This window comes from Malus domestica, chromosome 15, assembly GCF_042453785.1.
Source record: "Malus domestica chromosome 15, GDT2T_hap1".
Classification (NCBI taxonomy): Eukaryota; Viridiplantae; Streptophyta; class Magnoliopsida; order Rosales; family Rosaceae; genus Malus; species Malus domestica.
In genome coordinates this window covers 13054890-13124946 of record NC_091675.1, presented here as the reverse complement: position 1 = coordinate 13124946, position 70057 = coordinate 13054890, and the positions used below count along the sequence as shown (strand labels likewise).

Genomic DNA, 70057 nt, shown 5'->3' with positions numbered 1-70057 from the left:
GTTGAGTTCAAAGTCCTAATAGGAGTAGGACTGGCCGAGATAAGATTGGATCGAGGTAAGGAGTCCTAATCCAAGTATAGTTTTGGTTCGATCAGAAGCAAGTTTGCTACTGTAAATAAAGGGTGGAGTGCATCACTCAAGCCCCCTCCAATTCAACGTACAAACTGCTCTGTGCAAACCCTCGCTCTACGCGAAACCTCTCAACAACCTTGAGATTTTTTTTTCTTTTTCGCCAACACATCTTCAGTTTGGATAAACAGCATTGCTTCAAGGTCGACTGGTTATCTATCCAAGTCTCGGTCGAGAAAGACTTTCGGGTCTTTATTGGCAGAGGTCATCTCATTAGCCTTTTCGGCGAGGTGAGGTGTTACAGCTTACTAGGGCTCGGCACATTGAACGCCAAGTTGTTTTATGATTGGATACTCACAGGTAAGCTTTAGAGTTTGGCATTCTGACAGCCGAACCATATTTACCATCAAGACATATATATATTTTAAGTATATGTGCCCATATACTTTGGTGTCAATTTGAAGTGCTTATACCCTTACAAATATAATCACTGTGACCGAATCCGGTGCCGACAATTTGTGAACTTCACAAAGTTAGCAGCCTTGTCTTCAAGCTCTAGAACCCAAAGGTCGAGATGTGTTCCTTCCTCGGCCGCAGTCGCAAGATCGAGAAGTCAGTCGCGCACTCAACGCAACATCAACACATTTTAATCCTCGACCGAGCTCGGCACACGAGTTGGCACACCCCGCATCAACCGAAGGATATAGTTAGCTCATTAGCTACTTGACTTGCACCCCACGTAGGCTTGATAGTTTTTAGGGTCAACAATGTCATTAGAGCTATGTAGTTACAAGTGGTGTTGGATAGGGTGTCCTCCACAATGATTAGCCGCCCGATGGTTCCGTTCTCAAATTAATGTAGTTTTAGTTGTATAGTCATACTTTTCCAATGATTGGATGTGGTCTAGCTTTTTTGTGATGATTGTGTGTTGTCTCGCTGTATGTAGCCTCACTATTCAACAATGACTGATGTGTGTCTACAATTTGTGATGAAATCTGTAGTGGTGCCAATTATATGGTTGTGTTTGTGGTTGTCATATAAGAGTTTTACTCAATTTGTTTGTCTATGCAAATTCACTCCAAATCAATTTATTGATCACTGTAGCAATGTGCCCAATTGACGTTTGTAATTGGGTAGTGAGGCGAGGACCGTGTCCGTGGCTAGTAAGTAAAAGAAGCGAATTACTAGGCGTGGCCAAACATTATGTGGCTTTGCCCAAATTTATTGTGTTGTGTATGGTACAAGAAAAAGGTAATGCTACAAATATTCAGCACCATTTTTTTGAATGAGCTTATTACCTTATTTACAAATAACGTATGTTCATTATAAAAAAATAAAAAAAATCATAATCTTAACTTTCTCTCTCCCCAACTATCTCTCCCAAAACCCAAAAACCCTAAATTCCCCAATTTTTAGTCGTTGGCCCTTTTCTCCAGCTTGCGGTCGGCGACAAACCTCTCCCTTCTAGTCCGTCTTCCTCCCTATCCCCCACTGCGTCCTTTCCTTTCTTTTCTTCTCATACCACATCCCCTATGCTCTGCTGCCACCCCTATCTTGGCTTGCACGGTCGCGCCCCCTTCTCCTCTCATATATTAATTGCTTATGTCCCACCATTTTGCGAGTAACCTATCTTTTGGCTTTGGTGCCCATACCCAGACTTGAGCCATGCCTCATCTCAAGGTCTTTCTTTAGATTTAACATTAGATTTGAGGGTGTGGGTGAGATTCATGGTTGTTGGTGGGTCAGATCCATATACGCCAGCTTGAATCCATGGTGGTGATACATTTCTCCAATAATTTTATGGATGTTCTGACTGATGTGCACAGATGTAATGGTTCCAGCCGCTGCCTTATGCGTCAAGTTATTGTGTCTCCACTACCTAGAAATGATGGGTCCACCTTGACTCGTAGAAGCTATGGATGCCTTCAGAGCCATGTAGTTGCAAATGGTGTTGGATAAGGTGTCCTCCACAATGATTAGCCACCCAGTGGTTCCGTTCTCAGATTAATGTAGTTTTATTTGTATTGTCATGCTTTTGCAATGATTGTATATGGTCTAGCTTTTATGCGATGATTGTGTGTTGTCTTGCTTTATGTAGCCTCGCTATTCAGCGATGACCGATGTGTGTCTACAATTTGTGACAAAATTTGTAGTGGTGCCAATTGTATGGGTTGTGCTTGTGATTGTCATATAAGAGTTTTACTCGATTTGTTTGTCTATGCAAATTCACTCCAAATCAATTTATTGATCACTGTAACAATGTGCCCAATTGACGCTTGTAATTGTTTATGTTGATCATGAATAAAACACTACTCTATTGTTCGAAACAAATTCTATTTCTTAATCTTCAATGGAGATCGTACCAACAAAAAATCATTCGAATCACTACTACAAAATGGCACATTAGTGGCGGTGAAAAACCGACAAGAAACACCCATTAATGTCGGATTTTTTGTAAAAATCCAACATTAAATCGTGCAATGTCGCATAGAAAAACCGACATCAATACTACCGTCACAAAAGGGTAATGGCGTCGCTTAACCCCCTTAATCCGCCACCAAGAAGCAAAGTAATATAAAATATAAATGAACAACAGCGTCGCTTAAAAGCGACATTGGCTCTTACGTCGCTTATAAGCGACATGAAGACCGACATTACATAAGAAATAAACAATAAAAATATCACACTTTCTGTCGGTCCAAACCGACATCAAGTACGTTAAATAAATAAAATACTCAAGCTACTGTCGGTCTTAACCGACATTAACTAATGTCTTCAATATTAAATAATTACACTAATGTTGTCCATAAGCGACACCAGATATATTAAAAATAATAAATTCTAATAAAACTTCCTCAGTTTTTAGTTAATAATATTTAAAAAAATTATATAAAAATAATTTCAACAATATTTTTATAGTTGTGTGGAATTTTTCTTTTGCACCATCATGATGAGTTCCAAAATTGCAGCACAGACCATGGAAAATATGGAGATGAAGAGGCCAATGCCCATCCTTTGGAGTGTAGTTAGGCCATTCTTGTGACCGGTGTATTTTCTAGCTGCTAGCACAATGATTCAATCGTATATTGGGACCCAAAAAATGACACTTAGGGTGTCAAAGATTTAAAGAGATGCTGACGGGATTTCAAAGATAGAGCGGCCAACATGAATATCCATGAGGGTGCCTTGCAACACAAAGAAGTTGCTTCTCTGACTGTAGACTACAGCAAAGATGATACCAGTGGCCCATATGGGAAGCAGCCTTATGATTGATTTTAGCTCCTCTACTTGGGTAACTGTACTAAGTTTCCATGGGCTTTTCGAGTTCTTTATCTGGTCACCTTGTACCTCCACCGCCGCTTTGTCAAAGAACCTGAGCAGTAAAATTTCAGGTCAACAGAACAACAACAACAACGAAAGTAAAATTACAAAACCACTATTCGTTCACTCTAATGCTAGAGAAAAAAGAACTCTCAATCTTATAGTTTGATTACTCAACTAATAACCATAATAAATTAAAAATCGACCACCTTCGACTTCTTCCTCTTCGAATTGGATTTCGTCAGCATGCTCATTTTCATATGATCCATAGCAAAACAATCTGCAAGAAGAAGAACAAAAACTAAAAAGTGAAAGGGAGATGAAATGGAAGTACGGACGAAATTGGGAAGGAGAATGAGAGACTGAAATTAGGGAAAAAAAATGAAAGCTCGGATGAAATGGGGGAAAAAGGGGTTTAAATAGGGATGCTGAGTTAGCGTCGGTTTAAATCGACATTAAGTTCCTAACGTCGTATTAAAATACACTGGCGTTGCAATAAGTGAGGCTTAGTGTCGGTTAAAACCGCCACCCACTTCTAACATGCATTACGTCCAATTAAATCCACCCACTTTATGACAACATTTATTGGACCAAACGTAGCGTCAGTTTCGTTAAAGTTGGTGTCGGTTTAAACCGATACCACCACTGACACACTTTATTGATACATTAAATCAAACAACCACTTTCTGACATAGTTTTTTTTAATTCAAATGACGTCAGTTTAGTTAACCCTTGTGTCGATTCAAACTGACACCATATCAGAACAAGCGGGAAAGTTCCCGCCTACCGTATTTCAAATTAGCTGACAGAAAAATAGTTTTGTAAAAAAAAAATGTCACCATACAAAAAAAATAACGAGTTTCGGGACAAAACTTTCCGACGGTTATAAAATGAAAAATCACGATTTAACGGTTATTTTAACTCCGATTTTGATTATTTTTTACAGCTACACTCCTTGACCCTATATGAATACAATGAATGAATTCGATCTTCAATTTAAAATATTTACACTAGTGGATACCACAAAATATTTGTTATACTTAATGAAAGTATAAATAAACTCTAAGTGTTAGTGAATCTATCGTTTATCCACTAGTGTAAATATTTTAAATTGAAGATCGAATTCATTCATTGTATTCATATAGGGTCAAGGAGTGTAGCTGTAAAAAATCATCAAAATCGAAGTTAAAATAACCATTAAATCATGATTTTTCGTTGATAACCATCGAAAAGTTTTATCCCATTACTTGATCTTTGAATGTTTGTTTTTTGTAATTTTTGGCGTATGCGATCTCGAAGTATATACAAACATGTTTGACGGTTGGATCGTTGAAACTAGTTTCATAGAATGCGTATCCCATCAAAACAATAGATTCACTAACACTTTAGAATTTATTCATATTTTCATTAAGTATAACATAAGATTTATTGGTATCCACTTGTGTAAATATTTTAAATTGAAGATCAAATTCATTCATTGTATTCATATAGGGTCAAGGAGTGTAGCTGTAAAAAATCATCAAAATCGGAGTTAAAATAACCGTTAAATCGTGATTTTTCATTGATAACCGTCGAAAAGTTTTATCCCGTTACTTGATCTCTGAATGTTTGTTTTTTGTAATTTTTGGCGTATGCGATCTCGAAGTTTATACAAACATGTTTAACGGTTGGATCGTTGAAACTAGTTTCATAGAATGCGTATCCCATCAAAACAATAGATTCACTAACACTTAAGAGTTTATTCATACTTTTATTAAGTATAACATAAGATTTATTGGTATCCACTAGTGTAAATATTTGAAATTGAAGATCGAGTTAATTCATTGTATTCATATATGGTCAAGGAGTGTAGCTGTAAAAAATCATCAAAATCAGAGTTAAAATAACCGTTAAATCATGATTTTTCGTTGATAATCGTCGAAAAGTTTTATCCAGTTACTTTGATCTCTAAATGTTTGTTTTTTGTAATTTTTTGGCGTATGCGATCTTGAAGTATATACAAATATGTTTGACGGTTGGATCATTGAAACTAATTTCGTAAAATGTGTATCCCATCAAAACAATAAATTCACTAACACTTAAGAGTTTATTTATACTTTTATTAAGTATAACATAAGATTTATTGGTATCTACTAGTGTAAATATTTGAAATTGAAGATCGAGTTAATTCATTGTATTCATATATGGTCAAGGAGTGTAGCTGTAAAAAAATCATCAAATCGGAGTTAAAATAACCGTTAAATCATGATTTTTCGTTGATAATCGTTGAAAAGTTTTATCCCGTTACTTGATCTCTGAATGTTTGTTTTTTGTAATTTTTTGCGTATGCGATCTTAAAGTATATACAAATATGTTTGACGGTTGGATCGTTGAAACTAGATTCGTAGAATGCATATCCCATCAAAACAATAGATTCACTAACACTTAAGAGTTTATTCATACTTTTATTAAGTATAACATAAGATTTATTGGTATCCACTGGTGTAAATATTTGAAATTGAAGATCGAGTTAATTCATTATATTCATATAAGGTCAAGGAGTGTAGCTGTAAAAAAATCATCAAAATCGAAGTTAAAATAGCCATTAAATCGTGATTTTTCGTTGATAACCGTCGAAAAGTTTTGTCCCGTTACTTGATCTCTGAATGTTTTTTTTTTTTTCGATTTTTGGCTGATGCAATCTCGAAGCATATACAAACAAGTTTGACAGTTTGATCGTTGAAATTAGTTTCGTAGAATTCGTATCCCATCAAGTTGAATGATATGTATATTTAAGCCGATCCAATGATCACCAATTTTTAGTATTTAATTTAATATATATATAATTATTATAATTTTTAGGGGTATAAAATTGTTAAATTAATATATATAATTATTATAGTATTTTTTTAGGGTTATAAAATTATTAAATTAATTAGTGTCACCTAGAAGCAACACCAATACTTTATGTCGCTTAAAAGCGACACTGTTTTATTTAAAGCGACACCAATATTTAAAATTATTAAATTATATGTCGGTTATAAGCGACATTAAATGTTTACGTCGGTTTAAAAGCCATGTAGACATTTAATCTCGCTTATAAGCGACACTAAATCCGACGTCATGTTCAATTAGTGTCGCAACTCTCTTATGCGCCACTACATTATATTAAACCGACACCACCCACTGACACTATAAGTCCCTTTTGTAGTAGTGAATTAGATATCGTTTAGGCATTCAAATGTATCAAATAATTGAAAGTACCAAGTAACATGTTAATGTTAATGATGAACTATCATCTATTTGATACATTTGAATGACCAAATGATATATGTTTCGAATGATTTTTTTATAAGGATAATCATCAAATGAAAATTAAGAAATTGAATGGTTTCAGTTATGAAATTTTTACGGTGGAGATACGTTATTTGCAAGTGAAAGAATGAGCTCAATCCTCATTGGGGGAATCCAAGTATTATTCATGACAGAAATTATTAAATTTAATTGTGTTAAAAATAAATAAATAAATAAAAATAAATAAAAAAACCTTCTATTGTTCTACCGTTCATCTTCCTCCACATTCATCTTATACTTTTCTCCACATTCCTCTCATACTACTACCGTTCTATCATTCATCCTCTTCTATCGTTTACTTTTTTTATTTCTTTTCGAATCATATATAAATTGCTGCTGTTGGGTTGTCTTTGGTGGTGTTTTTGCGGGTGTGTTGAGGAGATGATAAATTACGATTAACAATAATTCACACGTTCAGATATATTATAAGGAAAACTAATGAAAATGGTTTGAAAACTTTGAGTTTTAATGATAAGGACAAAATAAAGGGTAAAGTGAATAGTACCAGAATTGACTTTTTAGTGTAAAAATGTGGTTTTTCGTTAAAGTGAACAGTACCGGATGCTTTTCGTTAAAATTCCCATTATTATACTTCTACCGTTCTATGATATAACTTCTGTCTTTCGTCTCTCCCTCTCTGTAGGATATGCAAGTGGACATATTCGTTAATTGGTTTTGCTCTATCACAAAAAAGGGGGTTTTGTTGCTGTGAGGTAGAATTAGTCCTAGTTTGAAATTAAAATTCAGACTTTTCCCACTAGCATATATGACATTCAACGAAATCAGAATAAGGTATGGTCGTGTTTATATAGGGTATTTTTTTGGAACAAATGTGGTGAACTTAGAGAATGTTTAAAGTTAAATTTTTTAATGGGGTGTAAATAGAAATTAGGGTAAAATTAGTTAGATGAGAGATGGTGTTCAAATAGAAAAACTCTTACATAAAAAGCCATATCAAATTTTACAAGAACTTTTTTTAGGACCCTATTTTTTCTCAAACAAAAAATGTATACACATATTTGTGAATTCCCGATGGCAGCAATAGATGTATCAACAATACTTGTCTTGAAAGTGTTTGAAGGAAACAAGTAAAGATTTCGTAAAAGAAAGAGATCAACAATATCTCGGTTGATAAGGTGTTGAGTTTCTACTCATGAATCTCAGGTTTGAAACTTTCCCCTCTCCTAAACTATTGTAATAGTTTCGAGTCCTCTCATCCCCTTAATAACAATATTTTTTTTTAAAGAAATCTGGTACATATAAATATTCGTGGCTTGAAGCTAGCTTCTCCTAGTGTGTTTAATGCCAAATTATTTTTTTTAGTACCACATAAAGTTCTTATGAGGTTCAAAATTTTCACTATCTTCATCATCTCTATGTGTAGAGTAAGTTTATTGTGTAGAGTATTCATCAAATGATAAATCCCCAAAATAGTTTTGCATGTAATTGTTAACATGCCACTCATATAAATATAAATATTTTAGCATATTATTACTAAAACATACGTGATATATGGTGGTTACGGTGTTGGAAGAGTAAAATGGGAGGGTTTCAAATCCCCTTTGTATTTTTTTTTCCTCCCTTTTTGCCCTTTTTTTTCTTCTTTTTCTTTTTTTTTCCTTCCTTTACATCGATATTTTCCATATTTTAGCGATATTACACCAATATTTTGACAAAATATTGCTGAAGTGTGAGCGAAATTATCGACAATATTTTTCCTCCCTTTTTGCCCTTTTTTTTCTTCTTTTTCTTTTTTTTTTCCTTCCTTTACATCGATATTTTCCATATTTTAGCGATATTACACCAATATTTTGACAAAATATTGCTGAAGTGTGAGCGAAATTATCGACATCGATATTTTCCGATATTATCGTCAATATTGTCGATATTTGTACGATATGTACATAGATATGTTCCGAAATATCCGTGATTTGAAAAAACCGAAATATCCTCGATATTTCGTCGATATTATCGATATTTCAGACTATGGTTATTATTGAACAAACAATCTAAAAACCAAATTAACACCCGTAACAATCTAAAAACCAAATTAACACCCGTAGGCTTATCCTATGTATTCTCAAGAGGACCTCATTCACTTCCTTTTTTCCCTTTTTTTTCTTCTTTTTCTTTTTTTTTTCCTTCCTTTACATCGATATTTTCCATATTTTAGCAATATTACACCAATATTTTGACAAAATATTGCTGAAGTGTGAGCGAAATTATCGACATCGATATTTTCCGATGTTATCGTCGATATTGTCGATATTTGTACAATATGTACATAGATATATTCCGAAATATCCATGATTTGAAAAAACTGAAATATCCTCGATATTTCGTCGATATTATCGATATTTCAGACTATGGTTATTATTGAACAAACAATCTAAAAACCAAATTAACACCCGTAGGCTTATCCCATGTATTCTCAAGAGGACCTCATTCACTTCTTAATTCTACCTAACATGTCTAACAATTTACACTTCATCTGTAGCCTAAAACAATAGAACAATATAGTAAATGGTAGAAATAAAAAATTAATTTGGAAAGCTAATATGTTAAAGATTACCCACCCAATATAGTGATATACTATCGTTTTAACATTTCATACACTCATGGATTAGATAAAAAAAAAGGATATCTATGTCAGATTAATGAAACCATTAATCATTAACTACATTATTAAAACTCATGGAAAACAATAAAGTAGACTATTCATAGTAATAAAAGATGGAATTAAACTGCAATGCGTTAATTATTACTAAGGAGTCGGAATCTGGTTTGGGTGTTTTTGACCAATTAATTGTCAATTTGTTGGGTCTTTATGTATTTATTTTACATAATTTGGCAAGTGTTATACCACCATCTATATCGTGTATCAAAGCGCTTTACATATACACGTATCGTTTTGCAAAATATTTTAACAAAGATTGATATAAGAGCAATAATCATTAGATACAGAGCTTTTACTGAAGATGTAAAAATGAAATTATAGGATTTTAATCAAAGATACAGAGATTTTACTGAAATTTCCATCGAAATTTTCGTGTTTTTGGACTACCGATATTTCCGATATCATCGATATTTTACACCTTGATAGGAACTTTATGTGGTACTAAGTCACTCATATATCTTATCATGCAATGCATAAAGTGTAAAATATTGTACTAATTCATTATATATAAATGATTATGGTGTGTTTAAACTTCTTTCATTAATTACTACATATTTTCTACACTCACAATGTTTGCCAGCTCGCTATATAATCAACTTAAATAAGTTAAATCCATCATGCAATGCATTTCCTTCTAATTTTTTTGTGATAAACTAATAGATAATTGACTAAATAAACATCCTGCAAAGTTTCAATAAAAATTTCCAAGTTTTTCTTACAATTTCCGTGGGTTTTTATTTAATTTTTATCGATATCGATAATATCCCGATATTTCCATCGAAATTTCCATGTTTTTAAACTACCGATATTTCCGATATCATCGATATTTTATACCTTGTTAACATCAACAAATACGATGTGCAAGTCAAACAACTGGCCATCAGAGTTGAAATGTTTGACGTCTCCAAATTCTGCACACGTGAACTAAACTAAACTCATGATATTTGTCATATTTCATCATGAATGAATGGTTGATCCTGTGACCATAAGGAAATTGAAATACCTCTAAACTTGAAGGGACAACTAAAATCTTACCTTAAATAATGAAATAATAATTGGTCCTGCATTGACGCCTCTAATTAGTTACAATAGGTACACTTTACGGATGCATAATATATATTACATATTATTGAGAGATGAGAGTACAAATATCACATCCAAAAGAAGAAGTCTTTGAAACTTTTTGTTGTATTGTTTTGCATTGTCTATATAGCATACGAGACAAGAATCCAACCAGAATTTCATTAGGGTTAAGTAATTCAAAATAAAACCAAATATGTATCACATTGCTGTTACAACTCTATTACTCATATAATAATTAAAATGAAAAAAAAAACTATTAAAATCTGTAATGTTATGCTTGGGAATTATCATCTAAAAATTGTTTTACATAATCGACATGTATAGTTAACATCGACCTATCATTACATGAATCAATTATCAGCTAATAATCTAGCTGCTCCATGCACACAAAGAGCTAGCAATTGCCAGATGTCACAGCTGATTTACACAATTGATAAAACTTATAAAATTTGGCTGGTCTCTTTCACCCGCATCCAAAAATTCAAGAACTCTCAGCTCTATAAACTCAGACACCATGAAGTTGTTGTAAAGTCAAGAATCATACACAAGGACAATAATTATAGAAAAGATGGCTAGAACCATGAACGTGAACAACACGATGGTCCTTGTTATAGCAATGGTAGCAATATCCGTGGTCAGTGGCGAAGCCAGGAATTTTCAAGGGAAGGGGCGAAATTTAAAAGAGTAAAAGGCTCCAAAAAAATATAACAACCAAATCCTTTTATGTGGTGGAAAATTTAAATGTCGTTCATAATGTATCAATACAAACAAGTTACAATTGTTGTCGGCGATGTTTAATGTCATGAAAACGTTGCACAATAAGTTTATTATCAATAGAAGAAAAATATCTCTCTTACTGTAAACAACAAAGCTATCACTCAACCATTGATCTTCTTTTTTGTTACACAATGGTATTTTGAGAATACTTATAGCAAAAAAACTCTCTTAACTGAAGCGGTATCGACCAATAATACCAAAGTCAAGACCAAAGTATTGAAACTCGTCCTTTTGTAGTTTTCCTCTGCAACCCATTCCTTTTTCCTTTTATTTTAAATCAACTAGGCCCAAGTTTTGGGCCAACACCATGACTGCAGCAGCAGCTAGGACCTCATTCTTACTTTTTTGTTTTCTTTAAGCTTCTAGTTTAAAATTAGGATAGCCTAGCGCCTCTCCCATTTGCTCATGCCTTCACACACCAGCGCCGCCGATTTTTCCTTTGAGCTTCAAACCCCACCTGTGTACGAGATCTGCGAGGTGCAGGGGTTCGAATAGGGGAGAACAGGTCACGAGTTTATGTTCTGGTGGCTGAAATTCTTCTTCCTCCTCCTCTAAGATTATTGGAACTTTGTCCCTCACGGCACTGCAAGTTTTCCGATGTGACCAGAGGGGCGGACCGTCGCTCCCAGGCTTAATTTTCGACGAGGGGAGGGGCGATCGTCCCTCCTTGCTCCCATATAGCTTCGCCTTTTTTTTTTCTTTCTTTTGAATTAATTTGGGTAATCTAGCTGCATGGATCATGATTGTCAGATTGCACAGAGACGTTTGTTTTCCATACAAGTTCTTGATAGAGAGAGAGACATTTGAGAAAGAATAATAGTTTTAGAGAGAGAGAGAGAGAGAATTGTATTTTGTATATTCATCATCATCATTTTATATCAGTACATAGATATATATAGACAAGGTTTTCCTTAGTCACTAAGTAAGCTAACTGTCAATAACAAACTTAACCAACTTAGGCACCTTAATCTATGTACACTTGTCATCATCTAAAACAACTAATACATCTTTACATCCCCCCGCAATCTCATGCTTGGATGAACCAAGCATCAGATTGGAACAATGACATTGAAACAAAGGTGCAGCAAGGCCCTTAGTGAGAATATATGCAAACTATTCTCTGGAAGACACATGATAAACATTCAAATATCCTCGGATCATCCTTTCCCTGACAAAGTGATAATCTATCTCAATGTGCTTCACTCGAGAATGAAAGACAGGATTGGAAGACAAAGCAATTGCTAAAAAGGGTGTGATATCCACACACCTCATTTTACTTCTCACGCACCTTTTTAATTTTCGAACGTCAGATCAGATGAATTAAAGAAGATCAATGGACAGAAATAATCAAGGGGTGTGTGAGAAGTAAAATGAGGTGTGTGGATAGCACACCCCTTGCTGAAATATTATCATAGTAGATCATTGGTGCAATGAACACAGAAACATGAAGATCACACAGTAATTGCCTAATCCATGCTAAATCTGCAACTGCAATAGCTAAGGCTCTATATTCTGCCTCAGTTGAAGATCTTGACACTGTATGTTGCTTTTTAAAGGCCCAAGAAATTGGACTAGAAACAAAGTAAACAATATGACCAGAAGTTGATCTTTGATCATTAGGATCACATGCCCAGTCTGCATACTGTATGCTTGCAGATGCAATTTTCTATGTTTGAAGTTAAGACCATAGTTTATTGTGCCACTAAGATATCTAAGAATCCTCTTAACTGCAACAATATGAGAATTCATAGGATTGTGCATAAACTAACAGCATTGGTTCATTGAGAATGCTATGTCTAACCTTGTAAAAGTTAAATACTGCAAGGCACCAACAATGTTTCTATATTGCTCTGGACTGTGATATGGAGTGCCATCATCCTTGAGGAGTTTGTGATATGGCAAGCAAGGTGTAGGACAAGCCTTTGAATCTCGTAAGTCAACTTTATTTAACAAATCCTTGATATATTTTGACTTAGAGACAAACAAGCCAATATACTGATAAGTGATTTGTAACCCCAAAAACTAATGCAACTATCCCAAATCCTTCATATCAAATTCCTTAGTTAACTCCACAACAGTATCAGTGATCATCTGAGAAGAACTGTCTGCAAGAATGATATCACCAACAATGTTTCTATATTGCTCTGGACTGTGATATGGAGTGCCATCATCCTTGAGGAATTTGTGATATGGCAAGCAAGGTGTAGGACAAGCCTTTGAATCTTATAAGTCAACTTTATTTAACAAATCCTTGATATATTTTGACAGAGAGACAAATAAGCCGATATACTGATAAGTGATTTGTAACCCCAAAAACTTATGCAACTGTCCCAAATCCTTCATATCAAGTTCCTTAGTTAACTTCACAACAGTATCAGTGATCATCTGAGAAGAACTGTTTGCAAGAAAATTTATAGCATCCACATAAAATAACAATACAACAGTACCAGCAGCACTATGTTTGACAAATAAGGAAGAATCTACAAAAGATGACTTAAAACCCAAACCGGGCAAATAACTTGTAAACTTTTCATTCCAAGCTCTAGGAGTTTGCTTCAAGCCATATAGTGACTTATTAAGCTTGCAAACATATTGAGAGGGATGACTAGAGTTGTGAAAACCTGGAGGTTGTGCCATATACACTTCTTCATTTAAGTCACCATGCAGAAATGCATTCTTAACATCTAACTGCCTTAAAGACCAATTGAATTGTGCTGCCAAAGCTAAAATCAACCTCACAGTTGTGGGTTTAACAATAGGATTGAAAGTCGTACTGTAATCAATGTTTTCTTCTTGACTATACCTTTGGCAACCAATCTAGCTTTGTGTCTAGCTATAGATCCATCACGGTTTCTTTTGATCTTATATACCCACTTGCAGCTAACCAAATTCTTCCTAGAGGGTAAAGGAACTAAGCTCCAAGTCTTCTGAGCGTGAAGAACATCTATCTCTTCTTGCATAGCTACTTGCCACTTAGGAAATTTACTAGAAGACTTGTAGGAGGTAGGTTCAATTGCATTTGCAGATGATTGAACAGTTGCTGAGAACACTTTCTTCTTGGAAATCCCACTTTTGGACCTAGTTTGCATGAGATGCAAACTAACTGAAGGTATTGGAAAGACAACAAACATATTTTCTGGTCGAAAATCTAGATCAACAGGCATTGGAAATTGTGTAGATACTTGAGGCACCAGAAGGAAAAGAATGGAACAACTCTGTGGCACTAGTGGTTATTGAATTTGAAGACTCTGAGGCTGTAGGGGATAAAACAAGTAAAAAAGATGGTTGATAAGGAATAACTGTGTTTTGTGAAGTAACTAATGGAGGTAATGTATGTGGAGCAGTGACAGATACCCTGTGCTGAGATGAAATGTTATAAGGTGCAGTGGATGAATGCTGAAGATTTGAAAAAGGAAAATCAAATTCATCAAATAGAACATGTCTGGAGACAATGATCTTGCCAAGGATGTAGACACAAATACCCTTTATATTGGCCTACATATCCTATAAATACATACTAAGTTGTTTTGGGTTGCAACTTAGTAGTATTGTATGGTTTTAAAAGTGGATAGCATGCACAACCAAAGATTTTAAGATGAGAAATCTGAGGAGAGTTACCAAAAAAGTATTGATATGGTGATGACATGTGCAAGGTTTGACAGGGCATTCAATTTATGAGATACACAGAAGCAGCACGTGCATGAAACCAATACTTATAGGGCATTGAAGCATTTTGTAAAAGTGTAACGGCTATTTCAAGAATATGTTTATGCTTTCTTTGTACAAGACCATTTTGCTCAAGGGTATAAGGGCATGATTTTTTATGAACCATACCTTTATCAAGCAAAAATTGTTTGAACTTTTAACTGAAGTGTTCACCTCCTCATCACTTTGAAATACTTTGATATTTGCATAAAACTAAGTATTAAAAAACTGGTAAAAGTGAACAAAAATACTGAATACTTCACTTTTATTTATCAATGGAAAGATTCAGGTAAACCTAGTACATTCATCCACAAAAGTAACATAGTATTTGTAACCTTCAACTGAAACAGTAGATGAAGGCCCCCAAACATCACTATGTATAACCTCCAAGGGTTTTACAGTTTTATTTGTAGGAAAAACAAAAGGAAGTTTTGTAAACTTGCCCTCTAAACATGATTTACAAATAGAAGACACATGAGAAACATGCATAGGTATATTGGATTGTTTTAACATTGCAGATGTCACAATGTTGGAGAGGTGTCCTAGCCTGTGGTACCACAACATTATTTTGACTTGCTTGCCAAGAAAACATGATTGTGTTGTAGGTAATGCAGATGATTGTTGTGCTTGATTTATGAGATGTTTTGGAATAGAGAAGAGAATGGGGTACAAGCTAGCTCTACACAGTCTTTGGAAAAGGATTCTCCCTATGACCTTGCCCTGGATCCAATAAGAGAATTCATCACACATAAATCTGCATTTGTTATCCTTACATGGTCTATAAATGGATAATAAATGCTGAGATATATGGGGAACATGCATAATTTTCTTCAGTTCAAAAGCATATTAAGATGTCCTTAATGTACTAGAACTAATATGAGAGATGTGAAAACCTAAACCATTAGTTATGGTTACTGTATCTATGCCAGAGAATGAGGTTGGTAGATTGAGATTTGCTAAATCAGAAGTCATGTGGGAAGTTGCTCCTGTATTTGCCACCCAAAATTGCTCATGTGGTGCAGATGGTTGAAAGGTAGTATACATAGCAGAGAGATTGGGTGATGGAGCCCTTCCTTGATATGAAAAATCAGCTCTATGATAACATTGCAAAGCAATGTGTCCAAATTTGCTAGAAATTTGGCATTGTGGCTTGGAGGATTGAGTAGAGGAAGATTAGTGTCTCTAAAAACAATCAGCTGCAATGTGCCCTCGTTTATTACAAATTTGACAAATGGGAATATCATAACCATGATTAGGACATGTAGACACATGATGCTTTCCTGGACCAAGAATCCCTGCACTTGAATTTGAGAAACTAGTATTGTTTTTGTTGTTGGAACTGTAGTTATTTCTGCCTCGTCCTCTACCTCTGTAAGAAGAATTGTATCCACCATTGTAGTTAGAAGAGCCACCATTATAATTGCTAGTGTTGGTTGATCCACTAGCATTATGATTTTGTAACTGAGATTGAGTGGATTCTTCTCCAAGCATCAGAGCATTTCCTTTGTCTTTCCTGTCATTTGCCATCATGGCAGATATAAAGGTGTCATTCACATAGATATTTTCAACAATAGCTTCTTCTGCCAATAGTTGGGATCTAAAATCCTTTAGTAAGATCACATTATCTCTCCCCCTCATAACTGTTCGAAATGTATTGTACTCCACAAGCAAACCTTTAAGTGACAAAATAACAATGTCATCATCTTTAAAAATTACTCCTGCTGCTGAGAGATGATCCCAAACATCTTTGATCCTTTGAAGATACTGAGAGACTGAATCAGAACCTTTCTTTATATTCTGCAACTCAGTTTTCAATTAAAAATTGCTGGCTTTTGTAACTGTAAAGAACCTATCCTTCAAATTAGTCCACATATCATGAGAATTGAGACAACCAATGATACAAGACATGGATGTTGGAGACAGTGTAGCAATGAGTAGCTGCATTATAGCACAATCATGCATTTTCCAAATCTGAAAATCCTCAGTTTCAACACCTTCAACATCGAAATCATCTTTAAATCTTGTAGGACATGTTCGAGTGCCATCAACAAAGTCGAACATACCATGGCTTTTAAGAAGCAAATGAATTTGATAGTTCCACACAAGATAATTTGTATCATCAAGCTTCACAATAACAGAATTAGAGACATTCGGAATAAGATTTGTAATAAGAGACTGTACAATTTGTAATTGTGCTACAGTCACCATGTTTGCAGAGAAAAGTATGCAAAGATTCAATAATTCGTGAAAGAATCATAGAATTAGGGTTTCAGAAAGAAAATTGGGCAGAATTACTTAAAGAATTCAACTCAAAGACAAATTCGAAAGAAGAAAACTGATATCGATTCAAAAACTTTTAGTCACACAATTGATCGGACAGTTGGTGAGCACAATGTTGCATAAGCTTTATAGGCAAACTTAGCAGAAAAGAGAAGTCGCAATTCAATGAGGAAAGAGATGAGAGTAAAAGATCACACCAAAACATACAGATCAAGAAGGTAGAAGCAAGAAGCAGCGTAGGATCGGAAGACCTCTAGCACCGGTGAAGATACCATGTCAGATTGCAGAGAGACGTTTGTTTTCCATACAAGTTCTTGATAGAGATAGAGAGACATTTGAAAGAGAATAACAGTTTTAAAGAGAGAGAGAATTGTATCTTGTATATTCATCATCATCATTTTACATTAGTACATAGATATATATAGACAAGGTTTTCCTTAGTCACTAAGTAAGCTAACTGTCAATAACAAACTTAGCCAACTTAGGCACCTTAATCTACGTGCATTTGTCATCATCTGAAACAACTAATACATCTTTACAACGATCACATAATTATATTTTTTTTATATATAAATAAATTAAAAGATTAGGCAATATTAACTTCTCTAGATAAAACAACATAGAATTAGGCTAATTATATTGTTGTTTGTACATGCAGTATTTAACTTCACTGCAAGAGAAGATGACTTGGCTATAATAACTAAGGAAGATTTTGATACGTGTAACACCTCGAATCCCTTGTTTTATTTCAATGAACCATCAATGCTTAAATTTACCGGGAGCGACACGTTTTATTTCACGAGCACCTTGGCCGGGCACTGCCCAGAGGGCAAAAGGTAGCTATTTACTTCGCTCCGTCTTCAACCACTCCCCCAAGTCCAAGTCCAACTGCTTCTGTTCAAGCTCATGCGACCATCCCCAACAAATTTGTGTCTATGAAAGTCATGCAAGGCAAAAGAACATGATTTCAGTAACCATCCGTGAGGCCATCTCCAACCGAATGGTCCAAATGGTCAGAGGGCCGAAAATAGTCTGAAAACCGTCTCCAACCGAGGGCTAGGCTAGAGGGCTGTGGAATCTGAGGAGGCCCCACGGAATCGAAAAGGGCTGGAGGGCCAAAGGGCTGGCCACTTCCAGCCAACCAGTCAGCCCTGGGCTGGCCAGATTTTTTTTAAATGTGTCGGATTTCCTGTCGGTTATAACCGATAATAATACATTTATACTAAATAATATGCATGTATTCCTGTCGGTTGAATACTTTGATTTTTTTTAACAGTTTTATTATTATTTTTTATTTACAAAATTTTTCCTATAACTTCTATTTTTCATTTTTTTTAAAATTTTTTTTTTCTATAACTTTTATTTTACAAAATTTGTTTCATATATTTTTTTTTAAATTCCATTTTTTCCTATAACTTCTATTTAACAAAATTTGTTTCATTTTATTTTAAATTTTATTTTTTTCCTATAACTTCTATTTCACAAAATTTGTTTCGTATTTTTTTTATTCTATTTTTTTCCTATAACTTCCTAAGCCATTATACAACATTAAATTAAATTAAACTAAGTAACATAAAACAACATAAATATTATACAACATAAAAAAAACATTTAACAACATGAAAGTTAAACAACATTTAAGTTATAGTTTTTAAATAATAAATTATGTTTGGCCCTATGGCCCTTTGGCCCTCGGTTGGAGATAGTTTTTTTGTGACAGGGCTAAAACGAGCCCTCTGGCCCTTTGGCCCTCGGTTGGAGACGGAGGCAAATATAATCATGTACTGTTCATTAAAATATTAATATCTTGGAGGATCTTGGAGAGCCAGAGGGCTAAAACGAACCCCTTTGGCCAACCATCGGTTGGAGATGGCCTGAGGTCTTGCTCATATCGGCTATGATTGAGAAACCCTAAAAAAGTTATGATTATGTTTATGTACCCACTCTTGATCGTTTTTCACATGGATAATAAATTTTAATTTATGAAACGCATCCACGACTAAAATTTGGCTCAAAGATTTCTAGTTCAATTTCTTCCTCTCTTGCATTTGCAGTTTTTACGATAACAAAAAGAATTCATCAACAAACTAGACAACAAATTTTAGGGCACAAAAGTGTGTCACACATTATGTGGCAAGGGTGTGAAGTCTACTTATTACATAACACTAACAGATTTGTAGTGACGAAACAATATATTATAGGCTTGATTCCGACGCTAGAGCCCAAATCTGCAATCTTTGGATCTTGCTGACGGCTTTACGCTTCTCTAACAGCTCTTCAATCTGATCAGACATTTGTTTTACATCACTGTTTAGATTTAATTATTTAATTTTAAGTTTTATATCGTTATTTTTTTAGTGTTTGAAATAGAATTATAAGATATTTTGTACAGAACATACAATTTGTAGAATAGAAAGAAAATAATTTGGTGTCATGGGAAGGCGAGATCTCGGCTGATTGGCAGCGTTCCACCCATCTTAGGCTGCTACATTTGGTAGCGCGCTACCGATCTTCAGCTCGAGCAGTCAGTACTTAGTATTCTACCGATCCTCTTCTGCTCCGATTCTTTCTTTTTCTTTTTCGTTTTCTTTGTTTTGCTACAGTGCGAGGCTCAAAGGTTATGGACTAAGGACAAGGAGTGTCTGCCCTCCCGTGCCCTCTTATTTGTGTGATCATGGTTAAGTCACGTCAACATTTTATATTACTATTTATTTTTATCTTATTATCTCTATAAAAAAACAATATAAAATGTTAACGTGGTTGAACCGTGACCACACAAAACAGGAGAGCACAGAAGGGCACCGGAAGTGGGAGGACAGACAATCCTTGTCCATTGACTAATTGGTGATCAGAATTATTAAACTTGTTGTAGCATCATCATGGGTGCATTATTTGACACCTCACAAGTAAAGGCTCAGAAGAAAACATTTGTACTTTAAAAGGATCATGGTACCGGATATAGTCTTTAATTTACCGGAGTTGTGTTAAGCTCATAATTAAGCTAAGAAATTTAAGATTCAAGCTGATGCAAATTAATTAACGAATTACTTAAAAATAAATTAGAAAAAACAGAGAAAAAAAACTTACTTAATTTAGATATAACAGAGATATTAATTTAACAGAATAGAAAAATTGTTATGCCTAGAGGCCGGGGAATCAAATGGATTCAATATTACAGATCCACTTAGTACTGGTTTGGTGCTGAGGAATCAAATGAATTCAATATTACAGAACCACTTAGTACTGGTTTGGTACTAAGGTGCTTTTATAAAAAGTAGGTATAAAAAAAAAGCTGAGCTCAAAAAAGTGTTTGGTAAACACTTAACAACAGCTTATTTTCACAATTTTGGGTGAAAAAAAAGCTGAAAACGTGAAGTAGCAAAAATGAGTTTATTCTCACAGCACAACAGAAGTGATTTTTTCTCAAAGCACAGCATATCAAACCAGCCCTTAAACAAGGCTAGTTTCATATACATATTGTTTGAGCCCTAGAAGCCGCCTAGTTGGAAAACTCTGGCAAATCATTAAATTAAAGACGGGGTTTTGGGAGGAAGGTTCTGAAGCATAACAAATTGATGCCCTGTTCATCACCGCTCACGAAATACAATATGACAATGATGACCGGCCAAACAAAGCAAGATTCATAATATATATGCGCTTCTAGAAGTCGTCTTCTCACGTTCTAATTAAGAAAAAAATTGCTGAATTATTTCCACGTTTAGTGCCCTTAAAATCAAAACTTGGTATAAAAAGTTTTAATTGATACATTGGTCTGATGTTTCTTCTATTCATTTTCTAGAAGTGTGGCTGAGAGAGACACATTTAAATAGCACATTAAGTTGATGTTTTACTGTAAAACTAATCGACAATATAGAATGTAGTTCAACTTCTTATAAGGATGCGCAAGGTGCTTGAATTCTCTGGTGGGAGATTTGCACTTTTAAATCGTGGACAACACATATTGAATGTGACAAGAGCATGTTGGCCGTTAGGCTCAACACATTGTCAACGTGACTCTAATACTATGAAAGGAATTGATATTTCACCATAAAATTAATTATAAATAATATGATAAGTAACCGAACCTTTTAAAACAAATACAAAGTTGTCCTTAATTTAATACCCCGATACAGAATTTCAACTCTTGTCACATTCGTCTAATATTAATCCGCATAATAAATAATGAATGGAACTGAAATAGGAAAGCCCAACAACCAAAGGTTGATTTGTCCACTAACTCTAGACTCCACATCATTGGTCTGCATGTTGTATATAATTTTCTTATAAGCTGACAAAGTATTTGATTACGACCCATTTGCAATTAGATATCTTAATTTTCGGTTAATAATGATTCCTGTTTTCTGATTCGACCTTGACCTACTCAAGTTTGTCTTTGCGTATCTGCTAGGAATTACAACATTGAAATTAAGAAACCCCCTCCCCCTCCACCTAACCAACACACACAGACATCCCATATATACACACACTATGAGATAGCAAACTTTGAATTTCTTATGATTTATTTTAATCAATATATTGGTGATATTATTATTTTAATGCAGGAATAAAAGAATTATTTCCATCGTAGATGTAACCGAGATAGTGTACGCATGTTTGTTGGAATGGCGATCATCATGCAGTAAGAATTATTTCCATCATAGATGTAACTGAGATAGTGTACGCATGTTTGTTGGAATGGCGATCATCATGCAGTAATAATGGACTAGTAATTCTTCAACAAAAAAAATTAGTTTAGATCAATAAATAATTTTATATTTTCGTATACGTGTTATTTGATTCTTTAGAATACGTCAATAAATTTAATTATTTCTTCAACTAAGGCCAATAAAACCAACTTTCCTCTCCAACCAAGATCACTACGTACCCTTTTTAGTATTTCTCTTTTATTGACACTTGTGAAGAGCACAAATGTTGATTGATTCAATTCTAGTGCTAAAAATATTTTGTGACTTAAACAAATCACCCCTTGAATAAATATAATATAAAGTTAATGGCGGCATAAAACTTCTGTTGTCATTAAAGGTAAGATAATCTCCATATTGTCGTGGCAAAGATGATGCTATTCTTGGAAATTTGGTCACACAGAATCGAGGTAGAGCAATCTCCAGGCAAGAACTAGATAATCAAAAGTTTAGAACTCTGACCTCTTTATCCTAGCTGGGTTTTAAAACTATATCAAATTATATGCAGGGCAAATAAAAAGGTCTTTTAGAAGATAACTAGAGATGGTCAAAAACGCGTTAACTACACTGAAGATCGTGGATCATTTCAAGCTCGATAATCTTGGCTGCATAATAAAAAATTAAAAGGAAATTACACACTAGGGTTTTGATCTTTGCACAAAGAAATCTATAAAAGAGAAATCATGAATAATAAGATTTCATTTACAAATTAACAAGCTAATTAGTGTTTTATCTTACCATCCCATCTGTATTTATTTATGCAAAATTAACAAATACAAATGGAATATGCTATTGATTTGTTTCTTTTTTTTCATTTCTTTCAAGACAAGTAGCACATAATCTAACTAAAAGATGTAATTAAGGGCATTCAAGCACGTTAGCATTTAATTATTCAAACTGGGTCCACGTCAATTGTAAATTGGTCCTTAGGTTCTAGACATCCTTGAAGAAGTTGGTCGAGCAGAAAATTGGGGAAGCAATTTTGCTATATCATTTGTCAAAGTATCACCGAAGCTTCCGTATAACTTCTTCCTTCTAACCTCTATAAAAAGATCACAACCCAAATCTCATTTTTCACATAAACAGACGCTAGTACATAAAAACAAGAGAGCAAAACAAAGAAAAAAGCAGTTACAAAATACGAAGAGACAATATGGGAAGAGAACTCACAATAGCCATTCTAGCCATAGCAGTGGTTGGTCTGCTTCACTCCACTGCAGCACAGAAAACCCATGTCGTTGGAGAACTTCTCGGGTGGCTGGTTCCTCCCGGCGGTAACTACACTTATGAAACCTGGGCAGCTACGCAGCATTTCGCCGTTGGTGACCTTCTTGGTATGTAACATATATACTCAAGTTTCACTATTTTTAGCAATTTTTAGCTAAAATGTTTTGAAGTGCTTTTAGATTAAACGATTTCGTATCACAATAGACTATTCTAAGAACGGTTGGCAGATAAAGTTTAAAATGTTTATGGGTTAAGAAAAGCTTTTGAAATTTTTTTTTTTAACGAAACACAGCAATAATTTCTTCAAAAAGTATTTGAAGTGCTTTGTCAAAAATAAAAAATAAAAAACATTTGTATTTGCTTCAGAAAGTTTGATATGCTTCTAATAGAAGCACTCGCTTCTGAGTATAAATATTTTTTACGAAAGCATTTCCAAGTAGACCTGTGTTTGATGAATTTATGTTGTTCATTTTTCAGTGTTCAACTTTACCGACGGTGACCAGGATGTAGCGAGGGTCACAAGGGAAGCTTTCAACAAGTGCAACTCGACAGACCCCATCAAACTTATAACAACCAGTCCGGCCAACTTCACTTTGGACACCACTGGAGAGTACTATTTCATTGGCACCAAGGACAAGCACTGCGAGTTGGGACAAAAGCTGGCCATTAACGTGACTGCGGAACATGTATCACCTGCTCCAAGCCCTGCACCCAGATCAGGACCAGTGACTTACGTCGTTGGTGATAAATTGGGTTGGCTTGTCCTACCAGGCGGTGAATATGCTTATGAAGCTTGGGCCTACGGCAAGACTTTCATTGTCGGAGACACTCTAGGTAACTATATCGATGTTGATGATAACGTAAATTTATCGACGACTGTTTCATAACTAGACTAATTAAACGCTAATCAAATTCTGTTGCTTACGTATAAATTATTAATTCCTTGACAATGTTTTACTTTCTTGCTTTTGTAGTTTTCAACTTTGTCAATGGGACACAAGACGATGTGGCTACGGTGACCAAGTCAGCTTACGAAAACTGCACCACCAACAGCACTATCGCCGTTTACAAAAATAGTCCAGTGAGTATCCTTCTCAACACCACCGGTGAGCATTTCTTCATATCCACCTACGATCGGCGCTGCTTATTAGGCCAAAAGCTAGCCATTAACGTGACATCCGGGAGCACAGCCCAACCACCATCGTCCCACTCACCATCCGGTTCCATAGCACCTTCCTCGCATAGTACTCCCTACGCTAGTGGACCAGGCGCTGCTTCTCCTCCATTCAGCTCAGCCCCGTCCAGGATTGGTGGCGGCTACACCTTCTTGCTCATTGCCGTGGCAGCTTTCTTCTATTGATCATTAGTCACCAGCTAGCTCATATGTTGATTTTTATAATTCCCTTGGAATATGTTCCATACATTTGCAGTACATACCATGAGGCTGTATTTATTTTATTTAATTTATAGTTATGATTTTGCTTTTGTATTCACCTTTACCGATTCGTAATAAACCTGGCTCTATCTGTATGTACGTTCCTTTACTTTGGTTAATACAAATAAGTGCAGCCAATTGCCTATTTTTTGTCCCCTTTTTCAATTAACTTGCCCCTTTTTATTTTTAAAGGGAGAAGATATTAATACTAAACCACACAATAGCAATCATATATAGATATAAAACTCAACATGATTTTCAGAAGCCATCGTCATATGCATATGAATTAAATTAAGAGAAATATCACTAAATCTAGATTTGTAAATGCAAACGGATCGAGGAACTCAAAACAGATAAACAGCCCCAAATAAAAACACCCAAACTTGCAAGATTGAAACACTTGTGGCGCAACAGTAAATGAATAGAAAATAAAATACGACGAACACACGAGGATTTCTTTAATGTGGTAAAACCCCACACATACTGGAGAAAGTCAGGGTACCCTGGCAGAAAATAATCCACTAAGAGCAAACAACAAACCCAAAGACTCATACAAGACACAACTTACAAACTCAAATATCGCAGTGTCCTCTTGTTTTCGCACGAAGGTTCGCCTGCGAGCTAGAACAAATTATGAATGATGATATGAGAGCTAGAAAAAAGCATTTTACTTGGATTTCACTCCTCTACCCTAGCATACAAATTCCTTACCTTAATTTTTTTTCTCGCACAAAATTATGGTTGGCAAAGATAGAAAACCTGATGGAAAACTATATAACATTATTTAATGGACGTGAGAATCAAATTAACCGGCCTACAATTGAGTAAATCTATATTATACTTTAACCGTAAACTAAACTGATTTATATCAGGAATTGATTTTATTTGATCTCACTATCCTAATAAAATGTTAACACTTAAATTATATTTTCCAAAAATGATGCATGTGAAGTTTACCTTAAGTCATTCACGGAATCAGATTACTTTTTATTGCCGTTGACGTGCAAGCCTTCAAATCACGAACCTAAATACTAGAACATATCTAAAATCTAGCACTAAATCTATTACAGACACATTTTACTTGTCTAAGAAATTAACGAATCACAAAAACTTATGCTTTCAACATCTCACTTACTAATATGAAAAAATAATCACTTGGAAATAGTCAGTCACTTTGAAAGTTCTTAGAAACAAACGATGGAGTTGGTTAATCAAAATTATATTAAAACAAATAAACAAACCATAGAGTTTGGTCTAGTTGGAGCAAAGTCTCCTTGTTTAAACTAATCAATTGCAAAGAATATAATTCCGAGCATATGTTATTTTATTTATTATCAATGTCCACAATCAAGGCAGAAGTTTGAAACTGAATTAAATATAGTATACATATCTAATTAATTTCCACTTGCTAGGATCATGTTCAGAGGACTTCTTAATTTTATTTGCTTACTTAGGATTGTGATCTAATGAAAACTATATATTCTAATTTGCCAACTCCATCTTTTGTTTCCAATAAGTTGCTAGCTAGCTAGTTGCTGACAATTATGTGTAAAATTTTCGGACTAACGGAATGAGCCCACATATATTCTTTCCTTATCTTTGCTAGTGAAATGAAATATCGTTCTACAAGTGATGGATTGCTCTGGTGGTTAACGTCCTCATTCTCCTTAATGTAGACTATTGATTGTAATAAAGAGAAATCTAGTCCCTTGTCACTAAGGAACCCCGGCAATGCTAGGGAATTTTTTTAGGGAATTGAAGCAACATATAGTCTAAAAAAATAACAAAAACTCAAAGAGCATATGGGCAAATTAAAGCAGCCACGTTGTGCCTTTAAGTAACAAGTTTGATTATTATTCTTTGCTTTGTGAATATGTATATATTATGCTCTGTAGTGCAGTACCACAAACACTATAAATATTCTGGCTTTCTGGTAATGATAAAATTCTGGCAATGTCGATCAACACGACGGGTTGTCTTTGGTTATTGCCAGTATTCGCACGGATTGAACAGTGGCCATTGATGGTGGGGTGGTTCGGTATGGGATACCATACCAAAACTAGTATCCCGAATCCCAAACCAAAATTTTTTGTGACGGGAATTTGAAGACCAATCCCAAACCAAATTTTCGAGAATCCCAAATTTCGGAAATCCCGAAATATTTTCAGGATTTCGGGACAAATCGGGAATCCCAAATTGAAATATGAAATTATGAATTCTTGTTCAAATATATAATTCAAGAACACATTCGTGAATTAGGAATGTCATTTCATTCACACTACCATCAGTGGCGGATGCAGGATTTCAACCTCAGGTGGTCCTAGTATAAAAGATTTAAAGATTTTGTAAACGGAAATAGTGTGTAGCGGGTAATATTTTTTTCTCTATTTTTTAAATGAACACTTCATTGAGCACTTTGTGTGTACATGGGCATCCCTGCTTTGTCTTTTAGGGTGCGTTTGTTGCACCGGACTATCTTGGACTGGACTAGCTTTAGGGATTAAGCTGGACTGGCTTGGCTTAGACTAAACAGGATAAAAATAATGAAGTGTTTGGTGCAGTGCCAGATTAAGTGTCGGACTAAAATATTGACCCAATTTTTTGTTTATAGGAGAACAGGAAATTAAGAAAGAAATGCAACGCCGCGTTGTATATGGGCAGCGTAAAACACTAGAAAATTGAGATGAGCAAAGCATGTCGGTGATGACAAAGACCACACACTGTATATTCCTTTAAGAAAGAGACTTTGAGGCCCTAACAAAATTAACCCAGAACTCAAAATTAAACCCCAAAAACAAAAGGAAATGAAATAAATTAACATCAAAATTAAACCCAGAACTCCACACTGCAACACAAAATCCATGTAAGTTTTCCTACCAACCAAACAAAATTATCCCAGAACTCCAGAACTCAAAATTAAACCAGAACTTCAAAAGGTCCAAGAATGCTCTAGAGTATGCGACTGCAGCGCTATTCCTTTCAGTAGCTTCGACGACACCGAATCTTGGTCGTCGACGATCTCTTCTTCTTCGACCTCGTCGTCGTCCTCCCTCGACGGCACCGAATCTTGGTCACACAAAAGATGAAGGTGGGGCACCGCCGACGACCTGGCTATGGTGACGGCTCCGCAGAAGAAAGTGGAGCGTGGATGGACTGGGGGTTTAGCAAGTGAAAGTGGGGATAGATGTTGGCCTGGTTTCCTTCTTCTAGTCCTTGCTAATAGTAATACCAAGCTAAAACACGGGATTAGGCTGAAAGGTTTAGCGAAACACGCATGGACTAGTAGTCGAGGCGAGTCCCATTTATTTTAGTCCCACAACCTACCAAACGTAGGATTATAGTCCTACTTAAGGTAGTCCAAGCCAATCCCTCCTAAAGAGGTGTAACAAACACGCCCTTAAAGATTAAAAGCCTTACCACAATATTTAGTGTCAATTTTCTTGAGAACTAGTAAATTGAAAGTTTTTTTTTCTTTTTTAAGAATACTAGTAAATTAAAAGGTTTTCTTTCTTATGAGATATTAATAATTATGAGGTGAAGGCTATTAATTTAAAAGGTTACAATTATGTTTAGCTTTCAATATATTGCAGGGATATAAAAAAGGGCCAAACGGCAAAATGGGATAAAAAAAATATTTAGAAACAAGATATTGGGTCCAACTGGAAAAAGAGATAAGAAGGGAAAAAAAACAAAAACAAAAAAAAAGCAAAAACAGTACCGTTTCCATACAAGACAGTAGTGCAAACACAATCGGTCTTCTTCATTCACTTTACCCAGCCAGTTCTGCAACTACATATTCAAACTCCGGCAAAGAAAACCCAGTTTAGTTGTGGATCTTATACCTAATTTTTATTTTTCACAATGATTTATCCCATCCAGTCCTTCATAGAGCTCCATCTAAAGTTTAGGGTGGTCCTCCATGGTACTTCACAAGCGTTTCTCCCTATCTTCGGAGGGTCCCGGGACCACCCCGGTCCCTATATAGATCCGCCCCTGACTACCATTTAATCTAGGCATGCCTGACTGTTTTTATCAAAGTCAAAATTCAAATTAATTAAACCATTTTTGCAATCTGTTGAGAGACAAAAGAATCAAGCCTTCTGAAATCATCAGTCATGGTAGCAGCAATAATAAAATCCAAATGAATATCAAACAGAACATGCAAAATTTGCAAGGTGTAGGGCATTCCAAGTTGCGGAGCATGAATTAGAAACTACTATCATCAATTATAAAAGAATAATACATATATATATAACATATATGTATAAATATATATAATAATTAATATTATATATTTTCGGTTCGGTATGGGATTTCCGAAATATCGAGAAGCCAATCCCAAATCCCGTATCGAAATTTCGAGATCGGTTCGGGATAGCATCCCAAAAATTTCAAAAATTTCAATTTAAAAAATTTTTGGTTTTGGATCAGGATTTTTTCGGTTTGGTTCGGAATTTTCAAGAATTTTTTCCACCCTAGATGGGTTTTACTCTCTCTCTCTCTCTTTCCTCACCTAACCTTACCACGCATGTGGAGAAAGAGATGGAAAGAGGAATATTGTAATGTATATTAGCACCGAGATATGGAAGTGTTTTTCATGAAAAGCAAAGGTGAAGGCTTCGGTTGGTATCTAGGATTATAATAGAATAAATTGAGTAACTCCTTAGATAAACAAGTGGATAGTACTTGATGTAAGCTGTAGGAGTTGGTGAAGAAAACAGTTCTTTATTGTCAGTTCGTCTACTTGTTCGTTTATTTTAGAATTATTTATGGTTGTTAACAAATCAAATTGCCAAGACGGCTATACCATCGGAAATTCAAACCTCATTCTCTTATTGAGTTACAAAGTTGTATTTGTAAAGAACTAATTCTGAACAACAGAAAAACAGTAGTAAACCCTAATAAATAAAAAGAAACTATGGTAAGTGGTTTAGTGGAAATGCAGTAAAATTTCGAGTCTGGTTTGCTTTCTAGTCTTGGATTTGAGACATAAAGTTGGCAAAAACACAATTGTTTCTCTAGTTGAAAGTTTTGAAATGACTGTATCATTTGATTATAGCTAGAGATAAACTAAAATGCTTTAGCCTTTCTGAACGTCATTGAAAATTAATCATACCTTTCAAGGTATGGATGGAATACCTCAAATATCGAAAAATAAATTTTAGTAAGTGTCCCACTAATTTACAATTAGGCTTTTACGAATCCACAATTGGCCTACTACTGCTACAGTCCAGGTTTGACCAAATTCCTAATTCACACTTGGCCTACTACTATTACTTCATTATTTCTCAGGAAATTTCCTTGGTAATATGGGTCCTACTCCTTCCTTTTTACCTTTTGTCCTTTTTTGGGACGCAACCGTTCCTTCACTTTTATTCACTTGCTCCAATTATTAACTATTCTTTCCAGAGAAAACCTTCCTAGTTTCCAAATCTATAATTTAATATAAAGCAATGACTGGTCAACGCACAAAGATGGTCACAGTTATTTGGTGAGAGCTGTCATCCTCTCACACGGAAGTCTGAGTTTCACCAAGTCCCATATCTCGGCAGACCTGACCCCGTCACCAAATCTGAACCGTCCATATTACTCACAGAACCGCAGACGTGGCATCCATCCAACGGCACAAACAGCCAAAATTTGCGGTTTTCACAAAGCCTTCCTCTATATAAAGGATGACAGTGACAAACCCTCTAGAAACAAAACCTTTACAAGTTTTCAAGAACAGAGGAAAAAAAAGAGAGTAGGAAAAAACAGGGGCGACCTGACCTTCAAAGAACACAAGGGCAATGGCAAGGAACACAAACATGGCGTTTTTCGCAGCCGTGGTGGCGGCCGCTTTGCTGATGAGCTTAGCGTCAGCGGCAACTACTTACCAAGTGGGTGATGGGTTGGGTTGGTCCATCCCTTCCGGTGGCGCCGCAGCTTACACTACATGGGCTGACAACAAAACCTTCACTGTCGGCGACACTCTTGGTATATATAATTTCAGTTGACGCGCACATTTGATAACTATTTTGTTTTTGTACACTTAATTTCATTTTTCATACTAATTTCAGCTAAACAAGTGTTCGACTAATAACTATTTCGTATCTGTAAACTTAATTTCATATTTCATACTAATGTTAGCCTAAATAAGCGTTCGTCTGATAACCATTTCATTTTGTAAACTTAATTCGATGTTCCATACTAATTTCTTGAACTTTCTGCTTTGCAGTATTCACATACAGCAGCGGAAATCACGACGTGGCGGAAGTGACAAAGGCAGCTTTTGATGCTTGCAATGCAACTAATCCCATTACTTTGGAGACTGCCAGCCCTACAAATATCACGCTTAGCTCTTCAGGGGAGCATTACTATATCTGCACCTTCTCTGGCCATTGCAGTGCCGGTCAGAAATTGTCTATCAGTGTGACCGGAGCTTCTTCTCCTGCTCCGGCTCCAAGGACTACTCGTCCCCCTTCACCCTCACCACCGGCCTCTGTTCCGGCACCAGCTCCGAGTACTATTTCTCCTCCTCCTTCACCACCGGCCTCTGTTCCCGCACCAGCTCCGAGTACTAGTACTCCTACCCCTGCTGCTTCCCCAGCACCAACACCAAGCTCCTCACGAGCACCTGTCACTTGGACCGTTGGCAACAACAGCGGATGGACTGTCCTCCCTCCGGGCTCTTACCAAACTTGGGCTGCTAGCAAAACCTTTGTGGTTGGTGACACTCTAGGTATGCCTCAATTGCGCTAAATATGGTCCTGTTCGGATTTTTTTTTTAAGCAAGTATTTCTGCTCATAAGGTTACGTTGAACTGAGTTTTGGAAAATACTTAAAAATATTTTTTTGAAAGTGTTCTTTTAGACGTGTTTTTGTGACATAGAAGCGCATAATCAATTTTAAGTGTTTTTTGTGAATATCATAAATACTTTCCTATGTCAAAAAACATTTTTATTAATTATAAAACAATCTCAAACCTACCTTAAAATATGAGTTAAGTCAATTGGTTCGAACAATGTATTTATTTTATTTTTGAGTTCGATGACTTTTCAGGCAAATCAAAATAGTTAGTATTTTGACCTAGTAAAAAATTTACGTATTTACAAATTAATTAGTGTTAAGGTGTTGATTTTGATTGTCTATTGTACAGTGTTCAACTATTCGAACGGAACACACGACGTGGCAGTAGTGACCAAGGCAAACTACGACTCATGCAACACCAGCAGCACCCTTGCCCTGTTCACTAACCCACCAACGAGAATAACTCTCAACTCCACCGGCGAGAATTTCTTCATCTGCACTTTCACCGGCCACTGTGCCGGAGGCCAGAAGCTTGCCATCAATGTCACCTCCGGTAGTACCACCGCCACGCCACCTTCCTCCACGGCCACTCCTCCAAGCAGCGGTGCCACCCCTCCAGGCTCTAGTGCCAACCCTCCACCTGGAAGTCCAACCAGCCCAAATACTCCTTCGTCACCGACACCCGAAGGTTCTGCACCACCACCACCAAATGCAGCAGCTTCTCTCGGCGCCGCTGGCCTTTCCGCTACCTTTTTGTCCATTGCTTTGGCTTTGTTGTTTTAGATTATTTTCCGGGGCGGTATATAGTTAATTTTGTGTGATGTGATTCATTCACTTAAACAGCTATAGCGTGATTGCTTTTACACGACATTGATCTTTTTTTTTTTTTTTTTTTTGCATAATAATAAATTTAGTATTGAATTTTGATTCAGCTATATCATCAATGAAATTATACCAATGTTTTAAAATACTTGTTCAATAACCCAGCGGTGGAGGCCACTTTGGAGGCGGGGTGGGAGGAAAATCGCATCTATTTTATGAGAGTCAGCGAAAAACTTACTTAGACATGTCTATTCATAAGGGTGGAAAAAAAAATACCGAAAATGTCAAACCGAATCAAAAAAATTCTGAAACTAAACCGAAAAAATACCAAACCAATCACGAACTTTCGGTACAAGAATCAGTCTCACATTTTCATTTTTTCCGTAGTTCCGAACCAAACCGAAATAAATAAATATATATATATATATATACATTATTATTTAATTTTAAATATATATTTAGCATTGTAACGTCCGTCAGATTTGGTTGAGATTTAATCTTAACCGTTGAATACAAATCAAATTCAAACCCTCGGAGAACTCAGTCACTGTCTCTCTCCGTCTCTCAAGTGTCAGCTCGATCTCACCTCACCTCAGACAACCTCACCGTCACCGCCCTCCTCGCCGATTTCTCTCTCCGTCTTCGATTCCGGCCACACCCACATCACAAGTGACTCACCTCTCTGAGCTCTCTCTCAAATCAGGTAAATTTTGGAATTAATTTAGGGTTTGAAATTTAGTTTAGGGTTCGAATTCTAGATTAGGGTTTGTGAAATTTAGCACTTGGAACGAATATGGAGTTTTATTTACATTGTGCCTTGTTTCTTTGTGGTTGGGCTCTCCACAATTAGGCATATGGAGACTCCTCATTCCAGGATTGTAAGCGAGCATCTGAAGCAGCTGTGACCATAATTATCAAGAATTTGCAGGTTTATCCTTTTTTATTTCTCTTTCTTTCCGTTTTATAATATGGCGAGACTGGTTTTTCTCTCTACCCATACCTAACAAGAAACAAGTAGATGTCTTATCCTTACTTCCCTTGCAACGTTTCTCTGGGGGGTTCTTGTTAAGTTTCTGCAGTCGAGGTAGTGATTTTTAGTTGGATGGTGTCATAGTTGTTAGTTTATATGTTTAGGGGCATATAATATATAACTCCATTTGCTTTAATACATGGATAGGCGTTATGCAGTTTTTGGTGGAAGTATTGGCATCAATATTGGTAAAGAATTATGCAGTATGTTAGGATTGTGCCTATATCTTGGACACAGGATTAGTTTTAAGATGAAAAATTCAGGTACTGCCGTGTAATCTCTTTTAATGAAGGCCACTGCTTGAAACGTGTGGGAAACATTCCCTTGGATGAATACAATGTTTCAGTAATATGATGCATGTGTCGTCCTAAAATAAGCTCTCCGAGCTCTTGGGATTTTTGTGAGTCATGTCAGTGAGATGTTCATGCCCATGAGTAAGCTGTATCCTATTAGATGAAGTAAAATTTATGAATCAAAGCATGTCATTTTTCACTAGATATCAAGCTATTTCTTATTAGGCATTTATTGTGTTCTGTGTCGTAATACTGTACTTTCTTAAGCATACTTTGACAGAAGAATGGACATTCACCATCTTTTGTGTTTTTAGTAATTAAGGAGAGTCGAAAGCGTAGAATTAGCAAATTTGGGTTTTGCAGATTGCTGAAAGAAGGAAATAGGAAATTGGTATCTTCTATACAAGGTAGTGTATAAGCCAAGAAGAAGAGGAAGTTTCTTTTGAACAAGGGAATGAATCATTTTCGAATGTGGAAAAATGTGGAAAGTTCTTCAAGTAGTGCTGATAATAGTGTTGACCAAATTGGCAGCATTGTTTCGAGCAGCTATGAGCATTCAACTGAAGAAAGGGATTTTGAGACTATGCCTTCTGCTCTTAATGGAGGGCTTAATGAAATAGAAAAGGATCATGGAGATGCCTTGCCGTTTAATAAGTCTCCCAGTGAACTAGAGTCCAGTAAGCATGTGAGTAAGGATAGTTCCAAGACAGAGTGGTCTGATGGTTTGCCATCTTTTCCTACTAACCCTGAGTCGTCTATGCTAAAAGATGAGTCGCTTGTTGATCTGAAAGAACTAAGTGTAGAGGAGGTCAATGATGGGGCAACTGGTTTTATGAGTAAGGACGTAAAGCCCCCTCCTTTGGCTGGGCATAATGTCATGAATATCATATTGGTAGCTGCAGAATTTGCTCCATGGTCGAAAACAGGTAATGTTTCGTAAGCCCAGAATGTGAGATGGCAATGTCCTCCAGCATGCATGTTTAATAGGCCTACCATTTGATTTACAATTCTATGGCTACTAAACCTGGAACAGAAAGGTATATGAGTCATCTACTTGTTTCTTCCAAAAGCCCAAATTATTTCGGGATTCCCGATTTGTCCCGAAATCCCGAAACTATTTTGAGATTCCCGAAATTTGGGATTTCCGAAAATTTGGTTTGAGATCGGTCTTAAAATTGGAATTCCCGAAAACTTTAGTTTGGGAATCGGGACAAGGGTTTCGGTCCGGTATCCCATACCGAACTAGTATTCATGAAACGCTTCGCCCATGCCCTTCGCTTTTTAAAACATAAATTCACTTAATGTTGAATTTTTTTAACAATTTTTGTCTATAAGATTTAAATTCGAGAGATTGAATACAATAAAATAGGTTGTTTGTTTCTTTTAACAAGAAATATATAAAGCGTTGAAAACAAAATCTCGGATGCAGAGGTGAATATTTCTAACAAATTGAACTAAAAACTCAGTTATATTACAATCTTATTCTTCAAACTTAAATTTTCTACCGACTCTTTCAAAGACTTAATTTGTTTGGTTTGCCATAAGATAAAAAATTGACATATTAGGGTTTGAGACGGTGCCAAGTGCCCCTTATCTTGTAAGATATTTCCTACTTTCAGACTTCGGTTGTCAAAAGTGAGAACAAATCCAGTTCATGCATTATTAAATCAATAGAAAGAGACGTCTAACAAATATGAAAAGACGGTGGCAAAAAGCAGAAGGACCAACTTGGTTTCGTGTCCTTGTAACCCAAGATGGACTAGAGAGCTACAAAACAAATATCAAAATTAAATGGAATTTTAAATGACCATAAAACTTCGTTTTTAGCATTTCTACCAAGTCTTGTTTAATCGTTGATCAATCTTTTCTACTTCTTTAATCGCTCACATCTAGTATGTAGCTCGTAAAGCATTGAAAAATACTCATTAACACATACATAAAAACAACGGTTTGTACTAAAATTGTTCATATTTACATGATTAACTGTTATTGACACTTCAAAAAATATATCATACTTTCTTCCCATACCAAAACACAATGGAAAATGGCTATAAAAGCAACTTTAGCTTTGCTAATACGGTTGTTATCTTCACATCATCAATCAAACAAAATCTGAGGTTAATCCGATCATTCTGGCGGTTTACAAACTTCTATACGTTCTTGGTTACCTTTTGATCGCTTTTGCTTGTCACTCTTCGTTCGTCATATTATGCGTTCTCATTTTAACATCCATCTTGGACCAAGCAATATAACAATGTGTCGCAACAAAACAAACGCACCTCATCAAGTCAAAGTATATGACTTGGGCCATGATGCCTGCCCATACCTTTCCATTTGGCCTCATTACAATTTAGTCTCTTGGCGATATACTAGAAAGTAGAAACGTATGGAGTTTACTATGTATTCTAATTTACTAAATGTAGAAAAACAAGATAACGATGAACAACTTACATAGTTGCTTTGTTCAATTGCACCCAGAAAACCAAAAAATAAAAATGCAAAAAGATTGTATTTCATGAGGGATATTTTAGTACATCGTAAACAATGTCTGGTTAACCAAATTGTCATAATATTTATGGTTGAATTTTTTTTTATTAAAATATCCAATCACTTGTATTATAACACTTAGTGTGCCTTGTAATATTCTTACACAAAAAAAATTTCTCGTATTTCGTATAAACCCAAAATTGGTGACTTTTCCTAAATTGTACAATATTCCACAACAGATATTTTTGGTCTTTTGTTTCCAGAAAGAACACGTCAACTATTTTTAGAATGTCCAACAGATGTTGGTCAATTTGGTCATGTGTTGGATGATGCCCGAAGTCTGATGATGAATTTTCCCCGAGGGATGGTCTCCTTTAGCAAGCACGAGACTAATAAGGTTGCACATGGTTTGGCAAGATTTAGCTTGAATGTAACCAATCTCGTTGTGTGGTTTGAGGAACCACAAGATATTATCTTAGATATTTTGTTTGAGGATAGTAATTCTAATTAGTATGTTGGTGCGAGATACTCTTTTTTCCTCAGAATTGAAATCTTCGGCAAGGTTTTTATCAAATCCCTTTATATGCATCATTTCCTTTGTTTGTAAGTATTCCTCCGTTATTAATGAATATCGTAGTCCATTTTCAAAAAAGATTGTTAAACACAATATAGCTTTTGGTCTTCAGTCGCCTTATTTGAAAGCAAGGAAAGTCGCCTTCGATAAGTTAAACACAATCAATTCTATAGCCTTTGGTCATCCTTCCCTTTTGTATAAGTAGTAGACGTTAAAATGATTGATTCATCATCCACCAAAAAACATAATTTCCAAAGAGAAAAAGAAGACATTAGGGGTTTTAGCCAGGGACGACGTAAAGAAGAACACACAGCAGAGAAATGGTGAGTCGTATGGGATTGGTTGGGTGCTTTCTTCTTGTTGCAGTGGCCTTGTTCAACGGTGCCACAGCTGATACTTACACAGTCGGAGACGATTTGGAATGGACTATTCCTCCAGCCGGCTCTATTGCCTACACCACCTGGGCTAACACAAAAAGATTTCAGAATAATGATACAATAGGTAATTAAAATTTCGTCCTCTAAATCTTCGTTAGTGTTAGTTCTTTCTTATTCAGTTCAGCTCTGTGCAAGACGTCATGTTTTTCCAGACAACGCATCGAGAAAATTAATCTCCATTTCTTCAACGTAGAACCTAGATCGACCCTTTAAAATGACTTTCTGCATAGTAAATTTCTCCTTTTGATTGATGAACATCTGTTTATTTATTTATATCTTTTTGCAGTATTCAAGTGGAGTGGATCACACACAGTAGCTGAAGTATCGAAGGCTGATTACGATAACTGCTCAAATTCGAACCATCTTGCTTTTTATGATTCCAGCCCTGCAAGTATTACACTGACTTCCAACGTGACCCGTTACTTCATCTGCACCGTAGGTAATCACTGCAGTGATTTAGGACAGAAGGTGACTATCAAGATTTCTGAAGATGATGATCGCTGGTGGGACCGCAACGCCTCTTCTTCTCTCACCGTTAATATTGGTGCCCTAATCCTCTCCACTGCGATGGCCATCTTCTTCTATAGCTTTAATTAAGTGTACTTAATACCTCGTATTTATTCATGTATTATCGAAATTATGTTCATCCTTTTGATTGATAGTTTTCATTATTAATAAAACAATGATTTTTCCGTTCGGGGTTGGAAGTTTTTTATTTTATTAGCAAATTTTTGAATGAATTAATTAAGGCCAGCTCTCCATTGAGATGGGTTTGGTCGTGCTCAGTTCAAACTTTAGTCAACCCGGCAATAAACTCTGACTCGGTCAATCTATATACCGACCTTTTGCTATGATTAACGCGTATTACTTCTATGAGCAATGCTAAAGGTATCAAATTTTTAAACCAAATAATATGGTTGTAAATGATTCGATTATTAACTAAGTATCAATTAATGTCATTGTTTTTAATTGATGATACATCATTTGTTTTACAAATTTAGTTTAAAAATATGATCTCCCTAACATTACCCTTTTAACATAAGAAGATAGTCAAATGGATTTGAAAACAAGAGGCAGAGATTTTATTAAAGCCAGAAAGTCACAAGACTGGTTACAAAATGATCCGTCAAACAAGAGATCAAGTAACAACATATGGTAATTCCACAAACCAGTTACAATTATGGAGAGCACCTGATGTGAGAGCAGCTCGAGCAAGTCGGTGTGCACTTCGTTTCCTTTGGTGGCCGGTGGCAAGGCCATGAATTGTCGGGCTATAAAAGGGTAGAAACTTCTACCTTCTTTTTGTCGCGCTCTATAAAACCACATTCGGATTCGAAAATTCATCAAAAACTTTCACAATCTCGCCCATTTCTCCGCATTTGGAATACAATTAGATCAACGCATAACCCACAAACATATTCATTTCAACCTTGTCATGTTTCTTCACAAACCCTTGTATTATTTTCTCATATGTGAGTGTTTTAACCCCGCACACACCTTCAGAGCAGTGGGAATGGTGAAATTATCAGGCTTTTCATCATTATCTTTTGACTCAGATAGTCAGATATCATGTTATGGAAGAGATGCAATGTATCTTTTTATCGATTCTCTCTACAGTAGCTCCTTGTAGGCATGACCTTGTGATTCATATCATTTATAAGTATGCCTACTAGGTTTTATTCCCTCACTAAACGTTGCATTAAAATACCTCTTGGCAATTATACCAATTGTGGCGCATAATGGCCTTAAATAGAGCCTCATAGGGTTTGAAACTTCTCTACACACCCAATTCCTTCATACTATCAAACAACTTAACAAACTCTTGAATAATGACAATCTTACTGTATCCCTCCTTAACAACACCATTCTATGTTTTTTTTTTTTTATCCTAGAACTAAAACAACGTCGTTTTGGCCTGGGTATTTAAAAATAAAATAAAAAACAAAAGAAGTACAGGAGCATAAAACACATAAACAACGAAGTAGGGCAACATACTTCGACGGCAGTTTAGAGGACCAAAGGGGCGAAATCTTCACTTTCAATGGTGATTTCCGACGACCGAAGGGGTGGCCGCCCCTTCTTGTTCCCATGAAGCTTTGCCCATGGCAGCGGACATGGGTAACTGAGACTCCAATGATCTGGTCTAGCATTGCCTTCAAGTCCTAACAATGGACAAGAGGTTGATAGATCGATCTCGCAAGGCAGAGACAATCTGGAGCGAATCGCTCTCAAGGATAAAGTTTTGATAACCCCTCGCAGCCGCGAAGGTAATACCTTCTTTAGCCGCCAAGACTTCCGCCTGAAGAGGCGAGAACATATCGTCAAAGAAACCTGACGTTGCATAAACGAACATGCCATCTAAATTACGAAAGACAGCTACAACAACTCCTAGCTTGATATCCTCATGCCACGCATAGTCAATGTTAAGCTTAAGGGATCGTACTGGTTTAGACAAACATTGGTAAGTGCCAGCATAGGAAGGAGTCGCCAAGTGGGAGAAGTTTTTAACAAATTCTTGCCACCAATTAATGGCTCTGGCAGCGACTAGGTTGGGAGAATCAGTTTCTAGCTCCTCAAATAGCCTAGATGAGAACCAGCAATGGCAGAGCCAGTATTTCTTGTGAGGATAAGCCTCACACAAGTATAGAAGAAGAAAAAACGAATAGTGGTTATAAAATTACTAATGCAAAACATCATAATATATATCCAAATAATTAAGTACTCAATTTAACATATGCATAGATAATTTTATCTATTCATAGTAATCATAAGTATCCTCGACGAATTTTATATTTTGAAACCGTTGCATGATGTCATCTATACTATTGAAAGAATTATTAAACTCAATAAAGAGAGTTACATAAAAATTTGCAAACCCTAAAATTCGAGTAAGAGGTGGGATAGAATAGAAACAAATGTTTTGTATTGAATAATAGAGTATTACAAACCTTTTTGTTCTTTATTCAATAAACTTGAGCTTTGGATTGGCTAAATATATAAAATTCAATAAAAATAGGGAATAACTTTGCCCCTTCATAAGTGAAATATGATTTTTGTAATTAAAAGCAAATGATGGGTTTTAATTTAAATGTTATTAATTTGTGATAGGGTGATGTTATCCACACACTTCTTTTTACCTTCCGCACAATCCTCTCAATTTTTTGCATTCGAATCGAATGAATTAAAGAAAATCATATAACATAAATTAACAGAAGGTGTGTGGAAAGTAAAAAAAATGGTATATGGATAGCACCACCATCTATGATAAATGACCATTTAAAATATATGCGGGGTGTGCCAAGCTCGGCTGAGGAGTAAAATTTGTTGATGTTGCATTGGGTGTGTTGCTGGCTTCTTGATCCTGCGACTGCGGCTGAGGAAGGAACACGTCTCGGCCTTCGAGTTCTAGAGCCTGAAGACAAAGCTGCTAGTTCTGCGAAATTCAATATCAAATTCGGCTTTCAATGTGCCGAATTTAGTAACTTGTAACACCTCACTTCGCCGAGAAGGCTAATGAGATAACATTTGCCAATAAGGATTCGAAAATCCTTCTTGACCGAGACTTGGATAGATAACCAGTTGGCCCTGTCGCAGTGCTGTTTATCCAAACTGAAGGTGCTTCACAGTCGGCTGATTCTACGGCAACAGTGTTGTTTATCCAAACTGAAGATGTTCGCCGGTTGCCTTCACAGTGCTGTTTATCCAAACTAAAGATGTGTTGGCGAAAAAGGAAAACAAAAATCTCAAGGTTGTTGAGAGGTTTCGCGTAGAGCGAGGGTTTGAGCAAGACAGTTTGTGTGTTGAATTGGAAAGGGCTTTTTCCGTTACCACTACCTCTATATTTATAGTAAATGTGCTTCACTCGGCACGGTCTAGACTTGTAGAATTTGATTTCAATTCAAACTCGTCAGCCAATACTTCAGTCAAAGACTTCTCAAGATAGGCAAGAGCCTATCCTTTAGCCGTCATCATCATCTGACTCTACGTCACAATTATTCAAAAAAACATTTGTTTTTTTTCTTCCTTATCCTTTGCATGCCTCAAAAGAAACCGTGCCCTCAGACTATCTCCTAGTTCAGTTAGGAAACCGTGCCCTCACATAAATGTTTTCCTTCTATATTTCCACCATGTTGATCCAGGTGGTGCTTATGCATGCAAAGTTACATGGGATAAAATCCCAACAAGCACATTCACGTGGCCACATCCAAAAGCATATACCATTTGGCACCATATTTATCTGCTGCCGCATATCCCAATATTCCATGCGTTCAAATCAATTGGGATATAGACAAATATCAGGTTTAAACAATTTAATATATTATTAAGAGATAATATCATGATTAAAATCACAACGTTATTTCTCAATAATAATTGAAAATCATTTCAACTACCTTGTCATTCGACGGACTTCGATTACTCGAGCCGATAGTGTAAAATCGGGTCCAAACAAGAAAGTAAAAAAATGGTATATGGATAGCACCACCATCTATGATAAATGACCATTTAAAATATATACTTAATTTTTTTATAGGAACTATTGGATGAAAAATAGATAATGATTGAATTTCTTTTAGTTGTTGAGGAGGGTTGAAAAGCAATAAAAATATGTGTAATACTAATCTTATTTTTTAAAGTTAGGGTAGGCCTAGGACTATTGTAGTCCTTACGTGCCTCCGCCAGTGCCAGGAAGCAATCAAAGTCTGCATTAGGCAAGAATCTACGGGCAATGGTCACTTAATCCATGATGGGAGAGCACGAGGACTAGGAAGATATGCATGGTGAAGGCACCAAGCAAAGTAGCAGTCGTCCATGAAATGGGAAGTTGTTTCCATGAGGCTGCCACAAAGAACATAGGAAGGGTCGATGTCGATGTGTATTAATCTCAAAAGGTAACGCTAGAAAAATTAAATTTGTAAACTAAATTTGCAAACTAAATGATGAGTCACCAATAAGTAATAAGCCCGTTAATCAATACTTAAGTAATAATCCAATCATCAACTTTCATGTCTTTTAGTTTACAAAATTTACTCTACAAATTTAGTCTCTCTAGCATTACCCATCTCAAAATAGAATTGAGTGATATGACATGTCTCTTGGTAGGAGTAACATGAAACTCAAAATTATGGGCGTATTTAGTACTCTCAAGTAAAAAGGGAATTGGTCTATGGTCGATTCAGCAACAAATAAATAGGAATTTATAGTTGTACCTCGTATGTGATAACCCGGCCCTAATTTTATATTTTTATAAATTTTAAATGAGTAAATTGATGGAAATGCCCTTAGAGGCGAGATCGTTGACTTCAGTTAACCGTCATTTCGTGAAGCGTATGGGCTATTATTTTATTGTATTCTTGAAGTACGCGACAATACAGATGCATAGGCACAAGAGGAAGCGAATTTGGAGTTACAATTAAAATTTTACGGAACTACAAATCCGAAAAGTACTTTTGTAAAGATTACTATTTATTATTTTATATATTTCTCATAATTATTATATTATTATTTTAATATTAGAAATGAGGGTGAGGGGCGGATGAGAGGAAGAAGGAAAAAAGAGATGGGGGTGGACGGTTCTCCCAATTAGGAGAGAAATGAGGGGAAATGGGCGGCCAATGAGGAGGAGAGAAAGAAGTGAGGAATGAATCAGAAAAGAAGGAAATGAGGGGAAAGGAGAGAGGTGCAGAACACCCAAACCGAACCCGTACACCCATACCCCCAACCCGATTTCGACTGGTGTAATTCCGCCTAACTTTCACTATTTTTCCAGTGATTCATGGCCTACCATCCCTACCAAACACCTACCCAACCTCCCCTTTACCATTTCCACCCAAAATCAAAAGAAATTTAGTTGTAGTTTGGTGAAAAACCCATTGTGGGTGCCGTCGGAAACTTTGCCCGAAATCCACCATTTGTGAAACGATTTCAATCAATTAACACCACCAAAACACTCCTCTAAAGGTCAGGAACAAAGCCCAAATAGGTTTGGGGACGACAGAGCACCGGAGGTGACGGATTGAAGCCACCCATTTCTACGGTTTTCGGCGAGTTCGAGAGAAATTGGAGCTTTTCCCTGCCAAATTGGATTTGGCCACAGGTATAAAAATTTCCCTCCTCATTGAGATCTTCATTTCTGTAAAATTTGAGAATTTTTTGAAATAGTTGAATTTTCCAGCGAGTAGGGGCGGTGCGCAGGCAGAGACACCACTTGACCTCCCTAGGCTAAAATGGGTGCCCCGATTCCATTTTAGGCATCCGATTGACCGAATTCCGTTGTTTGGTTATATTTCCGTTAAGGGCCGCCACTTGGTTATTATATGATTCGACGATCCGACCATTGGATCGTCACCACACTTTAATACGTAATAGTACATAATATTTAAGGATATTAGGAACTAATGGATTAGGAATCTGACGTATGGATCTTCCCGGATGGGTTTTCTAAGTTTGTAAATCAAAACGTCGGCAGCTACTTAATTTTAGCAATTGGCGAAGATCCGACTGTTGGATCGTTCCGAAACTTTAGAATGTTGTTCTAGAAGCTTATTGAAACCCTTGGGAAGTTACGAATTGGAAATCCATGGTGTAGATATTCTAGATTGAGTTACGTAGAGTTGTGTACCCTACTGTCAACCTTGACTGTTGACTTTTGTTTAATGGGTTTCAAATCACTCTAGAACGTCCTTGGGGATGCGTTTTATGTAAGTTATGTATTCTATTGATAAGAATTCTAAGACGTAATTTGATATTTGTTCTAGGCAACGATCGTTCGTGATGCCTCGATATTCGTGGTAGGGAGTTGTAGTGGGGACTTCAGGTGAGTGGGTCTTTTCTTTTATATATATATATAACTGTTAGTTTCCATTTATGCATGTCATAAAGAGTTCCCTACAAAACGCCTAGTTTAGCAGAATGCTTATAAGTTTTAGCATGTTGATGGAAATTACTAAATATACTACATCTTACAGGATGCACAAATATGCGTATGTTTATTGATGTTATCATTATACCTATGGCTATGAATGATATTATGTTGATTAGAACTATTGAACCACTATGGCATGACTATATTTATGTTTTATACTCATTGTTTGCTGCACCCGATGTTAGTGCTCGTCCGGGGCCAGGGCCAATCTTTCACGTGTATGTTCACATCCACACCGCACGCTCGCCTTAGATCCAAGTAGGTGCCAGTCCTGTCGTACATGTTGTAATAGGCAACTCTAACTCGTATGTGACAGCGAATAACGTCAGTCTTCACGTGATTGTAACATTATAGCGTATATCATTAGTACACTCATTCATGTTCATGTTAGAATAACTCTGCATGAACTCGTGTGTCAGCATGTGTCGATGAGCACTTGTTTAATATGTTTGCTTATGCGAAAGTATACGATTACTGACGTCATGCACTTATATATGAACTATTATGCCGTATTGATATCTTGATATTTTGCAAGCTACGGTGAGTATTTTCATATTATTTGTAGTATGTATATCTTGGAAACTATACATGTTTTACGGCGAGGGGTTATAACATTTTCAAAGGTTTTTATTAAAACTTTATTTTCAGGCCCACTCACCCTTGTTTTTCGCCTTTCCAGGTTTTAGTAGCTGAGTTTTCTTATCGACAAGGATTCTTGGTAAATATTGGTGTAGACGATTACCTTCGATGGTATAATTCTCACCCTATCTTATTGTACTGTACTTATGCTCTGACATCACTTATGAAATGAGCTCATTCCTGCTCACAGCGCACTCTTATATTTAGGTACTTTTAGGTTTAAATTTATTCACATATTCCACCACACTACACTTTATGGCTTCATCACCTTCCAGGTGTCGGCCATCATAGCTCGATTCGGAGTCCAAGTGGACATTCCGGGTCGGGGTGTGTCATCGTAAAAAAATAAAATACTTCTTTTGTGGAATTAAACATTCCCTTTCATTTAGAAATTTTATTTGAACCCATGTAAACTCTTTCTACACCCAACATACTCTTTTCACCCACATTACTTTTAATTAAACTATCATATCTCTTTAAACCCAAATTTACTACCTAAACTACCCTCACAAACCCAATTCAATTTATAAATTTATCTCTACACCCATTTAGAAAATACAAATCCCAAATTTGCAAACAGAAGTCCATTTCAAATGACTATGAAAAAATGAACAAATTCATATAATCTACGCAATATGATCGTCCTTGCAATCATATTATAATAGGGTTACCAATTAATAATATTTCTTTTTCTGTTTCACCAAAATAAATTGTGAAACTATAAAAACCATGCACTGGGTTTTTTTTTTGGAGAGAGCTCATCAAAGTTGAAATCAAACCACCTACTGTAGCATGGCCATTTTCTCCATGGTTTAAAATCTCTCTCATTCTCTAGCTCTCTGTCTCCCATTCGTTTATTAACTTTAGTTCAGTAATTAGGTATTGTTACTCTTTCACATCTGAAATGGCTTTATCAATTATTAAAGGGCTTCTCAGAGGAAGTTTCATATAATCTATCCATACCAGAAGTAGATGAAGTTTCAGTGGTAACTAGTTTCATGGCTTGAATGAATCATGTCTCACCCTTGGTACTGTATCTGCGGTGATTTAATCAAAACGAATGAACCATGTTTGCACTAGAAGACCGGATGAAACCATTACATGGATTATTTGGATGAAATAAAGGCTGATGGTAGAGTTTAATTATAGAGTGGGTTTATTGATAAATTTTAGTTTTATTGTTAATTTCATTTCGCACTTGATAGTAATTATGCAATAGAGTAAAAAAGACAATTAAAATTAAAGTTTAAGTTGGGTGTAGAAAGAGGTTATATGAGTTCACATAAAATTTCCCTTAACTAAATTATGTTTATGTCCAAATAAGCGAATCTACTTTTCTATATTTTACACCATGTGTTATTGTTGATCACCTTCTAATAGAGGTGGTCATAGATTTTATATATATGTGATACAAATATTATTATTGATATGAAAAAATACACAAAAAAACACACATGTTATATATATATATATATATGTGTGTGTGTGTGTGTGTATGTGTATGTATATATATACGCCTGGAGGTAGATTTAGAGTTAATATTTAGATGTAAGTACTAAAGAAGAAAGACCTGACTATGGTGGAGATGACAATTAAAAAAAGTGGTGGCAATAGGTGGTGAAGTTGAAGTGGAGTTTGGTGGCGGCAATGGTGATAATGTCAGACCAATGTTCTAAAAAGCGATCTAGGTTGCCATCTAGCTGCGATTCATCCTAATTGGCCACAAATTAAAAAGCTTATGAGACAGACGGTTGGGCATGACTAGATGGATTTAGGTAGGGTTAGGCAAGTCTAAGCGGGTCTAGGCAAGATCAGGCGGGGCTAGGCGCACGGGCTTATGCGGCGGACTAAGTTGAAATGTAAGTTTTTTTTTTTTAATGTAGAGCTAGCGGCACAATGAAGAAGAAGAAAACAACGTTGTTTGCATGAGTGGTTTTTTTTTTTTTTTTTGGCTGAGTTTTTGTTTTCTCTATCTTATTTTTTTTCTCTCTTTAAACCAACTTCACTTTTGCTAACATTTATTACCCTTTTTTTTTATTTTTTTAACGTGATATTATCCTTTTCTTAAAAAAAACGTTATATATATATATATTATCTTTGTTTCTCTTTTTAAGTCTCTACCTATCCCACCAAAATATTACCTAAAACTCTCATATACATATAAACATATCAAAAATGTTATTCTTACCATATATTTGTACCATTTCTCTAATAGAAATGGGATCTACATGTGTTTTTGGGTTCTGCCTCTATTAGTGAGATGATATAAATAATGATAAAAATATATGGTAAGTGTAGGATTGCTCTATAATTATTATTCTCTATAAAAAAAAAAGGTAAGAAATGGGATCTACATGTGTCATAATTGAATTCAAATTCATCGTTGGAACTTTAGGCAATAGTCACAATATATCAAAAGGGGTGGCTTGAGTTCTATATAAACTCAAACATCTCACATATCTAATGGACCGATGAGAGTAGTTTTCTCCAATGTCTTGGTAAAATTATGAGTCATGTCTTGAGAGTACGGAATATATGAAATTCGCCAGAGTCCGAAGATTGAAGTGCTTTGACTTCGGATTATAGATTGTTGAATCCTGTGAGACAGACACCTACCGAACTACAAGTATAAGAGTAGGGGCAAAATTCTGTCTTTAGGATATTGCATTTATGCAAGCCTCAATCTCCAAGTTTGTCAGTTTTTTTATAACTTTCTCTATAGTTGTTTATATTAATCTCATATATAATTGATGTTGTGAACTTCTTTATGATTATTATCGTTGAAATTATATTGTTATTTTTCATATTTTCTAATATTGCTCCAACAAAAAGTCGGTAAGGTAGCTTTGTCACCAGTTTGGGACAAGGGTAATGTAAAAATTTGAAGGTGGAAGAACATTCTCTTTTGCGTACCTCACTTGAACTCAGCAGTCAGCTTAATTAGAGTCTTTTTTAGACCAGGACATGTCTGAATACCAATCGCAGGTTATGGAAACAGCTTGCAGCATGGGAAATGTTTTTCTTTGACTTGTTCTCGAATTGGCTATTTTGGCTTTTTCGTCTTACACATCTTTCACAATTGTTCATGTAACCTGTTTTCTCTTTTTATTTTGCTTCCTTCTCTTCCAGATAACTTTCAGTTGAGCGGGATTGGGGTTAGAGTTGCGTGTTATAATATAAGTAAACATCAAGGTTATAATTCAAAGTATAGCAAGCATGTAGTGACACATCCCGACCCAAATCGAGGCGCGCATATGACTACGTCATCCTCACATGACGGCCAGCACACCTCAATTTGGGTCGGGCGTGGTCTGGGCCCAAAACGGACAATATTGTGCTATGGCGGAATCGAGTACAGGATGCGGTGGGAGCCCGGACCAGGATGTGATAATTTGGTATTAGAGCCAATCCCTGGTCGGAAGTGTGCCGACGAGGACGTTGGGCCCCTAAGGGGGTGGATTGTAACATCTCACATCGTCCAAGAGAGTGGATCTTGTAAGCCTTATATGTATATTCCAATCTCTACCTAACACGAGGTTTTTTGAGAGCTCACTGGCTTCGGGTTCTATTGGAATTTCAAAGTTAAGCGAGTTCGCGCGAGAGCCATCTCATGATGGATGACCTACTGGGAAGTTCTCGTGAGAGTTCCTAGAAACAAAACCGTGAGGGCGTGGTCGGGACCTAAAACGGACAATATCGCACTACGACGGAATCGAACTCGGATGTGGTGGGGCCCGGGCGGAATGTGGCATGTAGCGTCGCACGACAGAGTAAGGATACTATTGTTTTTGAGAACTAGAAGTTAAAAAGAAGAAATCATCGATTCATAGACCAGGTCGTGTGTGGGACTCCAAGGGCGTCACGTAATCAAACCGTACATCTTTGACGCTGGGACGATGAGGACTGGTAAAACTTGGTAATTTCTTTCTTCTTTATCTTTTAGAATGCATCAAAATCACCAGGCAATGCAGGGTTGAATTCAACTTGTTCAAAGTTTTGAAGGTTTCCCGCCACGCACACAACATAGATGCTTAATTTTATTACAAAATTGAGTTCATAAATCGTACGCATGCGTGTTTTGATGAAGAGTTCGTGTTTTGGCTTCACTCTTCAGCCTCCATCGCCTATAAATATCAACCCAACTTTATTTGATGAGCTCCAACTCGTTCCAACACAACACAAAACACACTTGTCTACATAATTCATATTGAAGAAAAGTACTTGCAGAAAACACGTACGTCGATCGAAATCTTCATCAGGCGTAGGGAAATGGGCGGCCGCAAAGATATGAATATGATGATTGCTTGCTTGGTGGTTATGGCGGTGGCTTGCCCTTCTTTGTTGAATTTGAAGGGTGCAACAGCAGCAGAGTACGTAGTAGGTGACAGCTTGGGCTGGACTGTTCCCCCAAACACCTCCTTTTACTCCGACTGGGCCGCCTCAAAGACATTCCAAATAGGAGATACAGTTGGTAAGTGCGCTTTCATTCCCAGTAACAAGCATACACGAGTTAGATTAGCTGACGAAGGCATTGTTCCCAGCTCTCGCGTCCAGGTTCATAGGAATATTTGTATATCTTTCTTATTAATCTAAACATACGTGAATTAGGCCAATTGACTATTCACGGCTCTTGCGTCCGAGTTCATGAATGTGCATATATCTTTGTTGTTAACTTATTATTGTGAATTTTTGGCATTACAGTGTTCAACTGGACTGAAACGTGGGAACATAATGTGGGGGAAGTAGCATCAAAAGAAGAATATGACAACTGCAGTGACCCTGGGATCGTACTGGGACCAGGGGTGAGTACGGAACTCAAATCTACCGGTTCTCGCTTCTTCATCTGCACCGTTGGTAACCACTGCGAGCAAGGCCAAAAAGTCACCATCACCGTTGGATCACCAACCACCACCTCTTCTCTGTTGGCTCCTCCACCATCATCCTCCCATGCTTCATCTCTCACTACCACCACTCTTGGTTCTTTCGTTGGGCTCATCTCCGCACTAGTAGCAGTAGCTTCCTTCGTCGCTTAAGCTTAGCAGTCATTTCCGAGAATTAATATCGTTTAATCCTCTATTTTATTTATAAAAATAAGCTATATTACAATAAATGTTCATTTATTCAATAATTTTTTTATGATAAAATGTAATCAAACCTTATAGTGGACAATTCTTTTGATCCAAAATTTGGAGATAAATAACAATAATTTTTTTTTCCAAGTAGTAGTCTATACTAAATTATTTTTAAGTTGCATAAAGAAAAAAACTCGAATTTGAATGCAAAGATGTGAAACATGTTGATCTAGTTAACTTAACTAACAGAAAAGAAAAGAAAGTTCAAACTTGAGTACAAACAAAATGATGGTGAACTTACGAAAAAGTCAGGTGCCAATAAACGTAATCGCACGAGGACTAAAAAATCTCCTACACCTACGGAATACAGATATTTTCTTCGGCCCTCTATCCTCGTTAAAAAGTAAAAACCAGAAGGAAAAGACAACATCGTACGTCTAAAGTCCAAGTGAAATGTCTACTTGTCTAGTCAATGTACAACTCATGAATATGAGCTGCTTTGAAGACATTCCAGATTGAGACAACCTCAATGAGTTTCAATAACATTTCAAAACGTTTTCCTACTGAAATGTTACCTATCAATGTTTTGTGTATCAACCAATGTTCTAAAACGTTAAGCGTTAGTCAGACGACGGGTGAAAAGCTTAGGTGAACTAGACGGATTTAATTATGACCAGCAGCCCGGTGTATGTAGATCTTCTTTCTAATGGTTTTCGCTACTTCATCTCTTCCGTTGGTGAGAACCGCGAGCGGGACCAAAAGGTCACTCTCACCGTCGGATCAACCAACGCCTACTCTCCTGCTTCCGCTCCTCCACCGGCCTCCCATGCTTCCTCACTGAGAAGTACCGTTGGCTTTTTAATTGAGGTCATGATCTCCGGAATACGTCAATTCTTTCTTTTTTTTATTTTGGTTTGTAATCATTTCTTTCTTCACTTAATTACATGTTAATTCTCACTCCTTCTACTTGTCCTACGTAATAGTTCGACACAGTTTCAACCTTCGATAGGTGTGTTTTTACTAATACTTTTTGTTTCAAATCGTCATAGTACATTACAATTCCCTTCGGAGTGGTACATTACACTCGAGCACAACATTACCACTCCAAGCACCAACAGATTATGACAATCATAGCTACGTAAAATAAAAAAGGTACTCTCGTAATTAAGCAGATTCGACATTGTATCATAAGAACCCTCGACACACCGTTCCAGCCAGAAAGGGCGTTTCTTTACAGATCCTTCAAAGAGTTCAACCATTGATCAGGCAAGGCTATAATCAATCATACACGAAGACAAAGGGAACATAATTGCTCTTGAAATCTGTAACACAACAGAGCCGGATAAGGCCCGTTCCACAATACCACATAGCTCTCATACCTTCTACCCACAACACTTATTTCTGTCTTTTTCGCTCAACTCTATAAGTCCAAGCAATGTAGCGTTAGTGATTTGGAAGTATGATGTTTCATGCTTTAGCCATGATACCAGGACATTGTTCATACGATATGAATCAAACTCGGGTTTCATTTACGACTCACATCTTTCCACTAATGCAACTAGCAACTCACATCAACTTGTGAAATTTTGCAAGCAGAGTTACATAAGAAGAGAGCCTCTCATAAGAGGATTCAACAATATATTGGCATCTTGGATTTTGAAGCATATATACTACTGTAGGGAAAGAGTCTACAAACCAGGCCCTGTAGTTCGACCAGTGAACCTGTTGGGAACGACATCTGGTTGCCAGCAATATTGCCTATCCTCCTCATTGCTACTAAATGGTGCCTTGCGCTTCCTTACAGTTGCCTCAGAACTCCGACCACTCTCTGAATTCCACATACTGGAAGTGGACTCAAAGCGATCATAAGCAGTCTTTGTGGGAAAGAAACAGATTTCCTTGCTTCTCAATGGTGAAAAATCATTTAACTTTCCCCCGTCTTGAGAATTGCTCGACCCAATATCTTCCATTCCACTGGCCAAGCTTCTTCGAGTGCATGGGTGGACAACAGGACCCAATGTCAACGATAAATCACATTCAATTTCCCGTGGCTTCTCCTGGGTGTCCATGACTTCTGTGAATCTGTGTGACACATTTTCAGCACCTTGAGAGGAGAAAAGGTTCTGCTTGGTAGGTTCCATCACTGATGTAACAATTGGTGTGCCGACATGCATGGTCCTAGAATATGTACTTTCTGGGACCTGAGGACCGACCTGGAACTCTTCAGGTTGATGGTGAGTTCCGTAATATAATGGATATACTGAACCCGAGTTCGAGGGGTTATTGGTTGACATTGTTGCTAACTGGTTATGGCCAGCAGGAACATTCTCAAGTGAAAATGGGTAATTCCGAGGGCTAGCGAGGTTAGTACTCTGGCTCATGCGGCTGTAAGATTCTGGGACCGAAAGTGCAGAGTTCACATTTGAGGCTTTTGCAAAGTTCAATTGATTGCTAGAGTGATGAGGAGAAAACTGAGGGTGCCGTTCATCAGTAGCTTTATCCAAAACCCTAGCAGGCGTAGGAGCGGGCTCTTGTGCTCTTGGAGCGAGGTAACTCCTCGGATTACTGTTCCGTTGGCTTCTCGAAGCTCTTACTGGAGTGCAACCCAGATTAAGGGCAGCTGAACAACATAAAGAGGAGGAACCAAAACACACATACAAATCACACCTCTAGTGTAGTCACTCTGCACAATAATCTCTTCTTACAAACTAAACTAAGCTTGAACAGTGAGCTAAATTAATTTACATTGAGAAATGAGAACAACCAAGTAGCATAATTTCATAGCATAATTTCACAGTTCAATCCAACAAAATGCAAAGAAAGCAGTACAATGTTACCTTCAACGCAAGGCGGCAAAAGCTCCCCGGTTTCAGTGCCCTCATCTCGCCGGATAATTGTGTTAACGGCGTCATTTGCTCTATCCCATAGCGTGTCAAGATTCATGTACTCGGCCTTCAACAAATCAAAGCAAAAAATGAGCAATGGAACAGCCAAAAAAGCAAATGCAAACCTGAAATGCAAAAGAGAAAAACCTCAGAATTGGCTTTTGAATACATAATTTCCTCTGCTCTGAAAACCACCAAAGGCAGCTTCTCCTGCCATTCCTTGTTCTTCTTCGTTACGGAGCTGTGAACCTCATTGACGACCCTAATCAAACAGGTGGTGGGCAATCAGCAAAATGTGAAAAAGCAGAGACCTTTACCGAGAAATCCATGGAAACAAAGACGACCCAGTACCTGAAAATCTGCTGAATGATGGAACCTCTCATGGGTTGGTGCCTATCGCTATGCCAAGCTCGCCGGACACACTCATACGGTCTCGGGCCCGGCCTAGGCATCTGTGAAGAGCAGCAGCAGCAGGAGGGAAATAATCCCAAGGAGGAAGAGAAATAGCGGGTTTTGGTGGGAGGATAAATTAGTCCCGGGACTCTAGAAACCTACATGGACTGGAGTGATGGGTTAGTTGTGCTTTAATCTCTCATTTCTCTCTGGATTGTGCAATGGGATGGGACAGTTTTTTGCTGGGTAGTACATGGGGAGAGAGGATGGGTAGCTTTCCCACGCTTTTGTCTTCCCCCAATAATTTAGAAAGTTTACCATAGTTTTGATGTTCAATCTTTTCCTTTGGGTGTGTTGGGGGTCACCCTCTTGGGAAAAAAAGGAAGGAGAGAGAGGTTAGTGTGGCTTGTGGGTGGGCATCAAATTGTGCCTGTAAAATTGACCCTCCCCCATACTATTCAGCAATTTGCCCAGCATGGGCAGACACAAACTTGAGGAGAAAATTGACACCCTATCTTTATTCTTACCAAGGAGAAATGGACATCATGCTCTACAAGACATGTCATGTAACATGGCATTTTCCCCCCTTCTCAAATCTCAATGTGGGTGTGCAAATAATTGTACTAATCATCACAGTTCAGAATTTTGAGTACAAAGATAAATATTCTTAATTACTTAAATATCAAACATACTATGATAATTTCTTAACTAAGAGAATCAGTCCTTTTTGGCATTTAGTATGTCGATGAATACTAAGTTTTGGCTTCCATAAGCTTTATGATAACTTTTTGACAAACATGAATTATTGTTTAATGAACTAAATACTAAAAGTAACTTTAAATTTAATTATATAGTTAGAGAAAAACTTAAGTAAGAATGTTGGTTGATACCATTCGTAACGTACAATAAAACCATGACACTGTTTGTATTTTAGCCATATGATTTAACAAGGGTCTCACCCAGTGTAAGGAGAAATTTTTAGTTGTGACAGGAACATGGATGGCACATCACGTGTTTTTATGCAAGTAGTGGAAAATTTTAATTTTTAAATTATTAACCTTTTAACACACATAACCCACAATTTATATAGAGACACGTGGTATACCATCTCGTGTGACGGTCAGATTAAAAAATCTCTCCAATGTAAGAGTTGGTTTCTCTTAAAGGGAGAAACTTAGTCTTGACCAAGACACAATCCTATGGAACCACCATACAATTCAAGCTTGCCACTTGTGTCAAAAAGGTGAAAATGAGATAGGCACCGCAGGGTTTGAACAAGGTAGTATTATTCACAGACTTGGATTCTCTGCCCTTTCCGTGCCCTCCTGTTTTGTGTGGTCACGGTTAATCAATACTAACATTTTATATTGTTTTTTATAAAAATAATAAGACAAAAAAAAATAGTAATATAAAATATTGACGTGGCTTAACCGTAATACAAACAGGAGGGCACGGGGAGGGCACCGAATTGGGAGGGCAGAGAATCCAAGTCCATTATTCACACATTTCTTTTTACAAATGAGGATCTTTTTCAGATTCTTTTTGTGAGGATCCTAGGGATTCTCTTTGTGAGGATTTTAGAGATCTTCAAATCGTGTCCATTCATCATACATCGTGAGACCAAAAATCGTTTTAAATACTTTTATTTAAAATTAAATATGAATAGTACCTGATGAAAACTGATCGTACGATATACGATGAACGGACACGATTTGAGGATCCTCCTGGCCTTTTTACTTCCCACACACCCTTGTTAAAATTTGTTCATTAATCTTCTTCAATTCATTCAATCTGACGATCAAAAATTGAAATGAGTGTGTAAGAAGTAAAAATACATGTGTGGATAGCACAACCCTTTTAGTAAGTTGGTAATAGATAGGTACTAGGTGACACTAAAAGATGTTAGTGACGCAACGATAATGTCTTAGTTATGAGACATAATTTATCTTTGTAAAAAAAGTCCTATAAAAAAATTCAGTAATGCTAGAAAGATAATATACTCAAAATATATTTTGTAAAGCACAAATATGACAATTGATTGTTGTATTCTTTTTTGAAATAGTTAAAGAATAAATCTAACTATCAATCCTCAGAGGTGGTCTGAAAAGTGAATATTCCCAGCATTTCCACACAAATTACTATAACGTATTTGTGCCAAGGATGACCGTTAGATGGAAGCGTTAACATGGACATTGTGTGGTTGACGGATCCAAGGGCAGCGAAGAAGCCTGTCACATATCGAGTACATCCTAGCTTTATGAGTGAGATCATAAATTCATAATTATGAAAACCTGCAGAGTGCAGAGGTATTATGGAGCATCTTGGGGATTAAATACTCCTTACCCACCCTTTAATGTAGCACACAAATCAAAGGAATACCTCACCTTTATGTTCACTTGCACAGTACAAAGCAGTTCGAATTTTTGAATCTTATATTTTGAAGTCTTTTGTCGTTCAAACAACTTCATCGTTGTTTATTACATTATTAGGGATAGACAACTCAATTCACTCTCTTCTTTTTCTAAAATACTTCAAACTACTCGGGTAATTGGGCCCAAAGCGAGCTCTATGGAAAAGTCAGGCAATAATTGCCCAGCCCAGCTCCTGCCTATATGACATCATCACGTCAACCACAATTTAAATTATTAAAAAATTATATAAATTATAAAAGACTAATTAAAAATATAAAAATTGTAATTTTTTTTTCTATAAATACCTAACTATATTCTTCCATTTTATATTACATTTCAATATTTTTAAATACTTTTAATCAATCTTTCATTATTATCCAAAATTAAAAATAAAGTTATCTTTTATTATTTTATAAAATAAAAAATACTAATATTTTAATACAAAATGTTTGGCTATTCAATTTAAGAGTGATGTACTAGGGCAATTACTGTTCCTTGTAGGAGATTAAGTTGTCTATTGCATAGAGGGCTTCCTACACTGGAAGTGCTCTTAGATTCTCAATTAAGATTTAATGATCAAAATCTAATGGACAAAAGTTTCAAAGTATAGAATACACCGAACCAATACTATAATTTTCGAACGGAGTGGTGTTTCTTAGCCGGCTTTTTACTGTTTATAACGGAAAGTTGTTCTTTTATGACTGAAAGATCATAGGTTTGAGTTATAGAAACAATCTCTTTACAAAACAAAAATAAGGTTGCGTACGATAGACATTTCCCTTAACCCCGCACACCGCAAAGCCTTGTTGGCTTAGTTCATCCTTTTAGTGGTCTGGTGAACACTGCAATGAAACCACACTTACATGTCTCTCATGTGGGAACCGGATCCCCTCCGGACCCAAAGGAACTAAGCTCAAGGATCAAATGATACGGGCCATTGAAATTGGATCTAACGACTACAATTATTATAACTTTTAGATGAGCCCCCTATTTGTTGCCGTTAGATCAAATTTCAATGACCCGAACCATTTGATTCTTGTGTAGAAACCAATATCTTCTCGAGTAAGAAATAAGTTAGAGTGAGAAGGAGAAATGTAGAGAGAGATAGAATTGTGATGAAATACTTTTCATTACTTGATAATGTTATTACATTGAGGAGTATACACAACCCTTGATTCGGTACAACAATACACTTAGCTAACTATAACTAATTACATGTTGTACCACTACTCATCTCAGCTAACATTTCACTGTTATAACAAACTAACATCTTTTGATGTTGAGGCATTTGCCTCAATACCTTGGGCTCAGATCCCTTGGGTCAGGAGGAAATCCGGTTCCTCTCATGTGTAGTGTCTCTTGAAAATGGCCGTACAATCTTGATATCTTTCCAAAGCAAAGGAGGTTGAAACCCTTCTGCTTCTGCTGTGTGCACATCCAATCTTTCAAATTTCTGAGCAGTCCGAATTGCCAACTTACTTTCAAGTACAACCACGCATGTTTCTTTTCATGATAGTCCTTTGGCTGGTTGCCTTTGTCTAGAGCTCATTTTGCATGATAGGTCTACACCTGATTATATTTCTGTAATACCGACATGTTATTCAAAGTGGTGCGTCCATTCTTCAACAACACACATCATGTATAGCGATTATGACTACTAATGACTGAAATAAATTTAACATTTTAGAATTAAGTTTATAATCGTCGCGGTATAAATCTCTAACTTAATTACTTGCAAAATCCGACAAGTGTTCTATCAAATTTTTAATGTGGGTATGAGTCTTACATTCCTCAACAAAATATTGGATCTTCATAATAATTAGTGTATAGTTGATTCATTTTAAGACCCTACATTAGGTTTGTGTTGGGTGTGTCTTGTGTGCGAGTAGATAATTTAAAAAATAAAAAAAAACTAAATGAAGAAAAATGTGTTTTGACAAAAAAAAAAGAAAAAGAAAAAGAAAAAATATGTATAAAAAAAAAAAAAAAAAAAAAACAACGGCGAACGTTCTTCTCTCGCTGTGTCCGAAATGTCGACATACCCGCAGTCGCAGCGGTAGACGAAGAAAGTCGGACAGAAAACGGAAGAATGTCGAGCCCTAGCGCTTCGACGGGGTCTACAGTCCAGGACTGCTGGGACTGCATGCTGCCGGGGCCACCCAGCCGCAACAACTTCGGATCCGCCGACCTCAGCCTCTCCGGCCTCCTCGCATTCCCCTCCGGCAGCTCCATCTCCGTCCTCGACGTTCGCTCAATGCAGCTCATCGTCACCATCCCTATGCCCCCTCCAACCCAATCTTCTTCCTCCACCTCATCCTCCCTCTCCCCTTTCGTCACCTCCGTCCGCTGGACCCCGCTCCCTCTCCGCCGCGATCTCCTCTCCACCGAGCCCTCCAGCTCCCACCTCCTCCTCGCCGCAGGCGACCGCCAGGGCCGCATCGCCCTCCTTGATCTCCGCCTGAAGTCCCCTATTCTCTGGTTCGACACCGACTCCTCCCCCTCCAAACTCGCCATCCAGGACCTCGCGTGGGTCCAGGCCCGACCCGACTCCTACCTCCTTGCCTCCATCTCCGGATTCTCCTCCCTCTCACTCTACAACAGCTCCACCGGCCGATGCTTCTGGAAATACGACGCCGCGCCCGAAGTTCTCTCCTGCATCCGCCGTGATCCCTTCGATTCGCGCCATTTCTGCGTAGTCGGACTCAAAGGATTCCTGCTCTCGGTCACCGTGTTGGGTGAGACGGAATCCGATGTCATCATCAAGGAGTTTCAGATTCGGGCTGACTCTACCGAGTTGCTGAAGCTGGAGAGGGACATGGCTGGGGGAGTCTCCGGGAACTCGTCGTCGGCCTCGGCAGTGTTCCCGACCTACGCCGTGAGGTTCGCGTTCTCGCTACAGTGGCGGCACATTCTTTTCGTCACGTTCCCGCGGGAGTTGGTGGTGTTCGATTTGCAGTACGAGACGCCGCTTTTCTCCGCCACATTGCCTCGTGGCTGCGGCAAGTTTCTCGATGTGCTGCCGGATCCAAATTATGAGTTCCTCTACTGCGCTCATCTCGATGGAAAGCTCAGTACTTGGCGGCGAAAAGAGTGAGTCTTTCGAAAAATCGACTGATTGCAGCTTTTTCAATATCAATTGATCAATTGTAGGATGTAGAATGTGAAATTGGATAGGAATTTATAGGCATTTGAACCATTTTCAGGCAAAGCTTACAAAATGTTTAGATTGAAAAACCAAAATGTAGTAGTGTATTCATCTTATTATGCATATTGTATGTATGTGCAGAGGAGGGCAGGTGCACATAATGTGTTCAATGGAAGAGCTGATGCCGTCAATTGGCACATCTGTCCCATCTCCTTTGGTGCTTGCTGTCGTCATCTCCCAATCAGATTCGACCCTCCAGAACATCGGCAAGCTTTACTCTGATGTACCTCATTCTCCTTTCCCCGATGTGGATTTCGATAATCCTTTTGATTTTTGTGATGAGCCTCTTCTTGTTTCTAAAACGCATTTGATCTCCATTTCTGATGATGGAAAAATATGGAACTGGCTGTTGACCGCTGAAGGGCTTGAAGATAATCGAAAGGATGATACAAACTTGGGTATTAGTGAAGTGCCAGTTCCTGGTACGAATACGAACATTATAGTTTCTTCTACTGGAGGACTTGACATGAAAGTCGGCAAACAAATAGAAAAGATCAACGGTGGTAGAGGCCGATCTTCAAATTCTACTGTCAGCCATACAGACTTGGTACTTAAGGTTCGTTTGTAGTTTTTCCAATTTTTAATTTTTCATGGTTAATGCCTATCACTGGATGGTTTTTGGGCTTGAGAATTTAATGTAACTAACAATGGATGTGACTTGGATCACTAGATGTAATTCCCACACCCAGTCTTATTAAAAATATCTAGGTATTAGTTGGTATATGACTTTGTTTAGATCCTCAAAAGGACACACACCCCCACCCTTACAATGTACACAGGCGCTATAACATATGTTTTTGATGGTTGCATGTAGTTCAGAACACAGTTGGTTTTATTTCGTGTACTATTTGTTATACCTTGCCGTAAATTCCATTCATCTATATGTTTTTTATTTCCCATTCAGTGCATTGTTGCTTCAGTAGAAATAGGATCACAGGACTGCACTACCAGTCTTTTCTTTTCTATTTTCTTTCTGTTATAGCTATAAATTCAGTTCATCCAAAATGCCATGCAACCAATCCCTGATAGTGAAGATTTGAAATTAAATTCCTGCATGCTTACAAAGCCAACTTACTGATGCAGATTAGCTTAGTTGGACAGCTTCAGCTCCTTTCTTCAGCAGTGACTATGCTGGCTGTTCCTTCACCTTCTTCAACAGCTACTCTGGGCCGTTAGTAAATCTTGTCACTAATCTACTGTATATGTTGATTTTATATTTTAAGAATATTTCTGAGTTAGCATCATTTGGGAGAAATTATGATACCATGTAAGTTGATTATGTATGAAGGTGGGGGAAACTATCCTGTTGTAGCTGTTCCATTGGTTGCTTTGGGAACTCAAAGTGGGACAGTTGACATTGTTGATGTTTCTGCCAATGCTGTCGCTGCAAGTTTTTCTGTTCATAATGGTACTGTTAGGGGATTACGATGGCTTGGAAATTCTAGACTGGTTTCATTTTCATACAGTCAGGTAGGTTGTGGTGAATTCAAACATCACATCAATTGTTTGATTGCATCTACTAGTTAGTGACTTTTGCTCAGCATTATCCTTGATTAGTATATTTTTTGTCTTTTTTCTATCTATAAATAATCATCAATCTGTGTTGATCATAATATGTAGCATTACCTTTGTTGATCTAGGTGAGTGAAAAATCTGGAGGTTTCATCAACAGGCTCATTGTGACCTGTGTTAGAAGTGGCCTAAATAGGCAATTCCGGGTTTTGCAAAAGCCTGAACGTGCACCCATAAGAGCCTTAAGAGCCTCTTCCTCTGGAAGGTTGACTTCAGACCTAGATTCTTTTCTTTATTTATGGTTATTTGTTAAGTCCTTTACGTCCTGTGTCATGTTTTTGGTTTTATCAAATTTATTAAGATACTCAACTAAAAAGAAACTAGAAGTATTCACTTTTTACTATAATTCATCGTCTTTTTATAGGTACAATATTTATAATTTTTTATGGTGAATTGCACTATTTTGATCAAGTGTTTCTAGTTTAGTGCTCTTTTTCTTCCCCCCTGCTTTCATCGGCATCAGTTATTGTTCTTCATAACTTCCTTAGCTACACAATGTAACATTTTGCTTATGCTGTTGACGAAATGGCAGGTACCTTCTTATTTTGCTTCGTGATGCACCAGTAGAGGTTTGGGCAATGACAAAGAGTCCTATTATGGTAAATTTGATATTTTCTTTGGTTATTTCACATTCCACCTTGACATATTTCCCAGAAATTGTTTGTTTCAACTACATTAAACAGAAACTCATAGTTTTCAAAGATCAAACGACCACAAAAGCATGCCTTTTCTTATTTTATGCATTTCACAACTTTCCAGTGGAGAGGTTAAGATTATGATTCCTCATCTTGGTATTTATTACTCTCTCTATCTCATGTAGCTTAGATCATTAGCTCTTCCATTTACGGTTTTGGAATGGACCCTCCCAGCAGTCCCACGACCTGCTCAAAATAAACCTGCTACGCAATCATCATCATCATCATCCCCCAAAGATCACTCACCTGTGGCATCAGATGGGACATCCTCTCCAACAAAGGCATCATCTGATTCCAGTGAGTTACTAGCCTTTGCTCTATATGAGTTACTTCTGCATTTGGATTGTTTAATTATTTAAATAAACAAAAATAAAGTTTATCCTTCCCTGAAATGCAGAGAGCTCAGATGGATCTCAAGATGACACTTCTGAAAGCTTTGCATTTGCACTAGCAAATGGTGCTCTTGGTGTTTTCGAGGTTCATGGGCGAAGGATCCGTGACTTCAGGTGTATTTCTACTTTCAATCTTAGCATCTGTTTACCCTCTTACGAACTAAACTAAAATTTCATGTCGATAAGTTTTTCTCATAGTGGTTCTTTATTGCTGGTTTATAGACCGAAATGGCCTTCTTCTTCGTTCGTATCATCCGATGGACTAATTACTGCCATGGCTTACCGGTTGCCTCATGTAGTATGTATCACAATTTTTGTATTCTTTTCATCCAATTGGTATTCTATATCAGATTCTCAATCATTTCAAATTTCATTTCTGTAAATTATTTCAGGTTATGGGGGACAGGTCAGGAAATATTCGCTGGTGGGATGTAACTACTGGATATTCTTCTTCGTTTAACACTCATAGAGAAGGTATCCGGCGAATTAAATTCTCACCTGTTGTGCCTGGAGACCGCAGTAGGGGGCGCGTTGCTGTACTATTTTATGACAATACATTTTCTGTATTTGACCTTGTAAGTATAAAAGAAATATTTATATGGTTTATTTCTCAAATGATCTTTCTTATCATTTTTCCATAACTCTCTACATGTTTTCTAATTGCAGGATTCTCCAGACCCATTAGCCAATTCTCTTTTACAGCCTCAATTTCCTGGAACCCTTGTGTTGGAACTTGATTGGTTGCCCTTGCGGACTGACAAAAACGATCCACTATTATTGTGCATAGCTGGAGCTGATAGTAGCTTTCGCCTTCTTGAGATTAATATGTATGTTTCAAACTTTATTGAGTAATTTCCTTATGGATCAGGTTATTTAAGAACGGGGGAAAGTAGTCATTTCTGTGCTTTAATAATCTTACTCTTACGCAGAGTTGATAAAAAACTTGGTTATACCCACCAGCCCAGATCTATAAAAGAAAGGTTCCGTCCTATGCCTCTATGTTCTCCTATACTGCTTCCAACACCACATGCCTTGGTAATTATGATTTTTAATTTCCATTTTCCTTCTATTTTATTTCAAGATGGCAATATTTTATCTTATTCCAGTTCTATTGATTATTAATTCAATCGTGCCCTTTGACAATTAGAGTTTTATGTTCATTCATATATGCTAATCTGCAACCTTATAGACCTAGTTCTTGTTGGGGGATTGCGAGAGAGTTGCTAACCAAATTGTTTACCAAAAATAGCAAAATCTACTGGGAAAAGTTAAGAGTAGCCCCGAATCAGTAACCACATAGCCTGCTTTATGTTTTATTGTTAAGAGAAGATAGTAGAGATTCAGTTTTGACCAACTGGAATTTATATAATTATTTATTACAGGCATTACGGGTGATCTTACAATTGGGTGTCAAGCCCTCTTGGTTTAATACTTGCAGTACAACTTTAGATAAAAGGCCTCACCAAATTCCAGGAACTCCTAAGTCCAATGATGATCTTCGAAGTTACCTGATCGATTTACCCCCTGTTGGTGACCCTGTGGTACCAGAATTACTTCTTAAAGTCTTAGAACCTTATCGTAAAGAAGGTGGGTCCTCTGTCTTTCTTGTGATGTTTCTACTCATGAGGAGCTGTATTTAAGTATCATACTATTTTATGTTCTTTTCTATGATTATAAATGTGATATTTCCACAGGCTGCATACTGGATGATGAGAGGGCAAAATTATATGCAATGGTGGTCAACAAAGGTTTTTCTGTGAGATTTGCTTTTGCTGCTGCAATCTTTGGCGAATCCTCAGAAGCTCTTTTCTGGCTACAACTGCCTCGTGCTCTTAACCATTTGATGAATAAGATGGTAAATAAGTCTCCACAAAAAGCCCCTGCTTCAGCATCCGTTCCAGAGATTGATGATGCATCAATGCTTAATAGGATAACATCAAAAGGAAAGTCAGTGTCTGGAACAGAAAAGAAAGATGCAATGGTAAGATGCATTTCAGGATAATATTTTTCTCAAATTTGGTGTACAAGGTTTAAGCTAGGTCGCTACGTTACCTCACATTTCTCCTATATCTTGTGCTCCTCAATTCTAAACTATTGTGTGATATTTCCTTTATATAAACTTTGTAACATCTCTGTACTTTATTGACTTCTATGGTTAGCAGAACGAAGGTCAGCTCAGATTAATGGCTTTTGAGCCAGAGGATTTGTGGGCAAATGCTAGTGAACGTATTCCTTGGCATGAGAAGTTGGAGGGAGAAGATGCTATTCAGAATCGTGTACATGAGTGAGTATTTCATATCATTCTTATTTCTTAGATGTAGTTACCAACCTAACTGCTGATTATGTTTAAGCAAGAGTTGACGCTGCATATAAGCATATGTGCACGAGAAATTATACAGGAAGCCTACTTTTTGCTGAGTTCCACTTCCATCCTTCCTATCGTCTTCTGTCTCTGGTAACATGCCAAATGCCCAAATTGCCCAGTTACTTGAACACTAAAGGTTTAAAAAAGAATGCTAGATTTTCCCTGTTGGAGGTTCTTGATTTACTTTATGTTCTTGATGATGTAGGCTCGTCTCAATTGGGAACTTAGAAGCTGCGGTTAGTTTGTTGCTTTCCACTCCTCCTGAGAGCAATTACTTCTCTGCAAATGCTTTACGCGCTGTTGCTCTTTCTTCTGCCGTGTCAAAGTCTCTTCTTGAACTTGCAGTCAAGGTGTGTGCTTATTTGGATCAACTCATGACATCAAATTGCATGTTGTGGCTGGAATAAGTGTCTCAGAATTTTCGATACTTTTATATTATTAGGTTGTTGCAGCCAACATGGTGAGGAATGACAGGTCGTTGTCTGGTACTCATCTTCTTTGTGCTGTGGGAAGGTATCAAGAAGCTTGTTCTCAGGTAAGGTTCAACTTTACACAAATTTACTGAAACCCCCAGTTATCTAAGATGTGAGATATCTTTTAATATCATGCACGAAATAATGGTTTACGTGCTGTTGTTTTTATGTACTAAGTACTATGTCATCCCTTATGCAGCTACAAGATGCTGGGTGCTGGACAGATGCTGCGACTTTAGCTGCTACGCACTTGAAAGGATCCGACTATGCAAGGTTATTTACTTTCTTTTCACCATTTCTGAGGCCGCCTCTGTCATCTCCAGTTTCATCTGTATACTATAATTGATTAGCTTGCTATTTTCGCCTTCCCGGTAGATATATTTTGATAAACTCATCAGTCATCCCCTGATTTTCATTGTTTTGGTAGCTGAGTTGTGCGTGTTAATGTTCTTACAGGGTGTTGCTAAGATGGGCTTCGCATGTCCTCCGTGCTGAGCACAACATATGGAGGGCCCTCATTTTGTATGTTGCAGCTGGTGCGCTACAAGAGGCATTGGCAGCACTTCGTGAGGCCCAACAACCTGACACGGCCGCTATGTTCATCCTTGCTTGCCGAGAAATTCATGCCAACTTCATCTCTGATTTAGGGAACTGTGACGATGAATCTAGTTCTTCGATCAAGGACAAGCCACTCAACTTGCCTGGGTTAGGCCCCGAGAGCGAAGACGTTATGGCAGTCGGTGAATATTACGGGCAATACCAAAGAAAACTGGTGCATCTATGCATGGACTCGCAACCATTCTCTGAATGAAGGATTGGCCCTAGTCATTGAACTTGTCCACATTTTACAGTTGCATACGTTTCGTCGCAAGTTAAATTGAAAGCAGGTTGAAGTTATCCCTTCATCCCTTGTCGTATGAAGCTCTTATTGGATTCAGGACATGAAAAATCAATATCTTGTACACAAGTCCACCGAGAAAGATTGCTCGAAAATGTTGTTAACGTAGACAATTTGTCAGAGGACACATCTCATAGTACAGGAAAATTTATTACTTTTTCAAGATGCTGGTGGCCGGCCGGAGCTCTCGTATGGATACGCTAATCTGTCAAGCCTCTACAAACATCTGAACAAGAGCCGTTTGATCGTTTAACCTAATAGGACCTAACAGCTTTTGTTCAGATCATGTACAATTTCTGAAGAAAATTGTTGAGACGGCCAAAAAGATTGCGTTAGTTGTGAGCGGAGGATTTCTCGAGTGCACATATAAAAATTAAAATACACGCTTAAGTTACACATCTGAACGATAGATGTTTGATCATTTAACCCGACAGGGACTAACGTCTCTTGTTCAAAATCATGTGCAAGTTCTACAGAAAATTAGTTGCGAGCGTGCCATTGCTAGTACTCGAGGCTGCCAGGCCTGTTCCTGCCCTTTCTTAACCCGTAAAGTCCATTACAACTACCGGGCGATGACTGGTGACAACAAAAAGGGAGAGAGGAGCGCACTCAGCTGCATTTTCCCTCGCAGAGGCAGACTATTTGCTTGCCAAAGGTGGAGTGCAAAAAGTCTCACAGTTACCTGGAATATAACTCCATCGCTAATAATCTTCTCAACCAAATAGCACGTCACGGATGATTACAATGAAAGGTGAAGATGGTCTTCAGATAGCCTACCCTTCAAGATTAAAAGAATCTCTTGCGACATCGAGCAGATCCAAGCTCCTCGTACTCGGCCTTGGTGACACACATTTCTTCAAAATCCGGACTTGATGCTAAAATAGACCCTCCTCTCCAAACGCTTAGTATGGGACTGGAGAAACATGGAAAATTTTAATAAAAATGTAAGTAGGTGTCTAAACAGAGAACGGTGCAGAAGGAGGAACGTTACTCTTCTTGAGGAGTTATCTTCACTGGATAGTCATCAGGAACAAGAGGCCGCAGCTCCCTCTCCCTGCAAAAAATCAGTAAAGACTTCTTAAGTCTGAAAGAATGGTTTTGTATTACTTCCGGTGTTGCACAATTAAATGGAAAGTTGTGACCAGTGCATACAGTCTATCAGCTAGTCGAGGAAATAGAGTGCTTCCACCTGTTAAGAGAATGCTGCCCAACACAAATCAGGCACATTAGTAAGTATCAAAAACGAATTTCCCCAAGAAAAATGTAGTTTAAAAGGTCACCTTTCATAAAGTACTGGCTGAAGATGTGGATGGCAGGAACTGACAGCTCGAACAATGCACTCTGCTAGTCCGGCCTGATTCATCCCTGCAAAAACAGGTCCTAGTTACCGCTTTCCCTTTGCATTAAGCATATAGTTTCGAAGGACTGATCACACGACATCACTTTGTATATAAACAGCTAAATAAAATATTTCCAATGCTATGCTCTACAAATATCAAGTAAAAATTCGCAAAAGTTGACCGGTAGTAATAAGTGCTAACCAACATGGAACCCAAGGAGGAGATTATAATGTTTGATTCAGCAACAAATCGTACGACGTATATGCTTCAAAAAGTAAACAAAAAGCCGAAATTGAAACAAGAAACCGGAATGTAAGACAAACCCAAATCAGCAGGATGGAAGATCATCTCCGGCACAAGGAACCTTTCATTTGTCAGGTCAAATTCCTACACGAAAACCATCAAACCACACTGAAAACTAGTAAACAAACACAAGCAGCTATCCAATTAGCTCAAAAGTACGAAATAAAAATTACATTCTTGCTCAAATCAATCTTCTTTCGATCCACCAACTTGTCTGTAACCTCCATCTTATCCAAATCCATCTTCTTCTCCACATCTTTAAGTGTGTCAGCGTCTCTCAAAGCCAAGTATCTCTTCGCCTCATCTGGTTTCTTAACAAATCCTTTTGTGTGCGTAATGCCGTCAGGCAACACATAGGTGCACCTGAAAAGATTGTCCTTCCCATGTTTCCTAAACACCCATTTCCAAACAACAAAAACCCACCCTGTCAATATTTCGGATAGACGAACCAGCGGCCCACTTCTAATTACACCGATACTATCCCATTAGGGGTCAAATCACTCATTACCACCCACTAGCACAACAGAGACGGTGTTTTATCACCAAAAGCCTCGATCTAATTAAGAAAAGCTACACACTTCAATTCACATCGTTCTATTTTTCGACACGAGATTCTTGTATTCTTCAAGAAATCCACAACCAAAATCAAACTAAATAACAAAAAATTAAGAAAAGCTACATACTTTGCAATCTGGAGGTCACGATCAACGTCCATGGAAACAAAGCAGAGCTTCTCCTTAACATCATCGATGAGAAACGTTTCGTCCATGACATTGACGGAGCGGTAAGAGACCAGCTCCTTGAGGTAATTGGTCAACGCCTTGCCGCCCAAATCGATTCGCTTGGCGGCGTAGTTGATGGTGAAGTTCTGGAAGACGGGGGCGGCGTGCGTGAAGGAGAAGCCGCAGTCGACGACGAGGCTGCACTGCGCCTTAATTTCGCGGCGGCTGGCCTCGCAGAGGTGGGCGAGGGAGGGGGAGTTCGCGACGTAGAGCGCCGAGAAGTTGAAGTCCTCGAAGACGAGCTCGTCGGTGGCGCGTTGGATGGAGGGGAGGGCGAAGAGGGGCTCCGTCAGGAGGAGGGAGGATTGGGCCGGGTTGACCCGGAGGAGGGAGGAGAAGAGGTTGGCCCAAATCTCGCGCTGGAGGTCCGGGTTAATTAGGTAACCGCGGTCGATTGGGCGGCGGACGGCGGCGGAGGTGAGATCCATGGGCTCGGTGGGGGAGGGGTGGACCCATTTCTTGGAGGAGAGCGGGCGGTAGACGCAGTTGGGTATAATGGCGGAGGGGTCGCGCTCGCCGCCGATCCCGGCTTTGATTAGGCCGCCGCCGTTGTCTAAGACGACGACATTCTGATGCATGTTCAGGTGGAGGGAGGCTGTGTGGGAGTGTGAGTGATTTGGCGCGAGGCTGAGGTTTCGGCGGGTGTGTGCGCGCGACCCGCGTTATAGGCTTTTAATTATTTGGGAAAAAGACTGTTTACTCCCTCAAGTTTCATGGTTTTCAATATTTAGTACATCAATTTTTTTTCGTCTCAGAGTCATACCTAAAGTGTAAATTTTGGGACATTCTCATACATCCGTTAGTCAAACTGTTAGTTCTCCCGTTAAGTGATGACATGTCGCCTATGTGGGCAATGACCGGGCGCCACGTGTCATTAAAAATATTTAAAAAAATAATTAAATAATTAAAATTAAAAAAAATTAACAATCCATTTTCCCCCTCTCCCCCGTGCCCCCAACCCAGAGGAAGAAGAAGGAGAAAAAAAAAAGCCGTTTGCAACCCAGAAAAAGAAGAAGGAGGAAGAAGAAGGAAGAGAGGAAGAAGAGAGTTTCAGAAGAGAAAGGGGAGAGTTTCGGCCAAGGGGAGGAGGAGAGAGAAATGAGGTGGCGAATGAGGGAGTAGGAAAGGAGAGAAAGGAGGGAGGGGAGAAGGAGGGGAACAGCCGGGTCTCTCCTTGACCCGTGACCCGACCCACATCATTCTTTGTTTTCCGACAAATTTTCACCCATTTTTCCGGCAAATTGCACTACCTAACCACCTAGAATCAACTTCATGACCTTCCTTCTACCTATTACATCCCAAATTTGGAGAGATTTGGTGGTGAAAATGGAAGAAACCATGAGGGGTGCGGCGAAGGTGGTGTGACGGCGATCCGCCATTTTTGAAGTAAATCTCGTCAACCACCACCCACCATTAGACTCCCGTAGAACCCAGGAACAAAGCCCAAGCAGTTGTGGAGGCGTTGGAACAAGTGGGTCGCGAGGGGGGGGGGGACGAATTCATCTTTGCCGATTTAGGTTTTTTTTTTTTTTTCTTCTTCTTCTTCTTCCTCCTTCTTCTTCCTCTTCTGGGTTGGCAGACGGTTTTTTTTTTTTTTATTTATTTATTTTTTTCTCCTCCTTCTTCTTCTTCTTCTCCTTCTTCTTCCTCTTATGGGTTGGCAGACAATTTTTTTTTCTCCTTCTTCTTCCTCTGGGTTGGGGGCGCGGGGGGAGAGGGGGAAAATGGCTGGTTTGTTTGTTTGTTTTTTTTTTTTAATTTTAATTATTTAATTAAATTTTTTAATAATTTGAATGACACGTGGCACCCAGTCATTGTCTACGTGTGCGCCACGTCATCACTTAACGGGAGACTTAACAGTTTGACTAACGGATGTATGAAACTGTCCCAAAATTTACACTTTAGGTATGACTCTGAGACGAAAAAAAATTGATGTACTAAATGTTGAAAACCATGGAACATGAGGGTAGTAAACAGTTTTTTGCCCTAATTATTTTGTTCTTTCGTGAAAAATTTAATAATATTTTCTTTAAATTGTCCAGTGAGTGATTACTATTTTAAAGATATTTTTGTCAAACTAATCCTTCAATTGACCATGATATTAATCGTCTAAACATCACTGAAGTGTTCTACGTGAATTTTAAGCTTATGGTGCGATGAAAAACTAATAAAATTGTAGACTGTATCTAGGGATGGGTAAAATACCCGTGGTTATGGATAAGTACAGTTACCCGCCTATTTAAACTTCACGATTACGGTTATGGGTATAATCGTTTACCCGTAAAATTTAAATGGATGATTATGAGTACTAATCTTGGTTATAAACGGGTAACCGTTTATCCATTTATTTTTTATATGTAATGTTGAATATTTTAAAAATAAAATTATATATATATATATATCTATATATGTGGCTGTTTGACAGGGGATGGAAAGTTGTGTTATTCACCCAACAATCACATCTCTTCAATTTGAAAGTTGCATCTTTTGATTGTTGCCAAAAAGACATGATTCATGGTCAGCAAGTGTAATCCTTCTCCTAATTATGTTCTTTATCGGACAAAACTTAGATAAATGCTATTGACTATAGTGCATGATTTATATAGCTAATTATAATATAATGTAGCTCATTATATATATTATGTTGATACTTTACATTATGGGTTAA

The 70057-nt window shown here is 37.3% G+C and overlaps 7 protein-coding genes and 1 long non-coding RNA gene across 10 annotated transcripts; 6 read left to right on the top strand and 2 right to left on the bottom strand.

Moving 5' to 3' along the window:
* The first annotated feature begins 23021 nt into the window (after window positions 1-23021).
* Window positions 23022-24755, top strand: LOC103400403 (blue copper protein-like). Its single transcript, XM_008339052.4, has 3 exons — window positions 23022-23282; window positions 23653-24009; window positions 24150-24755. Exons 1-3 carry the CDS (start codon window positions 23102-23104, stop codon window positions 24533-24535), a joined length of 924 nt encoding a protein of 307 aa, XP_008337274.3. The 5' UTR covers window positions 23022-23101; the 3' UTR covers window positions 24536-24755.
* Window positions 24756-30299: 5544 nt separating this feature from the next.
* LOC103400402 (uclacyanin-3-like) lies at window positions 30300-32269 on the top strand. The gene is made up of 3 exons (XM_008339051.4): window positions 30300-30586; window positions 30828-31331; window positions 31749-32269. The coding sequence occupies exons 1-3, from the start codon at window positions 30400-30402 to the stop codon at window positions 32180-32182; spliced, it is 1125 nt and encodes a 374-aa protein (XP_008337273.3). The 5' UTR covers window positions 30300-30399; the 3' UTR covers window positions 32183-32269.
* A 514-nt stretch (window positions 32270-32783) lies between these two features.
* On the top strand, window positions 32784-34695 carry LOC108171160 (uncharacterized). Of its 2 annotated transcripts, XR_011576138.1 has the most exons (4): window positions 32784-32924; window positions 33072-33149; window positions 33908-34297; window positions 34353-34695. It is a non-coding gene; the product is annotated as an uncharacterized lncRNA (long non-coding RNA). The 2 variants fall into 2 exon arrangements; XR_011576139.1 differs by lacking the exons at window positions 33908-34297; window positions 34353-34695 and adding an exon at window positions 33399-33748.
* Window positions 34696-34799: 104 nt separating this feature from the next.
* LOC103415736 (stellacyanin-like) lies at window positions 34800-37739 on the top strand. Its single transcript, XM_008354031.4, has 2 exons — window positions 34800-37106; window positions 37329-37739. Exons 1-2 carry the CDS (start codon window positions 36926-36928, stop codon window positions 37637-37639), a joined length of 492 nt encoding a protein of 163 aa, XP_008352253.2. The 5' UTR covers window positions 34800-36925; the 3' UTR covers window positions 37640-37739.
* An 11028-nt stretch (window positions 37740-48767) lies between these two features.
* On the top strand, window positions 48768-49822 carry LOC103415737 (cucumber peeling cupredoxin-like). The gene is made up of 2 exons (XM_008354032.4): window positions 48768-49074; window positions 49305-49822. The coding sequence occupies exons 1-2, from the start codon at window positions 48873-48875 to the stop codon at window positions 49634-49636; spliced, it is 534 nt and encodes a 177-aa protein (XP_008352254.3). The 5' UTR covers window positions 48768-48872; the 3' UTR covers window positions 49637-49822.
* Window positions 49823-50675: 853 nt separating this feature from the next.
* LOC103415739 (uncharacterized) lies at window positions 50676-53444 on the bottom strand. The gene is made up of 4 exons (XM_008354034.4): window positions 52912-53444; window positions 52708-52822; window positions 52513-52627; window positions 50676-52295 (listed from the first exon to the last, which is right to left on the bottom strand). Exons 1-4 carry the CDS (start codon window positions 53010-53012, stop codon window positions 51364-51366), a joined length of 1263 nt encoding a protein of 420 aa, XP_008352256.3. The 5' UTR covers window positions 53013-53444; the 3' UTR covers window positions 50676-51363.
* A 3892-nt stretch (window positions 53445-57336) lies between these two features.
* On the top strand, window positions 57337-65127 carry LOC103400400 (uncharacterized). 2 transcript variants are annotated; one of them, XM_029094459.2, is made up of 19 exons: window positions 57337-58454; window positions 58651-59125; window positions 59653-59740; window positions 59858-60039; window positions 60210-60346; window positions 60674-60740; window positions 60962-61133; window positions 61234-61342; window positions 61451-61526; window positions 61621-61803; window positions 61895-62055; window positions 62158-62263; window positions 62611-62815; window positions 62923-63209; window positions 63388-63512; window positions 63799-63943; window positions 64036-64128; window positions 64266-64339; window positions 64523-65127. In XM_029094459.2, exons 1-19 carry the CDS (start codon window positions 57454-57456, stop codon window positions 64875-64877), a joined length of 4041 nt encoding a protein of 1346 aa, XP_028950292.2. In that variant the 5' UTR covers window positions 57337-57453; the 3' UTR covers window positions 64878-65127. The 2 variants fall into 2 exon arrangements, with proteins under 2 accessions (XP_028950292.2, XP_028950293.2); XM_029094460.2 differs by having other exon boundaries at window positions 57338-58454; window positions 63391-63512.
* Window positions 65128-65355: 228 nt separating this feature from the next.
* On the bottom strand, window positions 65356-67967 carry LOC103400399 (actin-related protein 6-like). Its single transcript, XM_008339045.4, has 7 exons — window positions 67291-67967; window positions 66781-66997; window positions 66628-66691; window positions 66245-66329; window positions 66117-66167; window positions 65956-66018; window positions 65356-65877 (listed from the first exon to the last, which is right to left on the bottom strand). Exons 1-7 carry the CDS (start codon window positions 67965-67967, stop codon window positions 65751-65753), a joined length of 1284 nt encoding a protein of 427 aa, XP_008337267.3. The 3' UTR covers window positions 65356-65750.
* Between the last annotated feature and the right edge of the window lie 2090 nt (window positions 67968-70057).

What these genes read in the sequence shown, in the direction of transcription:
- LOC103400403 (XM_008339052.4), top strand. Translation starts at nt 23,102, where the DNA reads ATGGGAAGAGAACTCACAATAGCCATTCTAGCCATAGCAGTGGTTGGT. An exon ending in CGCCGTTGGTGACCTTCTTG is followed by an intron (nt 23,283 to 23,652) that starts GTATGTAACATA and finishes TTCATTTTTCAG; the next exon opens with TGTTCAACTTTACCGACGGT. An exon ending in CATTGTCGGAGACACTCTAG is followed by an intron (nt 24,010 to 24,149) that starts GTAACTATATCG and finishes TTGCTTTTGTAG; the next exon opens with TTTTCAACTTTGTCAATGGG.
- LOC103400402 (XM_008339051.4), top strand. Translation starts at nt 30,400, where the DNA reads ATGGCAAGGAACACAAACATGGCGTTTTTCGCAGCCGTGGTGGCGGCC. An exon ending in CACTGTCGGCGACACTCTTG is followed by an intron (nt 30,587 to 30,827) that starts GTATATATAATT and finishes TCTGCTTTGCAG; the next exon opens with TATTCACATACAGCAGCGGA. An exon ending in TGTGGTTGGTGACACTCTAG is followed by an intron (nt 31,332 to 31,748) that starts GTATGCCTCAAT and finishes TCTATTGTACAG; the next exon opens with TGTTCAACTATTCGAACGGA.
- LOC103415736 (XM_008354031.4), top strand. Translation starts at nt 36,926, where the DNA reads ATGGTGAGTCGTATGGGATTGGTTGGGTGCTTTCTTCTTGTTGCAGTG. An exon ending in TCAGAATAATGATACAATAG is followed by an intron (nt 37,107 to 37,328) that starts GTAATTAAAATT and finishes ATCTTTTTGCAG; the next exon opens with TATTCAAGTGGAGTGGATCA.
- LOC103415737 (XM_008354032.4), top strand. Translation starts at nt 48,873, where the DNA reads ATGGGCGGCCGCAAAGATATGAATATGATGATTGCTTGCTTGGTGGTT. An exon ending in CCAAATAGGAGATACAGTTG is followed by an intron (nt 49,075 to 49,304) that starts GTAAGTGCGCTT and finishes TTGGCATTACAG; the next exon opens with TGTTCAACTGGACTGAAACG.
- LOC103415739 (XM_008354034.4), bottom strand. Translation starts at nt 53,012, where the DNA reads ATGCCTAGGCCGGGCCCGAGACCGTATGAGTGTGTCCGGCGAGCTTGG. An exon ending in ATCATTCAGCAGATTTTCAG is followed by an intron (nt 52,823 to 52,911) that starts GTACTGGGTCGT and finishes CTGTTTGATTAG; the next exon opens with GGTCGTCAATGAGGTTCACA. An exon ending in TTTGCCGCCTTGCGTTGAAG is followed by an intron (nt 52,296 to 52,512) that starts GTAACATTGTAC and finishes TATGTTGTTCAG; the next exon opens with CTGCCCTTAATCTGGGTTGC.
- LOC103400400 (XM_029094459.2), top strand. Translation starts at nt 57,454, where the DNA reads ATGTCGAGCCCTAGCGCTTCGACGGGGTCTACAGTCCAGGACTGCTGG. An exon ending in CAGAAAAGAAAGATGCAATG is followed by an intron (nt 63,210 to 63,387) that starts GTAAGATGCATT and finishes TTCTATGGTTAG; the next exon opens with CAGAACGAAGGTCAGCTCAG. An exon ending in ATCAAGAAGCTTGTTCTCAG is followed by an intron (nt 64,129 to 64,265) that starts GTAAGGTTCAAC and finishes TCCCTTATGCAG; the next exon opens with CTACAAGATGCTGGGTGCTG.
- LOC103400399 (XM_008339045.4), bottom strand. Translation starts at nt 67,967, where the DNA reads ATGCATCAGAATGTCGTCGTCTTAGACAACGGCGGCGGCCTAATCAAA. An exon ending in CCTCGACTAGCTGATAGACT is followed by an intron (nt 66,019 to 66,116) that starts GTATGCACTGGT and finishes GATTTTTTGCAG; the next exon opens with GGAGAGGGAGCTGCGGCCTC. An exon ending in AAGATAACTCCTCAAGAAGA is followed by an intron (nt 65,878 to 65,955) that starts GTAACGTTCCTC and finishes ATGTTTCTCCAG; the next exon opens with TCCCATACTAAGCGTTTGGA.